This window comes from Ictidomys tridecemlineatus, chromosome 5 (genome assembly GCF_052094955.1).
Source record: "Ictidomys tridecemlineatus isolate mIctTri1 chromosome 5, mIctTri1.hap1, whole genome shotgun sequence".
NCBI classification, from domain to species: Eukaryota; Metazoa; Chordata; class Mammalia; order Rodentia; family Sciuridae; genus Ictidomys; species Ictidomys tridecemlineatus.
In genome coordinates this window covers 51,841,729-51,913,817 of record NC_135481.1, presented here as the reverse complement: position 1 = coordinate 51,913,817, position 72,089 = coordinate 51,841,729, and the positions used below count along the sequence as shown (strand labels likewise).

General features: G+C 43.1%; 1 protein-coding gene across 1 annotated transcript; it reads left to right on the top strand.

The window, feature by feature from the left end:
- The first annotated feature begins 47,092 nt into the window (after positions 1 to 47,092).
- On the top strand, positions 47,093 to 47,622 carry LOC101977537 (NADH dehydrogenase [ubiquinone] 1 alpha subcomplex subunit 2). Its single transcript, XM_005322880.4, has one exon. It carries the CDS (start codon positions 47,206 to 47,208, stop codon positions 47,506 to 47,508), a length of 303 nt encoding a protein of 100 aa, XP_005322937.1. The 5' UTR covers positions 47,093 to 47,205; the 3' UTR covers positions 47,509 to 47,622.
- Positions 47,623 to 72,089: the final 24,467 nt, after the last annotated feature.

The window sequence follows — 72,089 nt, the reverse complement described above, 5'->3', positions numbered from 1 at the left end:
GGAGAGAGGGGCTCTTCCAGGATGCTACTCCATCTCATAGCAGAGGTAGAGCTGCTCCTTATATGTGCTTTCCTATATTCTTTAGAGTTCTCTTTACTTAACTGCTGGACAATTCCTCATTCTCGGTTAGCAATAATAATTCTCTATATTACTGCTTCTGTTCAAATGACTGTGTGGTTTCTGTTTCCTGATTGGATTGAGGCTGACACACTAGACTTTTGGATTCAGGCAAATACTTGTCAGGTAGACAAAATAAAGCTATTTTCAGAAATCTAGCAATGCAGAGAATGTCACCGCATACCATGTCCAGTAACAATTCAACAATAGCCTTGAGTTAAACAACAATAACAAAAGAATATAAAAGAATGATAAATGTTTCCTTGGGGGGAGGAATGAACTATGAGAACCCAGTGAAAAGAAAACTTAGGATGCTTTCAACTTAGAAAACAATAGATCCAAATTAAAACAAAAGGTCAGAAGGCTCTATTAAGGTCTTCAAGAAAGAGAGGGTTCCATTTTTGATTGAGAACCTGGAAGCTCTAACATCAAGTTTCTTCAGTCAAGAAGAAAAAAGAAAAATGATTTAAAACTCCAGGGGAAAAGATTAAGCCTGTTCCAAAAAATCACTGCAGATACAGTACAAACTAAACTGTGAAAAAAGTAAGTAATTATCACAATGTAAGAAAAAATAATACACTTGGCTTGAGACATTCTCTTCTTTTTGTGGCACAGTATAACATTTCCTTCATTAAAGCTGTATTTTTACAAGTTGGTTCTATGTGGAATTTTAATGACATAATTATATTATAAGTTATTTGCTGCTTTTCTACTTTAGAATCTACCTACAGACAAAGCAGAAAGCTTGATTGTAACAATGCAACAGAGCTCACCACGTACATCTTGACAATGTTAAAGTCATATAATGACCCCCAAAACCCAGAAAGGGCAAAAGTAGTGGAAATTGAATAAAGCTGGATCTTCTAAATTCCCTCACTTTACTCAATAGGGAGCTAATAAGTACTGCCTAAAGTTGTTGACTGAAGAAATAAATGTGTATGTGTGTGTGTGTGTAAATGTATGTATTTTAAAAATTACAGTTATGCATTGCTCAATGGGGGAGAGGGATTTGTTCTGAGAAATGCATTGTTAGGCTATTTTGTCATCATGTGGCCATCATAGAGTATACTATGACAGCTATGATGTCACCGGGTGACATAATTGGATAGGACTACCAGGGTATATTCAGTCTATCATTGACCGAAATGTTGTTATGCTGTGCTTGACTCTATAGTGGTATCCAAATGATTAAAAGGAGTTAGTGGTTCTTCAGGAAACTTCTCCCTTTCTTTTAATGCCTCTATGATATCTGATAGTTAAAAATAACTATATACTTGTATTTCTTAAGAAATAAAAATAACAGTGAATGAATAAAGTCTTAAAAATGTGACATGTTGATAGGGAAAGATAGCCAATTTATATTAACTGGAAAAAAAGGATTCAAAAGTGTGTTTAGAGAATAACCATGTTTTTTTAAGCTAACGGTTTTGTGTATGCTTATGTATATACAGAAAGTTTGTAGGAAGAGTGCATTAGACGCTATTAACGATTTTTATGGTCGAAAAGTAGAAATGATTTTAAAACAAAACTGAGGAGAGAGGAAAGAAAACTTTCAATTTTCAATTTACATCCTATACTATTTGAAGTTTTCAACATGAGAATACATTACACATTTAAATTTTAACAAAATTTTTGGTTCTAACAATAAATTCTTAATAAATCCTCAAAGGTGAAATGTTTACCATGAAGAATTATTAAGCCATGACAGGAGAATGACTATAAAATATCATGAGAACTCTGAAGGGGTATCCTATGGCTGAGGGAGAGTACCAAAAAAGGGTGAGCGTGGAAGAGGCCAAGGTTCAGACCATAAAAAGACCACACTCTACATAAAAGTGTAGAGTGTCAGTTCATTGGGTGGCAGAGTGATTTGCTGGGTTACCTACACCAGAGCTGGTCACAGTCATCAGGCAAGCAGAAGTAACTCTGAGAGAGCAGGCAAGGTAGTCAGTACGACAGGGGAGTTGGGGCATCCCTGGGCCCAGGAGGCCTGGAGTGCATGGTGTCCAGAAGGTGAAGGCTGTAGGAAGGTGATCACCAGGGAGAGTGTGGTCACAAGGTTGTCAGGGTTCTGGGCTCATGGCTAAGGGCAAAGCCCCCACCACTAGATGTCCTTATACCCACCTGACCATCAACAAGCAGCAGCAGAAACCAGCCAGAAGACTTTGTCCTGCAGTGTCCTTTTTGCCGCAGTCCAGCTGCAGCAAAATAACTGGGGGGGTGGGGGGACAAGCAACTTGTGTAGATTAATACAGCAGGAGTAGGAGCCGTTTATTGTAGGACAACAGAGGTATTTATACATTCCACACAGCTTATCTTAATTAACATAAACTAGATACAGCAGTCAACCAGTAAGGAATCTCCACACTTAATGGCTCGCTGGTGTGACTTCACAAACCACTCCCTCTGCAAAATGCCAGGTGCCATCTTGACTTGTTTACAGACTCTAACATTTCCCTCTTTTGTTTAATTTAAATAACAACCATAGTGGTTTTTACACAAACACCATCAATAATCTGCTACAAACAGAAGGGGAGGATACAAAATACCACAATACCAAGCCAATTGATGGCTCCATGCAAGAAGTCCTTGGAAAAATTATACCAGCAATGACACCGTTAGCAAAGATACCGAGTTACAATTTGTTGTAGATTACAGTTTGTTGTCTCAGCCCAGGTAAAGCAGTGTCTCAATAGGTCCTGGACTGGACCTCACAGTCCAGATAAGTTCTGCAGGCAGCTAGCTTAAATCACAGTCCAGGTAAGTTCTGCAGGCAACTAGCTTGATCCGAAGTCTCGTCCGTTTCTCAGCCGAAGTCTGGTCCGGTTTTCAGCAACACTGGAAATTCTTCCACCTTCGTCTTTACCAGCACGTCTTTACCTTCGTCTTTACCAGCACGAAGGCAGGAACTCCAGCAATGATGTTAAAGAAAATCCTGTAGTATTCCATCAGGTGCTAAGAAAACAACCTTCTGAACAATTTAGTACATTATCTCAAGGTTTTTTACATTTGAAATAGGCCTTAATGGTGTTCATTACTCATTAGCCTCCAGATGTGGGAGAACCATTATCGCAGATGTAAGGATCTTTTTGGTCTGTAGAAATCACTTTAGCTAGTCTCTCTGGAATCCAAATCAGCTGCTGTTCTCCTCATGGAAACACAGAAACAGAACCCAGACTCCAGACAATCACTGGGTCAGGACCTTTAATGATCCTCCACTGCAGCATCCTCAGGTAGCCCCAGATGGGGAATGTCCTGGACTCAAACTGCCACTGGACACCGGGAGCAAGAACCTGCAAGACTGTGCCTCCGGGTCAGGTTTGGATTTGGGCTCTCGCAGTGGCATCCCGCTCCCCCGGTGGGGGGGCAGGGAAGACCCGGCTGCTGCCACTTGGAAAGTCCTTGCTGCGCCATGACCGGCTTGCACACGTGGCAGCTGCCGAGCAGATTCACGCACCCTTTGGTAACAAAAAGTATTCAGTAATAGCCTTTTGCTGCAACTTTTTTTCCTGAAAATTCTTCTTCTTCTGAACTTTCTTTTTCTTTCTGACTAGAGTTCCTGGGCTCTTATCAACACATGCCCTAATTGCTCTGGGTTCCACTGGGGTGCCTTCTTCTCTTAGTAATTTACTTCTCACCCCTTCCATTTTTTCATCACAAAGACAATACAACATTTCAAGACAAAACAAGACACAAACATACTGTATCAATCCTCTCCATTTTCTCAAAATGGCCATTTTTCCTCTTGCCCTATCTGATGAGCAGATTTGCTCCCGTCCTATTTAGGGATAGATGGGCAGCTTTTTTTCATCAACTTACCCCCAAGTGTCCTGGGGCTCCCTGTACAAGCCACCATCTGCCGCAGTCCAGCTGCAGCAAAATAACTGAGGGGGAGGGGACGAGCAACTTGTGTACATTGATACAGCAGGAGTGGGAGCCATTTATTGTAGGACCAGAGGGGTATATATACATTCCACACAGCTTATCTTAATTAACATAAACTAGATCCAGCAGTCAACCAATAAGGAATCTCCACACTTAATGGCTCACTGGCGTGACTTCACAAACCACTCCCTCTGCAAAATGCCAGGCGCCATCCTGACTTGTTTACAGACTCTAACACTTTTGGCACACTCTAACAATAGAGTTTAACAGTGCTTGTTGTAAAGGAGAAATGAATAATAAAGTAATTACCCCCAATGTGGCATAGCAGATATGGAAGGGCAAAGGGTGAATTTGGGACCATGAAACCATGAATTTTTAACTAGCATAACAACTTTTATAACAAAGACAAGTAAGACTGGGAGAGATGGAGCTGTGGTCAGAGCACAGCTTCCTGCAAACAGCAATGAGGGAACGGGGAAGACTTTCAAGTTCAAATCAGGAAGAGTAGAAAACAGATGTCCGATAATGACACTGTAGCCCTACAGGCCAACTGCTTCCTGTCTCTTGGGCTTTTGCCCTTTGTTATCCCTACATGTAAGATTTGTTGGGCAATAAAACACTAGGAATCGAAAGAAACTTGATCATGAGATTTGCTACGATGCAGCCTCTGATGCAGCCATAGCTTCTCATTCGCATTGCTTCCACCTCCAATTCTTTCTGCATCCTGCTCACATCACTTGGAAGTTGTTTCCGTTCAGATGTCCCAAGACTCACACCATTCCTTTTGGGTCGTCTGCAACCCAAAAGGTTGAGTTGGAGGCTTGTCTTTATTATGTCCTTAATTACACTCTTTCATACGCCTGTTATACATACAGCTGAGAGCCTATAATTTCTTTGAGAAGCATCCATTTACAGTCAGAGATTTGCCAACTGTGACATTTCTCCCACCTCTCACTTCTCCCGCTCATGAGCAAGGAGATCACATGATGTATCATCCAAACAGGACACTTAGCAGAGTGAAATGGAGAGCTAAAAAAAATGAACAGTCACTAATCAATCAACAAGCATTAACCAGGACTACCTGGGGAAACCAAAATATATGGCCATTCTCAATCTGTAGAACTTTTTCCATGGGCCTAACTCAGGGTATAAAAAGAGAAATTACTTTTAAAGCTCCCCAAATTCTTCATTATCTGGATGGCAAACACACAGAAAGTAGATGTGAGTAAAAATCTTGGAAGACAAATATGGTTGAATTTAAATGGGTATTCAAATTGTTATAATGTACACCTCCTCTAATCCCACATGTAGGCAAAAGGATTTGCATTTGAATTCATCTTCTTTTCCAATCAGTGTAAGAAATCTTCCCTTCTCCAAACACAAAAGCAGAAATACCTCTCAATGGTGTGTCATGATCATTAAGATTCTGTGATGTCCTTTAAATTTTTGGGCTAGTTCCAGAGTCCTAAAAGAACAAGCCAAAATGAATGTTTGAGCAAAAAAAAATAAAGATAGCTGCTATCTTTTTCGTGATTTTTCTGGGTTAGAATGCTTCCAGTTTGCATGAATCACAGAGTTGAATGAGCTAAACAAAATAACAAGCAATTCCCTCTGAATTGAGAAGAACCACACAAAGGTTGTCCAAGCATGGTGGAGTTGGAGGCTTGTCTCAGCTGCTCAGCCCTCAGAGGCCTTAAGAACAATTCTTCTGCAGTGTCTTCCAGGTGCAGTAGTTTTCTGCAGATTGTCTTTTCAAATTTCACTCTTTCCTGGAGTCCAGCCTGGCCTCCTAACTACCTATGACCCAGGGAGCAGAGAGTTATATGAATGAAGCCAGCATTTACCTGCCATCCAGGATTTTTCTACTCTCAAAGTTATATGTGTTCAGGGCTCAAGGAGAGTTGTGGTCCATGAGTTTGGTTAGAAATTGTCCAGCCTTTCATGAACCTCTCTCAATCCTAGAGTCACTCTAGTCAAATACATGAGAAAAAAGGAGAAGAGCATAGAACATCCTTTTTTGTTTCTTTGTTAGTTTGATGGAGGTGAAGTGGTCACAGACATTTCTCCATATTTGGAAGATTCATGTGAAAGAAATCATCAGATATTGTCTGGTTGATTCCCTATTGCCAGCAAGTTTAGAAATGTGTGTGTGTGTGTGTGTGTGTGTGTGTGTGTGTGTGTGTTTGTGTTTTCAGAACAAATCATTTATTTTGCTATCTCTTCCTATTTCTCTTTTTTGAATGATATCACTCAAATTTCTCAGTTCCTATGCTAGTCAGCTTTTCGTTACTGTGACAAAAATACCTAAAGCAACTTAGAGGAGGAAAGATTTGTTTTGACTGACAGTTTCAGAGGCTTCTCTCCATGGTCATCCAACTCCATTGTTCTGGGCCTGAGGTGAGGGCAGAACATCATGGCAGAAGAGTAGGGCCGAGGAAAGCTGCTCAGATCTGGGAAATGGGGACATGGAGATGAATAGGTGGAGAGGAGAGAAACTTCCAGGGTACTCTCCCAGTGACCCACCCCCTCCAATCCCCTCCAGTAATCCACTCAGTCATCAAAAGATGAATCCACTGATGTAGCCCTCATAATTTAGTTGTGTCCTAAAAACCCCACCTCTGGACACATGAGACTCTGGAGACATTTCTGATCCAAACCTTCACAGTTTGCAAAGGACCATTTCTATTGTTGAAAGATCCTATGACAGAGATCCTGTCTAGTGCGTTAAACCCCAAGCTCTATCCAGGGAGATGATTCCTCCTCCTCCTCCTTCTCTTCCTCCTCCTCCTCCTCCTCCTCCTCCTCCTCCTTTCTTCTTCTTCTTTTTTTTGTACCAAAAATTAAACTCAGAGGAACTTGATCACTGAGCCACATACCCAGCCCTATTTTGTATTTTTTATTCACTCAACTTGCTGAGTTACTGAGTGCCACACTGTTTGCTGAGGCTGACTTTGAACTCGCGATCCTCTTGTCTCAGCCTCCGGAGCTGCTGAGATTACAGGCGTGAGCCACCATGCCTGGCTCAGAGAGATTCCTTCTTATGTACCAAAAGATTTGTGTACCCTCAAGTATTGCAGATTACTTTCATGAAATCATACTGAATCTTCCACCACCAAGAAGGCACTACTAGGAAATCAAGATGGTTTGTTGAAATTTGTGCTGAATCAATGAAGGAAGTATCAATAATATAAAACAGTGTTATAGGGGCTGGGGTTGTGGCTCAGTGGTAGAGTGCTGGCCTAGCATGTGTGAGGCGATGGGTTCAATCCTCAGGACCACATAAATAAAGAAATAAAGAAATAAATGTTAAAAAATAAATAAAACAGTGTTATAAGCGTTCCCAGAACACTAGTCCTCCAAAATGCCTTTATAATCATTGTATTGTTCTGTTTCTGCTGCAATATCAAAATACTACTGAGTAATCTGTAAATAACAGAAACGTATTTTTCATAGTTCCAAAAGCTGAAGAATCTAGGTCTTAAGGTAAGTGCAAGGTCAGTGCCTGGTGAGGACCCAGTCTCTCTTTTTCCAAGATGGCACCTTGTTGCTGCATCTTTTGTGTCCTCAAAGTAGAAAGGAAAAATGGTCACTCCCCTCAACCTCAAACTCTTTTAAAAGAATACTAATCCAATTACCCACAAAAGTCATAATGGCATTCTAATTAGAATAAGTTATACTTCATGTATGTAGAATATGTCAAAATGCACTCTACTGTCATGTATATACCTCAAAAGAACAAATAATTTTTTAAAAAAAAGAAAAAAATAGAACGCTAATCCAACTCATGAGGAGAGAGCCCTCAAGATCTAATGACTTTCCCAAGCCATATTTCTTAAAAATGTTGCATTGGGAATTAAGTTTCTGCATGGATTTTACAGGGGACACCATCATTCAAACCATAGTAGTCATCTATATTTAGGGAATTCTATTCACCACAAGTACCTTTAGGAGATTCATAATGCAGGTCACATCAAATGCTCTGAGAATAATTCCAATTAAAAGAAACCTGTGTGGGGCTGGGGATGTGGCTCAAGCAGTAGTGCGCTCGCCTGGCATGCGTGCGGCCTGGGTTCAATCCTCAGCACCACATACAAACAAAGATGGTGTGTCCACCGAGAACTAAAAAATAAAAACAAATATTAAAATTCTCTCTCTCTCTCTCTCTCTCTCTCTCTCTCTCTCTCTCTCAAAAAAAAGAAAGAAAGAAAGAAAGAAAGAAAGAAAGAAAGAAAGAAAGAAAGAAAGAAAGAAAGAAAGAAAAGAAACCTATGCATGGAGGCCCTACTTGTCTCCATACAAATCTATGACACCCCCCCCCACTTAGATGTCTTTCCATCACCAAATTTGTGGAGTTCTAGAAGAGCCCATCCCATCAAAATTGTAACCCTGCCCAAATTGTAATAGTTTTATTAGAAACCATTAAGACTTAAGCAAAAAGGAAAATGCAGACTCCCAAGGGGACTGATGTGAACTTGACAGTTTTCTAGAAATGCTTTTAAAGTAGCCAAGGTAGATAATGTTTGGTTAATAGCTCCTCAGAGCCCCCCCACCCCAACACACACACACCTCTCCTTTTTCTCAGGTATTTGTTCTTCAAAGCACTTGTCACACCTCTGTCTCTTTTGGGACAAGTGTACCATGCAAGCACCCTGGGGTGTTGTTGGCCTATGTACCACACATCTCCACCTTCAGAGTCAGTTCTCAACCCATAGTAAGCTGTGCCTGGGCAATAAGTCCACAACCCATCAGGAATAGTGTGTGGAATGTGTTGCTTGTGGGAGGCTGTGAATCCCCTTCCTCAGCTGCTTGCCTCTTTGTGACCAGCACCTGGCATTTCAGAGGGGCTTGTCTCATGAATCACAGGGCAGAGAAGGGTTCAGGATGAAACGAAACATGACATGTAGCATATGGAGTCTGTGCAGGGCCACCGGATGCTTGCAAGGTGCAGTCTTGGAGCATGCTCTCTTTCTCTCTCTCTCTCCCACCTACAGGATTAATTTGCCCTTCTGTTATTGTTATTATTTGTTCTGGGAGGTTTTCCTTTTACTAGAACATCTGGCACTATAGTTTCACACCCTGGGGTTTCCTGGAAGCAGTCTCAGGGAGGAATTTGAACCTTCGCTACTGGAACTAGCCTGGGCCTGAAATATCGTGAGCTGTAATCTCTGCCCACGTCACGTTCTTTCCCTTGTTTCCTTTGCAAAACATCACTGCAATCAGTCCTACTGTTTTTCAATGAGAGGAACTGGCACCAAGCCCAGAGCTGCATGGGCCCTGTCCTGCCAGGCGTGGAGGTGGCACAAGTCTGATGCAATGCCCTCCCACCACCTCTCGATGGATCCCATCCTGTACACTGCCTGGCTTCCTGCATGAGGTCAGAGAGATCAGGGAGCAGGTTGGGTGTGCACCAGCACCCCTGCTGGGCGCCCCCATCACATTATTAACCACAAACCCTATCCATAAAGCTGACATTAAAATGTGAAAAGGTCCCTCTCTTTCTAATTTCCACAGGAGAGCTATGAGGCCCCTTTCAGTTTGAAAGACCCTAATTAAGTGAAGAATATTAACTGAAGACCCTGGAAGGCCCCCTCCTGCCCCAGCCTCCTCTCACAGAGTTACTCCCCTCCTCTCAAAAGATGGCATTGTCCACACCAGCTGTTTGGGAAATTCCCCTCCCCATCATCTTTAGAGTCTGGCTCCTTGTCTGAACCTTGCAGCTTAAATGTCACCTCCTCTGAGAAGCCTTCCTGCTCTGCTCTCTCAGATTCAAGTAACCACCCAGTGGCTTCACCACATCGGTCCATTTGAATCCTCTGCATGGCACTAATCACTAGTAGAGGGTTTGTTTGTTTATGGGGTTTTTTTGGGGGGGCGGGTATGTAATCATGTGCTAGAGGGGGAACCCGTCTTGTTCACCTAGCTTAAATGCCTGGCACTTAGTAGACGATGAACAAATATTTGTGAGACTATTTGTGAACAAATACTTGACTCCACTCCTTACTCGTTGTGTGATCTTTGGGAAAGTTACTTAACTTCTCTGTGCCTAGGTTTCTTATCTTAAAGATAGAAATAATTATAATGCTTAATTCCTGGGATTGTTGAGAGGATTAGACAAAAGCAATTCCATACAACCTTTAGCAAGCACCTGGCATGGAGCAGGCACCCCAAAGCATTAGCTATTGTCCCTGACAACCTGTTAGCCCATTTGCTCTTGGGCATTTCCAACACTAACTAGTTTCCCAGCCTAGAAGGGCCCTGAGAGAAGGGAGAGGAGCCCAGAGCATGGGGAAGGACTGGTGGGGGGGGGGCGGGGGGAATGGAAAAGGGAGGAAAGCTGATGGAAGAGACCAGAAAATTGATACTTTCTTTCTCAAATAACAACTATTATTTTCAAAAGGGTTGTTTCCTTCCCCGTCTCCTTTCTCCTCCTGTCCCTGCCAACACCACCCTACTGAGCCTGACCCCCATACTTGTCACCAAGCAGCAGGGGTCAAAGGTCAAAATGCTCTACAGACACAGCAGTTTAGGACTCCAACCCAGGACTGGGGGACAAGTGACAGTGCCCTCCCACTGTGGCACCCAAAATCATGCCAGACAAAGACATCTGATAAGTCACATTCAACCTCAGATACAGGAAGAAGGGGAGAAAGTCAGCCTGCTTTGGTCTGCAACCACAATCTAGGGTGGGTGCCAGCCAGCAGCACTGTCCACGGCCCACCCCAGGCAAATAAACCCTACGTCTTGGGATGGGTCATTCATTTCCTAGGAGATGGTTTACATGGCTACTCAAAGGGAAGCGGAACACTGCTTTCACAAGGAAAAGGGGCCAGCTACCCCTTGAGACCAAGATTATCTCTTCATTATACCTTCCCTCTGCCCACACTCTTCTCCATAAGAGAAGCCATGGCAAGCTGCTCGCCTTCCCAAACCAGCCAGCAGCATTTAACCTGCCATCAAGACCAGAAGCTTCTTTGGGTCCAGATGCCACCTGGTGTTTCAGGGAACAGATGAGGATCCTAAGAGTGGCCCCTGAGACCAAGCTCTTGCCCTTCACTCCTGCCAAGGCAGGGTCTGTGCTTAGTGGCCATTGCATTTCTTGGGTGAACCTGATATCTCCATCAGGTTGCGATGCCTACTTTGTTCACGATGTTGTGCTTCCCACCTGGAGAGGTCACACCCTCCAGCTAGGAGGAGAGAGGAGGCCATGCCATCGGCTCCACCTCGGCACCCTTTGGTCTCCAGTGCTGTCCTACAACTTCCTCTTCCTTCCGGATACTGCAGATCCAGCAGGAGCAGACAGAGGTTTCCCCACAAACTGGCTCTGAGACCAGACTTTGGGTTTCATCCCAGCTTGGGGCTTTGGAAAGTGAGATCTTTAAAAGGTCTAGTAGGAGAGCTTGAGGTCATTGGAAGCGTGCACTCCTTTGAAAGTGTCGGGAGACACCAGCCCCTTTCTCTCATTCTCCTCTTTTTTGCTTTCTGGACATCAGGTGAGTCATTTTGCTCAGCCATGCATTCCTGCCATGATATCCTGCCCTGTGCAGGGTCCACCAATTGCAAACTGGAACCCCTATGAGTCAAAATAACCCTCTTGTCTTTTTTTTTTTTTTAAATTTGTTCTACTTAGTTGTGCATAACAGCAAAATGCATTTCAATTCATTGTACACAAATGGAGCACAAAATTTCAATTTTCTGGTTGTACATGGTGTAGACACGCACAAATGGTGCAATCCCTCCGATTCCACCATCTTTCCTACTCCCATGATCCTTCTCCACACTCCCCTTTGCCCAATCCAAAGTGCCTCCATTCTTCCCATGGCCCCATCCACTAATCAAAGAAAACATTAGACCTTTAATTTTTTGGAATTGGCGCACTTTGCTTAGCATAATATTCTCCAACTCCATTCTTTTACCCAAAAATGCCATGATTTTATTCTCTTTTAAAGCTGAGTAATATTCCATTATGTATATACACCACAGTTTCCCCATTTGTCTATTTATGGGCATCTAGGTTGGTTCCACAGTTTAGCTATTGTGAATTCAGCTGCTATAAACATTGAGGTGGCTTTATCACTATAGTGTGCTGATTTTAAGTCCTTTGGGTATAGACTGAGGGGCAGAATAGCTGGGTCAAATGGTGGCTCCATTCTGAATTTTCTGAGGATTCTCCATATTGCTTTCCAAAGTGGTTGCACCAATTTGCAGTCCCACCAGCAATGTATAAGTGTACCTTTTTCCCCACATCCACATCAACACTTAATATTACTGTATTCTTGATAACTGCCATTCTGACTGGAGTGAGATGAAATCTTAGAGTAGTTTTGATTTGCATTTGTCTTATTGCTAGAAATGTTGAACATTTTAAAAATATTTGTTGATCGATTGTATATCTTTTTCTGAGAAGTGTCTATTTAGCTCATTAGCCCATTTATTGATTGGGTTGTTTGTTCTTTTGGTATTAACTTTTTTTGTGTGTTCTTTATATATCCTGGAGATTAGTGCTCCATCTGATGTGCATGTGGTAAAAATTTGCTTCCACATTATAGGCTCTCTCTTCACCTCAGTGATGGTTTTCTTTGTTGAGAAGAAGCTTTTTAATTTGAATCCAACCCATTTATTGACTTTTTAAATTTTAATTTGTTATATATGACAGCAGAATGCATTACAATTTATATTACACATACAAAGCACAAATTTTCATGTCTCTGTACACAAAGTAGAGTCATACCATTTGTGTCTTTGTACATGAACTTAGGGTAATGACGTCCTTCTCATTCCATCATCCTTCCTACCCCCATGCCCTCTCCATTACCCTCCCTCCCCTTTGCCCTATCAAGAGTTCATCTGATTCTCCCATGCACCATCCCCTCAACCACATTTTGAATCAGCATCCTTAAATCAGAGAGAACATTTGGCATTTGGTTTTTTGGGATTGGCTAACTCACTTAGCATTATATTCTTTACCTCCATCCAATTACCTGCAAATGTCATGATTTTATTCTCTTTTAATGCTGAATAATATTCTATTGTGTGTATATACCACAGTTTCTTTACCCATTCATCTACTAAAGGGCATCTAGGTTGGTTCTACATTTTAGCTATTGTGAGTTCAGCTGTTATAAACGTTAATGTGGCTGTGTCCCTGTAGTATGCTGTTTTTAAGTGCTTTGGGTATAGACCAAAGAGTAGGATAGCTGGGTCAAATGGTGGGTTCCATTCCCAGTTTTCCAAAGATTTTCCATACTGCTTTCCATATTGGCTGCACCAATTTGCAGTCCCACCAGCAATGTATGAGTGTGACTTTTCCCCCACATTCTCGCCAACACTTATTGTTGTTTGTATTCTTAATACCTGCCAATCTGACTGGAGTGAGATGAAATCTTAGAGTAGTTTTGATTTGCATTTCTCTAATTGCTAGTGATGATGAACATATTTTCATATATTTGTTGATCAATTGTATATCTTCTTCTGAGAAGTGTCTGTTTAGCTCCTTAGCCCATTTATTGATTGGGTTATTTGGGTTTTTCTGGGTTAAGATTTTTGAGTTCTTTATATATCTTAGAGATTAGTGCTCTATCTGATGTGCATGTGGTAAACATTTGTTCCCAAAAAATGTAGGCTCTCTATTCACCTCACTGTTTATTTTGCTGAGAAGAAGCTTTTTAGTTTGAATCCACCCTTTATTGATTCCTGATTTTATTTCTTGCACTTTAGGAATCTTATTAAGGGAGTCAGGGCCTAATTTGACATGATGAAGATTTGTGCCTACTTTTTCTTCTATTAGGTGCAGAGTCTCTGGTCTAATTCCTAGGTCCTTGATCCATTTTGAGTTGAGTTTTATGCATGGTGAGAGAGAGAGAGGTTTAATTTCATTTTGCTACATATGGATTTCCAGTTTTCCCAGCACCATTTGTTGAAGAGGCTATCTTTTCTCCAATGTATGTTTTTGGTGCCTTTGTCTAGTATGAGATAACTGTATTTATGTCGGTTGGACTCTGTGTCTTCTATTCTGTATCATTGGTCTACATTTCTGTTTTGGTGCTAATACCATGCTGTTTTTGTTACTATTGCTCTGTAGCAGAGTTTAAGGTCTGGTATTGTGATGCCTCCTGCTTCACTCTTCTTGTTAAGGATTGCTTTGGCTATTCTGGGTCTCTTATTTTTCCAAATGAATTTTATGATTGCTTTTTCTAGTTCTATGAAGAATATCATTGGGATTTTAATAGGAATTGCATTAAATCTGTATTTTTGGTAGTATGGCCATTTTGACAATATTAATTCTTCCTATCCAAGAGCATAAGAAATATTTTCATCTTCTAAGGTCTTCTTCAATTTCCTTCTTTAGTGTTCTATAGTTTTCATTTAGAAGAATTTCACCTCTTTTGTTAGATTCATTTCCAATTATTTTATATTTTTTGAGGCTAATTTGAATGAGGTAGTTTTCTTAATTTCTTTTTCAGTGGATTCATCACTTATGTATAAAAATGCATTTGCTTTATAGGTATTGATTTTATACCCTGATACTTTGCTGAATTCATTTATTAGTTCTAAAAGTCTTCTGGTGGAATTATTTGGATTATCTATATTTAGAATCATGTCACAGCAAATAGCAATAGTTTGAGTTCTTCTTTTCCTATGCTTATTCCTTTAATTTCTTTTGTCTCTCTGATTACTCTGCTAGAATTTCAAGGACTATGTTAAATAAAAGTGGTGAAAGAGGGTATCCTTGTCTTGTTCCAGTTTTTAAAGGGGATGCTTCCAATTAGAATGTTTTCATTTAGAATGATGTTGGCTTTGGGCTTAGCATAGATAGCTTTTACATTATTGAGGTATGGGCCTACTTTTTCTATTTTTTCTAGTGTTTTGAACATAGAGGAGCTATATTTTATCAAATGCTTTTTCAGCATCCATTTAGGTAATCATATGATTCTCTTAAGTCTACTGATTTGATTACTACATTTATTGATTTCCCTATGTTGAACCAAACTTGCATCCCTGGGATGAATCCCACTTGATCGTGTTGTACTATCTTCTTTTTAATATTTTTTTCTATGCAATTTTCCAGAATTTTATTGAGATTTTTTGCATCTATGTTCATCAGGGATATCAATCTGAAGTTTTCTTTCCTTGATGGGTCTTTGTTTGGTTTTGGTCTTAGGGGGATGCTAGCCTCATAGAATGAGTTTGGAAGGGTTACCTCCTCTTCTATTTCATGGAATAATTTGAGGAGTATTGGTATTAGTTCTTCTTTGAAGGTCTTATAGAACTCAGCTGTGTATCCATTTGGTCCTCGGCTTTTCTTGGTTGGTAGGCTTTTGATGATGTCTTCTGTTCCCTTGCTTGAAATTTATCTGTTTAAATTGCGTATGTCCTCCTGATTCAGTTTGAGTAGGTCATATGTTTCTAAAAATTTGTTGGTGTCATCAAGATTTTCATTTTATTGGAGTATAAATTTTCAAAATAATTTCTAATTATCTAACCCTCTTCTCTTATACATTAATTATCTCAGGTATTTTACCATAGTGAAGGAAAACTGACTAGCAATAGGAAAGGGAAACCAGCCGATGAATGGGACATAAAAGAGAAGCATCCTGCTTCAGAGAGCTGGGGCTCAGTCCCACTGGGGGCTCTCTTGGAGATCATGTGGACACACCTTAGAACTGATCAGTTGTATGGGGGCGTCGATGAGGAGGTAAGCTATAATATTTTCCACCAACTCCTGTCCCTTAGAACTGAGCATTGTTCCTGGGGTTAACTCCCCAGCCCTTTGAGCCTGTCCCCAGGAAGAGCTGCCAGAGAATGTTCTCAGGCAGAGAGCCCAGGAAGCCCTTGCGCCTGCGAGGGAGCTGTCTGTCAGTGATATTCAAAGTTGTCTGAAGGTCTTTCAGCATTCCCAACAACTCCTGCTACCTCTAGTGACAGGTAATGAGCTTCTCAGAACAACGTTCCATGGATAGAGGGAGTTTGGAACATCTATTTCAGATTTATTCTTAACTTCCTAGAAATACTTTCAACAATTGTTAAATTGACATGGTTATGGATATTGGCTTCTCTGTGATTTCTTTGAATGAAAGTTTCCTGGACATAAAACAAAGGCTTCCCTACTGGTGGCCTGAGCTCTGTCCTCCCTGGAATCCTAATCTAGGGCCCTCAAAGCTCTGAGTAAAGGCTCTGGGCAGTGGGAGGAGGCCAGGAAAAGAGATAGAACAGCCTCCTTGCAGTGCTTTGAAGTTCAGCTTAGATACACCGCACTGTGGGGAGACCCACACCCTCTCCCCAACTGGGGAAAGTAAGCTCAGGAGCTGCTGGAATAAACTGGGTCCTAGCAAGAAAAAATAATCTCTCCTCCAAGTAAGTGCCTCTCCACCTCCCGTCTAGACATGCCTACTTTAAAGCCCTGGGTGGGAACAGGCTGACTTTGACAACAAAAGTATCAGGGAAATTTTTCCTGGAATTCATCCATGGAAAAATTCACCCGCCTATCATTTGATACTTTGATCCATGGAGTTCCACCCATCTCAGTCACTCTGTAACTCCTATAGGGGTTTTAGATAATATCCTGCTTCAACTCAATGCCACATTTATTTTTTTTCTCCTACAAAGAAGAATTTTCCACAGGCATTGCTGCCTCAGTTGCAGTTTTTAAAACAGAGGATGATTTTGCCTGGCAGGCTCCAAGAAAGAAGGAAGGTCACCTTCCTCCTGGGCTGCAGCCTAAGTTGGGAGTCATCTCTTGACCAAATAGATGGGAACAGGTCAAGGTTTCCCAGCAACTAAAACTTCTTAATAAAATTTACTTATAAATAGCTCCTCTAGGTGATGGTGAAAGGGTCACAAGTAGACCACTAGGAAGACAAGGGTCCTGTGCTTGGTTGACTCTCTTACTAATTTTGTGGCTTAGGATGAATTATTTGCTCTTGCCAAACCTGTAAATTTCTCAGTCCATAAAGCTAGCAAATAGAGTCATCTCTTAGAACACTGGTCTATACCTAGAATAGGGCCTCAGCAACTAACTATACTCTTGCGCCCAATTAGTGCTTTGCATATGGTAGACACATGATATTTTGTGGTTGAATGAAATAGCTGTGGTAAACGGGTCACTGTTCCTGACTCCTGTGCCCATGGCAGACATTGCTAACCAATTGTGCTAGTGTTTCATACTGAAAGTAGATGCAGTATCAGATTTCTTCTCTGCTTAACTCTCTAGACAGGCACGACCAATCAATTAGAGCTCACATATGAAATGATATCTATTTGCCATACCTGGGCAAGCTCTGGAATTTTTCAACAATCAACTTTTCTAGTAAAGGAAATACTAACAGATAGACTAATTATCACTCAGAGAAGATAAATATAAACATGACTGAATATTTTGATCTTATGTCTTTGCATAAGAATCTGGATTTTTATCATCCTGATTGGGGCAGGAAATGCATTTGATCAGTGAAGAGCTCATAAAATCAGGCTACTTCAGATCCTTGTAGGAAAATCCACATTTCTAGACCCTTGTGGAAGACATCCATTTCTTACCCCTACCAGGTAGCAGGAGACTAACTCCAACATATAACCCCATCCCAGCAACTAGACACCTCTGGTGGGTCTAAGTTTAGAAAAGTTCAATGTCTGGGACCTGGTTTATCTGAAGGTCATTTTTCCCCACCAAGATTACCATGGTAAAATATCAAGGTCAACAATGAAAGGAAAAAAAGTCATAGAAAGACAATAGAGAGTGAGATGCAGAGAAGGGATTTTTGATGCACAAATTTTCAATATTTTTCACACTTACTCACTCACTCACTGAGCTGCCTGTGTTGTGGGACAGGTGGCTCAGAAAACATACCAAGTCCCAGTTTTGTCCAAATTGAAGATTATTTAGCTGGCCACTGACAGCTCCCCACAAGACCCATAACAGTCTCTGCAAGGAACAGCCCCAAGCTTGAGCATTTTAAGATATTTAAAGGCAAAAACCATATCTGGGGTGACATAGCTGCAAGCAAGCAGGCACAGAAGCTGAATTGGACAGTTAGTGAGACAATGCAATGGGTTCATTGGTATTTCCCACAGGACTTTCCAGGTTGGCATAGCAGCAAGTAAGTAGAAGGGAAGTGGGTCAAAATGACCTTAGTTGAGTACAAGTTAGAGAATGGTTACTAACGTCTAGACAATCAATCTCTGACAAGGTACATTGCCTAGGAAAAATCGAAAGCAAAGAGAACAATTTTACATTGTATAAGAATTGCTATTTTGTGTTGCCAAGTATGTTATGGTAGATAACTATTAACGGGTACAGAGGTGAGGTTTTCCCATGGGAGAAGCATTTCTTACTTGATATGGAGTCTCAGGGTAAAATGGAGTCTGTTTGCTCATTGCCCACAGAGCCTGGCCCATAACACATGGAAATAGTTGGAAGCACTAATCCATGCTCCATTTTGCTATGTCTGAAAGGATTTGTCTTGAGGCACAAATATCAAAACTCACCAAAAGGCTTTTGGAACATCAAAAGAACCTGAGTGTGTGAGGTTTCCAGTCTTCACGTCAGAATACAGAAGACAACTAAAAGTTCATGCTCTTCTGCATGGTGTCCTGCAGGTGAACCACAACCACCACTCTTCTCCTCATCATCTGTTGCCATCAGCACCACGACCTTACCTAAGGATACATCTGAAGTCTACACTGATGCCACCTGCTAAACTGACTGCTTTAAACTGTAGCATGAGAACAAATAAAGTGGGTCACTGTCCCACTACATGTACAAAGCACTGAGGTGCAGATGTCACCCTGGCCAAAAAGTCAGCTGTCAATAATGTATTCATCTACTGTGCATTGTCTTCCAGGCTTGAATCTAAGGAAATAAATCTAGAAATTTCTGAGCATGAATAAAAGATGGATGAGATTAGCATTCTTAGCAAGTGGCTTTAGTTGGTGTTAGTAAGAGTATACTTTGCCCCAATAATTGCTGAAGATCTTAACTGCTTTTCATGCAGGCTTCAATTAAAAATCCCCAGGGCAGTGAATTAGTAAATTGTTGGATTTAACAAGAGGCTAGGGACTGAGAATCAGAGAAGTTGTTATGAAAGGCAGGACAAGGGACCTTCAGTGAACAGCTAGCTCCCCCAGAGCTAAGAGGCTATGCCCTGAAGAACTGTCCAGCATGGGAAGAGAGATCCTATGCATTTTGTGGAGACCTAGTGCCTTAACACAGTACCACATTTTATTGACTAACATAAAATTTGCCCTGAAGGAAACATGAGATAAAAATGCTAACTTACCCAACTTATTCAAGTAAAGATTCTCTTAACAGGGCTGGGGATGTAGCTCAGTGATAGAGTGCTTTCCCTGCATGTGTGAGGCCCTGGGTTCAATCCTCAGCACCACAAAAAAAAACAACAACAACAACAAAAATAAATAAATGAATAAAACAAAGCTATAAAAAAAAAGTTACCTCATTCAAAAAAAAAGAGATTCTCTTAATAAAAGCACACTCTTGGTTAGCACCACAATTTTGATCACAAAATTGTTCCTATCTTTTTCTGACCATCATATAGAATTGTTCTTAGGAAGTGGCTACCAGCCAGGGACTACTCAACAATCTAAGAGTCACAGAACTTGCAATAAATGCATAAGGTCTTCAATTAATGCTCACCCACTTGGCAAGTTGCTCCTCTTAAAAAGGAAAAGTGGGAAAGGGGAATCTTATGAAAATCAAAGAAAGACCAGTAAAGTACAGGAAAGGGACCTGGGGGAGAGATAGGGGAAATACTATGGAATGAAATTAAATTGTGTTGTTATATTTCTTGGACATGTGCATGTAACAAATATGTAACAGTGAATCTCACCATTATGAATAATTATAACCCACCAATAAAAATAAGAGGGGAAAAGAATGAATTTCCAGTATCATAACAATACAGAGAATTCTCTCACAAAAGGGGGGCCATAAAGGACTGTGAGTGAAATGGATGTGGTTGTAAAGCAGACATGGCTTCTCTTTGCTCTTCCATTTTCTGTCTATGTGTCAGAGGTAGGGAAATAATGGGATCCACAAGCTGAAGTGAGCAGAGTCTAACTTAAGTCAACTCGGATCTCTGAATGACTACTTGAAATAGAGCTAGCCCGGAAGAGGAGTTTCTTCAGCTAACCAGAAGAAACTCCTGCATCTGTGAGCCATGAGAGGAAGAAACACACTGTATGAAGTCACTGGAATTTGGTAGAGCAGTTGGTTTGCTCTAACTGATCCCTGCCCTCTGCCAGAAGAGTATGAGCCCAGTATACTGTTCTTGTGCTAAACGACAGACCCTTTCATTCCCACAGCCCATCTTTCAATTCCCTCTGAACAACCCCAGCATTGGAGATTATTTCCATACTCACCTTGATCAATATTTGCTTTGGATTCCATGAATGTGTTCCATCTATAATCTGCCACCCAAAAGGAGGTGGGTCAGCCCTCTGCAAGACTGAGGGCTTCATTAGTTTGGGTTTGCGTGGCTTCTGTTTGTAAGGCTGCCAACTCAGCAAACACCTTTGCTTTCCACCTTAGCATCCTTAGACATTGGTTGTGTGATTCTGGTCCTGTCAAATATGCATGCACTCAGGTCCTCCAGGTTACAATTAAAAGTATCTGATGCTTTCCAAATGGCCTGAACGTGCTGTTCACATACAGTGGAAACACACATCTCCGAGGCAGGCTTAGTTGGGGATCTTTTCCCAGTCTCTAATAAAAGTTTGTACAGATTTCCAGCTCTAGCCCCAAGCTTATAATCATGTGCTGAGTTCTCAGGAGGCAGAAAAACCATCAGAGGTATCACACTGTGAAAATTCATGTGGGAAAATTCCTTCATTCTAAGCAGAATTGTTTGGAAGCTGCCTACAAGTTCTGCTGGGCAGACATGGCTTAATCACTCCACAAAGGCAGTCAATGCTGGGACCTATTTGCATGTTTTAAGAGAACTGTGGTTTTTTGAGATAAGGGACTGTGTGTATCTCTTCTCAACTCCTCATTCGGTGATATTCAGTGGGAACTACACCGGCAGCTTGAAGTGAAAGTATTTACACCATGGAAATTGGCATAAGTATAAATCAGGTTGTTTGTTTGTACCATAGAATTGTTTTGTAAGCATTTACCATCACATCGCTGTGAAAGGGAGGGAGGACTGCAGAACTGCCTGTCAAATCACAAGCCACGACTGAGTTCTGTCTGGCTGTCTTGACAGGGCCACAGTACCAATTTCCAAGGCAGTGGTAGACCCTAGGTAGAATCACTGACAGTTGCTGGGCCTTGATCTGGATGTGGAGAAAGAAGACCAAATAGCAAATGACTTTCTGTGCCAAATAATGGCCACAACAAGGCTGAAATGCTGTAGGGAAAAAAAAAAATGGTGCATTAGTTTGGAAGCCAGAAAAATGGATCCTATCTTTGTAGTAAGATTCTAGTACTTCATTTTCCACTGACGTGGGGACATTTCAGGTCTCCTTGGATAGGAGGAGGAAAGAAAAAGACTATGCTCATTGGCAGCCTGTCAAGCGTGGTGGTAAGCATTGTACGTGGCTCAGTGCAGTTGACCTTCCACATGGCCCTCTGCCTTAGGTATTAGATCCAAGGAGGCCAGGTCCAAAGGCCCAGGGAGACAATAACTTGCCTAAGGTCACATGCTGGTAAGAAGTCTAGAGACAAACCTGGGCATGTCTGACTCCAGTGTTCATGCTATTTGCCACAGAGCCAACAAGCCCTATTTTATTTATCTGTGAAACTTCAGTAAAAAGAATGAGCTGCCCCTCCCTCAAAGGAAATCAATACCAAATTTTCTCAATAACAACTTTGTTGAGGTTGTATCATAAAACTTGCTGTTTTAAAGTATACAATTTTATGGTATCAGAGTTTAGGACATGCCACCCCAAAATGACAACTTGGAAATTGACATAACTACAAAAGTGGGAAGATTTTATTACCCTCCAAAAGAAACCCATCAGTCCGTGTTTCCTCCTCCCTGCCATTCCTGGCAGCCACTAATTTTTCTGTCTCTATGGATTTGCCTGTTCTGGACATTTCGTATAAATAGAATCATACAATATGTGGCCTTTTGCATCTGGCTTCTTTCACTTAGCATAATATTGACAAATCTGTTTTAAAGTTCATAGAGTCCTACAGATGAAATCTACTAAGTCGAAAGGTAAACATATGCAGTTTTAGTTAAATACCAGTGAGCAACAGAAGCCAGGAAAGGAATGTGAGGTGCTGGCATAACGAATTTTTAAATTCAGTTTTACGTTTATTGAGGGTCTTTTATTCAAAACAGTCAAAAATCTCTACCCTGGTAGAGCTTAGATTAAGGCAGAGAGAAACAGAGAGAAATAAAGATAAAATAAAACCTTCAGAAGTTTTTAATGACTGTGGGTGAGAAAGGCAGATTTGGGAACCATAGATTCTAGAGAACAGGTCTACAGAACTCATTGAGCACCCGTGCCCCCCTATTTATGATGCCTAACAGCAGGAGTCCCCAAGGTCCCCTGCCTTTGCCCACCTCTAAAGCTTAATGACAGTCCCAGAATTCAGGGACTCTCTTTCTTCCTTTCCCACCTCAGCTCCCTTCCTCTCTGAAATCCTGAGCTGAGAGGAAAGAAAACTTCCTCTCCTTCCCTCCCCAATCTCATCTCTCCCCTGCATTACCTCCAACCAAAGAGAGAAGTGCTCTGTTCCACCCTCCACCGGCCCCTCATCCTGCCCCCACTCAGCATGCCATGGTGGCCTGCAGCTAACAGTGATCTGTGGGGTTCTTGCCAAGCGTTTCAAGGTATAATACTGTTCTTGGTCTGAAGCTTCCTGGAGTCTGGTGAGGTTCCCTCTGGTCTCCACATCCAGCCATTTCACAAACAAATCATTGCCAACTTCAGCTCCCCTACTGCTGATAAACTTTTTTTTTAACCCAATATTTATTCTTATAACTAGAAACATTCCAACCTTTCCTCCCAGCTAAATTCACCATCTCAAAGACACCAACAAGTGTTAACATGCCAGAAAAATCCACACTTTTTGAGTGTGGGTGGTACCTGCATAATCCTAATTTTCTTCCACTAATGCTGTGTATGTAATTAATCAAGGTTTGTTAATAGCATATTCTTATGATAAAAGTACTACATATCACCAGAGAGAAAAATAAAGAATATTAATGAGAAAAAGTAGAATCTGGGTGGTAGACAGTCTCTAAGACAGCCCTGGGGATGCTTCCCTTTCTGCATGACCTTGTGTCATGCCTTCCCCTGGCTGAGGGCCAGCTCACTTGGAAGCCATGGGTGTGGCTTCCAAGATTAGGTTGGCAGAAGAGTTGACATAACAGGTCTAAGACTGCTGTCCTTAGAAAGGCCTACTTAGGTGGTTGTTCCTTGGCTGTCATCTGGAACTTGAATTTTATAAAGAAAACTTCCCATCATTCCCCCATAAGGAGGGTCTCCTGGGCCTAAATTGTTTGTGCAAACACCGTGGTTACAATGAGGCACCCACCTTCCTTCTGGAAGTCTGGAATTTTGGTATGTGCTATACAGAAGGTGCTGATGTGGGCAGCCTGCAATAAAAACCCTGGGAATTGAGTCTTCAGTGAGTCAGTCGAGTAGACCACACATTTCACTCATGTTACCACTCACTGCTAGGGGGATTAAGTCTTTTCTGGGAGGGGACTTTTGCAGTCTTGTGCCTGGTTTTCTCTGGGCTTCACCTCCTACACATTTTACCTCTGCTAACTTTGCTTTATCCCTCTGCAGTTATAAATCATAGCCATGAATATGATCATATTCTGGGATATATGAATCCTCCTAGCAAATTGTCAAACTGGGAATGGATCTAAAGGAGACCTAAAACATTAGGCTACAAGAAGACTCTGCTATCTATCTCTCCTCTCTCTTCTCTCTTCTCTCCCTCTCTCTCTTTACACACACACACACACACACACACACACACACACACACAAATAAAAAAAAAAAAAAAACAAGCTACCATATCAGAAATAACCTTATTGAGAGACCCAGCACCATGACTAGAGTCTCTTGCCAGTTGCCAACAGCCAACACTTGAGTCTACTTAACAGCCACCTGAGTAAGTGTGAAAGCACTTCCCTCCCCAGCTGAGCCTTGGGCTCACTAACACCAGCCTCCATCTCAACTGCAGCCTTGGGAACTGGAGAGATCCCGAGTAGAGGATGCCTAAAGAGTCATCCCCAGGGATTCCTGACCCACGGAAACTGTGAAATGGTGTTTGTTGTCTTAAGCAGCTAAGAAATATGCCTGTATTAGTCAGATTTTTTTCTGCTGTGACTAATGAACCCTACCAACACAATTGTAGAGGAGGAAGAGTTTATTTGGGAGCTCACAGTTTCAGAGGTCTCAGTCCATAGACAGCTGGCTCCATTCCTCAGGGCTCCAGGTGAGGGTGAACAGCATGGTGGAAGAGTGAGGCAGAGGGAAGCAGCTCACACAATAACCAGGAAGGAGAAGGAGGGAGAGGGAGAGGTAGAGGGAGAGGGAGAGGGAGAGGGAGAGGGAGAGGGAGAGGGAGAGGGAGAGGGAGAGGGAGAGGGAGAGGGAGAGGGAGAGGGAGAGGGAGAGGGAGAGGGAGAGGGAGAGGGAGAGGGAGAGGGAGAGGGAGAGGGAGAGGGAGAGGGAGAGAGAGAGAGAGAGAGAGAGATCGATCTCCACTTGCCAGATACAAATATATACCCCAAAGCCACACCCCCTATGCCCCACCTCCTCTAGCCACACCCCACCTGCCTTCAGTTACCACTCAATTAATCCCATAAGATGATTAATTCACTGATCAGGTTAAGGATCTCATAACCCAATCATTTCTCCTCTGAATCTTCTTGCATTGTCTTACACAAGAGCTTTTGAGGGACACCTCACATCCAAACCATAACAATGCTCTTTACTTGGCGAGCATTGCTGTTTATGTTTTAGGATCTATCTCTTCAAGGAGTTTTCTATACCCACATATACATAGAAAAAAGGATTTTAGTTGGCATTGAATTCCCTTTTTGTTGTTGTTGACAATTTCAGTAAAAAACAAAAGCCTATGACAAAGGTACAATATTTCCTTTCACTGTTAGGATCAGTTCTTGCATTTCAGAATGAGAGCTGGTATTTCTTTTTGGGTCAACTTGTCCCTTGGTTTTGGGGAGCAGGTGGAGTAGAGAAGAAGGGATGTCTTTAAGGGACTTTGGTCAAGTGGACTTAAGATCCCACTCTGAATTGGGTAGGTTTAAGACATTAGTTCAGTCACTCTACATGATAATGTAAATGCTATTATCCTCAGTGTAGGTGGGATTAATTTCTACAAATTATGTTTCTTTTTAGGAAAGATCTCCTCTTTGAGATCTCAGCAGGATTGGTGGAAAGAATCTTGTGAGAGGAGATGGTTTAAGGACAGTCCTACAAAGAGGTAATAAGTTTGTTCTTGCACAGTGGCATGGAGCTGAAGGAAAAGACAAGAACCAGCGAGCAGAGGATTCAGCAGGTGACACTGACCCAAGTATAGGTTTTCTGGCAGCAGACATTTAGTATCCAATTTTAAGTATTCCTTTCTTGGGCTTTCAATCCCCATAAATCATACCCTGCCACTCGGGAAAGTTGAATTAAGCATCACAGCTCAACTTTACCTGTGTTTGGGGAGTTCAGGGAACCAATTGTTTACATTTCTGCAAATCTTCATGAGGCAAGAAATATTAGTCTGTAGAAGCTGGCTTCCCAGGACAAGAGGTGGCATGCAAAAGAATGAAACAAGGCTAAGGTGAAGAGAGACAGGAGGGCAGTCTTAAAGAAAAAAGAACATTTTTCAGTCATACTAGAAGGGAGCCAGAGTCACAAGATGCAAATATCAAAAACAAGGGTAGGTAGCCTCTTTGCAGCTAGAGGAAGCTGGGAAATCAAAGTTGCACATATTTGGTTTTTTTTAATAACAAATTGCGACCAAGCTGAACATGCTTGTAGCCTGTTTGATTCACTTAACAACATATTGCATCATTAAAAATTCTTTATGATGCAATCTGTACTGGTCACTAAGTATTCCCTGGTATGGGCAAACTATCATTTATTTTCCTAACTTCCTATTACTGCACATATAAGTGGTTTTCAAGTTTTCATCACTATTATAAACAATGTTGAAATTAACTTTCTTGTAGCTAAATCTCTCTCCAAAACTATATATGTAAAATGTATTGCAAGGAATGGAACTGTTAGATCAAAGAACATGCACATTTTATGGGTGTTTAATACATTTTCCAAGTTGTCTTTCAGAAAAGTTATACCAATTCAAACTCCTTCCAACTGGAGCCAAGAGCCTACTTTTGTCCCATCACTTAGCCAAAACTCGCTATCTTTTTATCATTTTTACACATGGTATGCATGCATATTCTTATATGTGCTTGAGTATACTACAAGAGAGGGATGGTTGAAATCACTTCTTTGTCTGGTTCTTATGTGCAGCCCAGGTATAAACAACGAAGGTCATTTAAGGCAATACTGAGAGCTAATGAAGCCGACAAACAAGAAAGCCACAAGCTGGCGGTTTCTTGTCACCTGTCAGTCACCTCCGTAGCCATTTCTGAGGTGAGTACAAATGTGAGCTATAGTGACTACAAAAGCTCCTTTAATTTACATTTGCAATTTATTCATATCCAGTTTTTTTTTAAAGGCTTTCCTTCCTTTGCCAAAAAAAGAAATGTTAACGATGGATAAAACATAAATTATAGAGAACTGAAGAAAGGAATAAAAATGCTCTCCTAGCCAAAGGGATGTGGCTAATGATGTTGGCAAGTAGGGAGAGATTACTTTTAAAACCTGGATTTTGTAAAAAATAAATAAATATTAAACACAGAGAGAATGAATGGAAAATCTTCTATTTTTATCTCATTGTTCCATATGAGATTGCCATGTTCAATCACTGTAAGCACTTCCCCAATAAGCAATTCTGGGGAGGAAAAGAAAGAGATCCTAGATAAGACACAGTGTCAGACTGCTGGATTTTATCATTTCCTCGATTACTAATGATCCCCCCTCTTTGCACAGAAAATGTAGACTTTGCTCAAATATAAAAGGTCATTCATTTGAGAACCTGTAAGTAACAAATTCTGCAAAAAGTCATGGAAGGGATATTAAATACCCCGTTGGAATAGGGAAGTGGAGTGACAGAGAATGAGGAACAGTCACCCACAGCAAGGTCAAAACATGCACGTTGAGCCACCAACTCCAGCTATGGTGAGATGCTCCACAGGGCTGTAGGACACTGTGTGAGCAAGAACAGAGGGGACTGCTGAGATGGCTGAGAAGCCAGACAGACTCAGAGAGATGGCACGTGACCTCACCATAAGAGTCGGGGAGAAGGGAAAAGTTGCAGAAGGTGTGTGGACGTGTTGGTGCTATGATTTGGAGAGGAGGCATCTCTCAAAGACTCCTGAGTTAATGCAGCAATGCTCTGTGGTGAACTGGTCCTATTATAAGAGCTATGACATAATCATTTCATCCTAGTTTGAATGGATTGACTGGGTTGTAACTGTAGGCCAGAAGGGCCTGGCTGGAGGAGGTGAGTGACTGGAGATGTGCCCTGGAAGGGTGCATCTTCCCTGTGGCCACTCCCACCTGCTTCCTGGCCACCATAAGATGAGATGCTTTTCTCTGCCACGCTCTTCTGCCATGATGCTCTGCCTCTCTCTGGGCCTTGAGCAATGGACTCGGCTGTCTATGGGCAGATCTCTGAAACCAGAAGTCCCTAAGAAACTCTCCTTCCTCTAAGTTGTTCTCGTCACCACAATGCAAAGCTGCCTGAAACCATTAGTCAGCTTCTTGTACTATAACAAAATCTCTGAGAAAATTGACTTACAAAGAGAAAAGCTTTCTTTTGGTTCTCAGTTTTGGAAGTTTCAGTCCAAGACTGAGTGGACCCCACTGCCTTGGGCCTCTGCTGGGCAGGCTGGATTGCTCTGACAGGGAACCCGTGGCGGAGCAAACTACTCACCTCATGCCAGGAAGCAAAAGGAAGAAGAAGTGACCAGGATCTCACAGTTCCCTTCCAGGGCACACCCCCAATGACATAAGGACCTCTGCTGAGACCCTACCTCCACAAGAGTCTGCCTCTCCCTGTAGTGCCACCCTGAGGACCAAGCCTTTAATTCATGGGCCATTGGGGGACATTCAACATCCAAAGTGTAGCAGTGGGCAATGAGAATGAGCTCTGACAGAGAAAACATGCAGAGCTTAGGAACAAAGTATTTAAATGGGTAGGTCCCAGTCTGTTTTGCGCTACTATAACAGAATGCCACCGACTGGGTAGCTGATAATGAACAGAAATATATTCCTCACAGATACAGAGGCTAGGAAATGCAAGATCAGGTGGACAGTATCTGGCAAGAGCCCACATCACCACATGGCAGAAGGGCAACAAGAGATTGAAAGAAAACACACAAGACCACATTCTCCCTTTTCCAGTGAAACCACTTCTATAATAGTAAGCTCACTCCTGTGATGACAGCTTCTCTCATGCACTCCATCTTCACCACCAAATCACCTCTCCTTTGGGCCCCATCTCCCAAAACCGTTGCATTGGGGATTGTTTGCAATACTTGCTTTTGGAGGGACACAGGCATCACAGCAGGGTGCATGGGACATAGGTCTGGCCAGCAGAGAGCTATACAGTGGAAACTAGGTTGAAAAGAAGCATGGGAGTGTAATGGAAGACCTTGCATGCAGAGCTAAAGGAGGTGAAACTGACCATCAGACCATCTCCAAACTTTTGATCATGCATTCCATTCATGAAAATAGCCTGAGCCAGACGCTTGTAATCCCAGTGACTTGGGAGGCTGAGACAGGAGGATCAAGAGTTCAAAGCCAGCCTCAGTAACTTAGCAAGGCACTTAGCAACTCAGTGAGAACTTGTCTCTAAATAAAATACAAAGAAGGGCTGGCTCAGTGGTTAAGTGCCCCTGAGTTCAATCCCCTGTACCAAAAAAAAAAAAAAAAAAAAATCCCTGAGTACATACCCTAATATGGATATGTGCATTTACTTAAACATTATATACCTGCTCCTGTTCTACTATTTTGTGTTATGGTATGTTCCTTATAGAAGACATAAAACTATAAAAATTGATAAGGTCAAGATTAGAATATGTCAATGTCTTGCTGACTGTAATGGCTTCATACTGTCAGAAGCATGTCCTCAAAGCACAACATACATTTACCCCACAAAATTGTCTTGAAAATTTAATTTCAGGGAGTCTTCTTCATAACTTTGAAGTTGTTTAGCCAACTCCTCACCAGGGCTCCTGTGATTGGCATTGCTGTGATCTCCTAAAGCGGCTGACCTGGGGCTTGAACCAGGTCTAGCAGAAGCTTTCACTTGGTTTCTTTCTACTTGTGCCTCAACACTCATATCTCCTCCAGACCCTGAAGCACCCATTATTCTAGAGTTTATTTAGTTAATGCTAATTAGAATTCCACTTTGAACAGTGAAGCTGTGGCTCCTCCTCAGTCTATCTAGAACTCCATGAGACAAGGACTGCCTCTCAAACAGGCCGACGATGCACACAACAGATGTGAGTAAAGCTTACCTTCTGTTTCTTTTAATATCCAAATATACACAGTTCCAGACTTTGCCCCCCATCTCCCTCTCCGCATGGCCTACTATAAGAGCCCCATTCTGGAGGCCAGCCACTGCTGTGATAATGAAAGCCCTTGCATGATTAGGAGGGAATCGCAGATTCCGGTCTGTATTTTAGGACTTTTTCGCTGTCATGGATGCAATGAGCTATCACTTGAGTCCAGACTGGAAACCAAGGGGGGTTGAATATGGGTTATATACGGGAAATCTGAGAGCCTCTGTGGCAAAATGGAGGAAGCTGTGGAACTGAATTTGATTGAGTAGTTAGATGAGACTAGCTTCCCAGCCAGAGTTCCCATCCCTTCCTATCATGTCAGAGACCCCATTGTAATTATTTGCATTGTCTCTCTGGCCCCTGCAGGCACCTGAGTCAAAGCTCTGCCCTGAGACAGGGCTGTGCAGTGAACAGGGAGGCCCAGGTGTGAACATGGCTGATGTAGCAGTCAACGGGCCAGGAAGTTGGTGGTCGGGAAGAAGAGAGATGATGCTGACATTTCTAGCCTGAGTTACTGGAAGGAAAGTGATTCCATTATTCCCCGCAAAAGAAGCAGCTTCTGCTTAGAAGACTGGTAGAGCAATAAGCTCATTTTTTGACGGGTTGAGATGAAGATACCAGTGCATAATCTGGTAAAGAAATGTCTAAAAGGAAAGTAGTTATACAGAATTGAAGAAGTGTTCTGGGTTGAATAGGGCCCCCCACCACCAAGGATGATTTCTTTTTCTTTCTTTCTTTCTTTCTTTTTTTTTTTTTTTTTTTTGCTTACCTGGGACCCCCAAATATGACCTTCTTTTGAGGTAGTTTTTTTTGTTTTGTTTTGTTTTGTTTTTACAAATGCAATGAAGCAAATTAAGGTGAGGTCACACAGGATTAACCCAATAACTGATATTCCCACCAGAAAAGGGAAATTCAGACACAGGTACATAGAGAGAAGAGGAGAATGTCAGGTGAAGAATCAAAAAGATAGAACCTCGGCGAAGGTGGAAAGAGACTGAAGTGACTCACCCACAACCCCAGAGTGCTGAGGATTGGGGCCAACCATGAGAAGCTAGAACACAACCTTCCCCTAGGACCTTCAGAGAGCACAGGGGCTATCTTCACCTTCAACTTGGACATTCAGCCTCCAGAACTGTGGGAGAATAAATTTCTGTCGTTGTAAGCCACCCAGATACTGGCACTTTGTTATAGCTTCCCTGGGAGACTAGTACAAGAAGAATCCCAATTAGGGATCCATGTGAGAGCTGAAGTTATAGGAGGTGTGCCGTCCAGTTGAGAGAAAACCCACCGGGGAAAGGAAAAATCCCAAGCTAGAATGCAGAGAAGGAACCACAGGGAGACTATCCAGGAAGGCAGACAGGGATCTGAAAACAGGAAGGAGCAGCTCAAGGAGAGGCAAGGATGTACAGGGACGTGGGAGGTGAGCAGAGGGCAGTGTCAGTGGAGGTGAACGCCCCCAAATGAGTGAGCAAGTCAGGAATCAAGAGAAATTCTTTAGAGGTTGGTGATCAATGAGCATGTTGAACCCCACATTCCAAGGAAAAGCAACTTTGAATGCAAAAAAAAAAAAAAAACAGTGTCCCCACCAATACTAGTTAGATGGGTATTGAGAGTAAGATACATGAAGTGGTGAGTTCCAAGACAGTGGGGGGAAACCAGGTAGGACATACACCAAGCTATTGGAATGGTTATCCCTGGGGACCTTCATATTCTTATCATAAGATGGCAAACCTCCATGTGGGTATTTGGATTAAAAAGAGATCCTAAGAGATGTCAAAATGCTACAAGTGTTTGATTCAGGAATTGTTCACTTCCTTTTTCTCTTTATTTTGTCATTTTCTTTGGTTTTCGTCTTTAAAATGGAGCAAATATGATTTTTCTTCAAGGATAACATCATTGGCACTATAGTCTAATAAGAATAAACGACTCCCCTGACTACCTTCTTCTCCCTCTCAGCCAACAGCACCAAACCAAGTCCATCTTTGATCCTCTGAATACTTTTCCTATGTCAAAGCTCTTAATTTGTTTCAAAATGACCCAAGCAAGGCAAAAGAGCTGTGCATGTAAGACAAGCACATTTTGGATTTTGTCAAGCAGCACACTTTATACTAAAGTTATGTGACAACCAGTGGCGTAGGCAAAAACTGTCCTGGCCCTCATTCTCACTCAAAATCCTCCTTGGCCTCCTCTCTCCTTACACTACTTAGAAGTAGCTCACTCCTACCCACTTGACACATGAGATGATTTTATATCAGCAACTACCTTTTCGGCAGTTTATTTAATATTTTTCTTGCTGGAAAAATCTCACAGAAATATAAATGTCTTAGTTTCTTTCATCACATTCAGTTCTTTTTATGATATCCAGTTTTTCTTCCCAAAGAAAATTGTGCTTAACTACAGGTGGTAACCTCATTTGTATTACTTTGTGAACCTATTTTCATGAGAGACTTCCAGAGAGGAGTACAGCCCACCTAGGAGAAGTCCTCACATCCTGGGGGGGCGGGGGTGGGGGTGGGGACAAGCTTACTGAGGCAGCATTTGGAAGGAAAGGCTGAGCCCTCGGGTTAAAGAGAGGGCAGGAGAGCAGAGAAAGCCAGGCTTAGGATGCAGCTTCACCTCTCTGTTATTGCTAAGTTGTTCCTTGTCAAAATGGGTGTATGTTTTTCTAAGGTGCTTTGTCCAAAAAATGCAAACAGTACCTCCTATAACGATGCCCTGAGAAGGAGCCCTGGTTTAAATGTTTTGACCCTAAGGGCTCCTGTATTGGAACCTTGTTTCCCAGTGTGGTGATGTGAGAGGTGGTGAACATTTAAGATGCAGGGCCTTGTGGGAAGTTACAGGGTCACTGAGCATAACACCTTGGGAAGGAATGGACATAGTTCTCCTGGGACCATGGTTAGTCATTGAGAGAGAAGTACTTTTTTTTTTCCTCTCTGGCTTCCTATTTCACCATGTGATCCCTCCCTTCTTGCACACTCTCCCACCATGAGAACATCTACCATGATTTGATGCAGACATGAATCTCTCACCAGAGGCCAAATCTATGGGGTTACCCAATCTTGGACTTTCAGTCTCCAAAATCATAAGCTATTCAGCCTCTTTTACTTACAAAGGGCTCAGTCTCAGGTATTTTCTTATAGCAACAGAAAATGAACTAATATAGATAGGAACACCATCATTTCTTGTGATATTCTTATCAAGAATGAATAACTTGCATTTAATGATGAGGACATATCAGACAAACCTAAACTTGTAGACATTCTTCAAAAAAGCTGGGTTGTAGGATATTAAAGAAATGTGGCAACTAAATATAATATAGCATCCTGGATTGGATCCTGGGCCATTCATGGGATAATTGGATAAATTTGAATGATTTCATTTGAAATTAAATTCTAACTTAATTCTACAAAATTAAGCTAGAGATTAATTGTTTCATATCAATGTTAATTTCCTGGTTTGGATCATTGTGCTGGTTTTGAAGAGGTTAATATTTGAAGAAGTTAAGTGAAATGTATATGGAAATCTTTGTACTATTTTTACAACTTTTTCTTGTAAGGCTAAAATTACTTCAAAGTGAAAACATGTTAATATGCAAATGCTTATTAGATGAAGGAGAGTGATTGCCTCTTCCATTCCTGCCTCTTCCTTCTTGAAGGTTCTGGCAGGGCCCTGGCTCCTCAGGGCTGTGTTCAGTTCTCCCAGCTAGGTTGTAGGACTTGTCCTCTGTGCTGAGCCCCGTTCCTTCAGAGACCTGTGAGGTTGGTGATCCAGTGAAGCCATCTGAGATGACGTGCTAGCAGCTAATCATGGTTCTCTGCACCCACCTTTTGAACTAGCTCTGCCTTTCAGGCAAAGCTGAGAACCTTCTGGGAATCTCACACATTTTACAGAACCAGAGGAGAGCTATTTGAACAATGAAAACACAAGAGGCCTCAAAAATCAGGATTTTCAAGTGTAACCTGAGGCAGAAGTACTCACCACGGGCTACAAGGCAGAGTCATCTGGGGAGCTCCCAATGTCTCTGACTTCAAACCCACTCTCCTCTGAGCATCCTGAATCAGAAGCACCTTCAGTGGGCTCAGGAATGTGATTTTTAATCCTCTGGAAAATTCCAATGCGATAGACCTGAAGAAAGAGGGCTACAATTCCCAAGAACAGTGTATCCTGGATATTCCTCAGGACAAAACAGACTCAGAGAAAATATACAATAACAACAAAAAAATGATGAAAAATGTTGCCAAAACCTCACAAAATTTTGGGGTAGGGGTGGGGGAGCTAGTCAACTTTCCGTTGCTGTGACAAAATACCTGAGGTGAACAACTTAAAGGGGGAAACATTTATTTTGGCTCATTGTCTCAGAGATTTCAGTCCATAGTCACTTGGCCCTGCTGCTTCGGGGCCTATGGTGAAGCAGCATGTCATGGCGGAAGAACGTGGAAGAGCAAAGCTGCCCACACCATGATGGCCAGGAGGCAAAAGGAGAGAGAGGAAGGGGCTGGAGTCCCAATATCCCCTTAAAGGCATGTCCCCCAATGAACTAACTTGCTTCCACTAGGCCCCGCCGCCTAAAGCCCCATCAGCTGGGGGTCAAGCCTTTAACACAGGAGACTTGCAGAACATTTAAGATCCAAACCATTACAAGGGGGTGGTAGTCAGTCCTGTGCCCATTTTATAGATAACAAAACTGAAGACTTAGTGAATTTCAGTTTAACAATTTTTTCAAAATCTCTAAGGTTTTTGGAGTTTTTGGTTTTGGGGTTAACCTACCCAAGTCACTCTTCTAAGAATGAATAAAGAGGAAGACGTGTTTGGGAAGCACTTTTGTATCCTCTAAGGGCTGTGGGAAACAAGGTAGGGACACTACCCTACAATGTCATTCAAGTCTTCCTGGTATCAGCAATTCCAGTGGGTTCACTGTGGACACCAGTCTTTATGTCCATGTTCCCCCACCTTTTTCCAGGGGGCCCACATTGGCCTGTCCAAGACATTCCTCATTGTGATGAATTTTGGAGACAGCGCTGGGTGAGGCTGTGGGTTCTGCAGTTTAGGAAACCTCCGGCCAGCTAGTTTCCCTTTGGACAGAACCCCAGTCTTTGCATGTGCAGCGAAGAAGGGAAAGCATCCTCTCCCTCATGGTGTAAACCCAGCCCCCCACCACACACAGACAGTCTGAGTGCTAAGAAGACTACCTCCAGCCTACCTCCCCGTCCTTTTCCCACGTAGGCCAGGAGGGACCCTGGGGGGGGGCAGTAAATGGTGAACCCCATATTGTTGCTTCTTGATAAGCCCAGCATGGAGCATCTGGCCCAAATCATGGCAGACGTTTGTGGCTCTTTTCACCATGTGGCAGGATGTGGGGCTTAGATTCTCATTTCAGCCTTGGGCCATAGCCTCCATTCCACCGCAGCACACACCCCACCTCATGAATAAAAGAAGGAATGAATGAGCTTTGGCCTCAGGAAAACCTGGGTTCAAATTCTAGATCCTCTACTTCCTATTTAATGTGCTTCATTTTTCTAGCTGCAGATTGTGTTCCTTCTGTTTTGGCTTCTGGGGGAACTTGAGCCAAATTCAGGACCACCTCTAAACTCAACCATCTGGTGAGCATTACTGGGTGGCTGATTGTTCCTACCATGTTCTGCCTTTGCTCTACCTCTCTCCATCAAGTTCTGATTATTTTCCTTTTGAGTCATAAACACTTTTGTTAAATACCTCAGATCCTTCAAGAGCAGCAGGAAACAAAACACATAAACTTCACTTTCCTGAGACTGTTTCCTTGTCCAGAAAATGACGGTGACCACTCGCAGTTCACAAGATCCCAGGGAAGGCCAATCACATGGACTGGGAGGGTGTGCCCAGCCCGGAGCAGGGGAGGGTGGAGCTGGCTGGGAGCTGGGTCCCTCCCCCACACCCTTGCCACCTTTCATGCCAGGTCTAAGGCCCTCAGATCTTATTTCTCAGAGAAACGTTTCTTATTGTTTGCTTTTTGTCCAGAATAGACCATGAATGTATGAGCTCAGTGAGCAACACTGGCCCAGTTATCCACGGAAAATAGGCATGTGGTGGGAGAGAGCTGGGAAAGGGGGGGGGGGAACGACACCCCTGGGACCCAGGGTGAGCCCGTGTGGGTGCAGGATTTCCTAAGATGGAACTCCATGTTTCAACAGGCTGCAAAGCAGCCCCAAATCTTATTTCCTCCTGTTTATTGACAGAGTCCCCCACCCTGTTTTCAATACTCGTTGACCTCTTTGACATCAGCCTGTGGGCACAAAGCCCAAATTCCTTCCATGGCAGGTCACAAGCCGGAAGGCCCCATGAAGCATGTTGCCCTGGAATTCTTGAAGCTGGCCCTCGTGTTCTTTCTGGAAGCTTCCCTGATGATGACGTGGAGGGAGGTGGTGGGGAAGAACTTCTGCTTGGTTTTGCTTCTGAGCAATTTGGGGCAGTGCTGATAGAGAAGGGGTGGGCGGAGGGTTGAGGGGTTGGAGAAATAATACCATGTTTGGTCTTGTGCCTGAAGTGAGATTTGGGAGTTTGGAAAGTTTCCCTGGTTCCTTTTCTCATAAAGTTGTGCAAAGCCTTGGGATGAAAACGTTCCTCCCTTTCCACAGGTCGGAGCTGATGGGTGTTGTCCTAAAACAGTTCAGACATTCCCTGTTCCCATCGGAGAGGACCTTCCATCTCGTTTCGTTCCATGTGTCGGTCACACAGCTTCAGGAAAAGCCTGAACAAACAGGTGACGGGAGCCTTGGGGTGATAGGAAAACTTTATAGGTTTTTGTTTCTAACTCATTAGGCGTATTTTGGTGGGGCGGGAAAGGACCACTTTTTCTTTCAGCCAGAATGGAACGAAGACCTTTTCCTCTGTGATATCATCCTCCAACTCTCACAATGCCACAAACTAGAGGGGCCACCAATGATGAGCAGCCAGAGAGGATGGCAGGCCCCCCAAGAGGCTCTGCAGCTAGAAGTGCTTTTCCCATATGTCATGGGGTTCCTCTGGGCTTCGTGGTTTAAAAAAAAAAAAAAACACTCCACACATTGAAAGAGTTATCACTTACTCATGTCAGCAGACTGTGGCTTCACAGATATGTGGGGTCACTTCTGGGTGATGCTAAACTGCCCGCCTGACGGGCAAAACACATGTAGCCCCAGGACTGGAGGCGTGGGGAAAGGCCTTGGGGGGACTGTGACCTCACCAGTGGGGCCCTGGTGACATTACAGAATGTAAGACTGACCTGGGATGGCTGTGGAGTCAACAGGACCCCAAGCAGGAATGCTGGCCCAGAGTCCAGGTGGGGAGCGGTCGGTGAACCTGGGGAGCCCGACAGCTAAGGCTTTATGAAATCACCCTCACCTAGGCATTTCATCTTACACTTAATTGTTTTTAGCACTTGGCGTTTATAAAACCACAAGGCAGCTTGACATTTCCACGGGTTCCACTTTCAAGGGAGAAAAAACTTAAACACCAAAGAGAGCCAGCCACATTGCCAGGCTTATATCATAACTGGGAATCCCAGCTCTGGGCTCAAAGCATGGGAACCTGTGAGACCATGGAACAATTAGAGAGCCACAAGAAGAAGCAGAGGGCAAGCTTTGGGACAGGAAGGACAACTCACAAGAGAGGCACATTGTCACACTGAAGTCGAGACTGACTCATCCCGTGGACGTGCAAGTGCTACTGAGTGAAAGAAGGAGGCCCTTGGAGCAAAGGCTGTTAGATCCAAGGATGTGACTGATAGAAATCCTTTACCGCAGGGACAGGTAAACATTTCCTGAAGCAATTGAAGCCCAGAGCCCCACAGTCCATACATTGCACATCTTGCCCTTTGAAAACTTCTCCAAGTCGATGGCCAGTGATTTCAGCCTAGGGTTCTCTGCACAACAAAGAAAGTAAACAGAGGTGAAAGTCTTTGTAAAAAACAAACAAACAAACAAAAAAACTATAGCATAGTTTTTTTTAATGAAACAAATGTTCATCAAGGAATGAATGGACAAAATCAATGTGGTATATCCATATAATGGATGATTATTCAGCCATGAAAAGGAATGAAATACTGACACATGCTACAATATGGATAAGCCATGAAAAAAATATGGTGTTAGAAGACATAAATAAAAGACCCTATGTTATATGATTCCATCTACATGGAGTATCCAGAATAGGTAGACTCAGAGAGAGAGAGAAATCAGATGAATGGTTGCCAAGAACTTGGAAGGCTGGGAGAAGAGAATGACAGTTTAATTGGTAGGGGGATTCTATGTGGGGTGATGAAAATGTTCTGAAACTAGATGGATGATGACTGCGCAGCACTGTGATTGTATAAATGCCGCTGGATGGTGAACTTAAAATGGCTAATGATATTCTATATGAATGTCACCCCAAAATGAGTTACAGAATCACTTCCATTTGTATGTCTGATAGGGCAGATGATGGAGGTGTGAGTGAAGCAGGAACAAAGAAAGCAACTGGGGACACTTCTCTTGACCCAAGGGCAGGGCTGCTGGGGAGCTCAGTCCACACTGTCCAGGCTCCGCACTTCAGACAAGGGGCTGGATTCCCCCACGAAGAACAAATGTTGAGTTCGTCTTCCCTTGGGAAAAAAACCTGAGAAAGAGAAAAGGCTTGAGAAAAACATATTATTGTTATTTTTTTTTTCTGAAACCCAGACCCTTTCTGAGCCACTGGATGAGCCCTTTTTCCCATGACGCAGGCAAAGACAAGCGTGGCCCTGGCTATGTCAGTCACTTAGGACAGCTCTGCCAGACAGAGGTCTCATTGGGGTAATGTCACTGGAGAAAGCCCACAGACAGGATGGACCAGAGCCCAGCAGCTTGCGACGCTTCTCAGTTCATGATAGAAGGGGGCAGCACCCCCTGGATTGGGCCTCTTCCCATATGAAGAGCTCACCACTCAACAAAGCCCACTCCCAGGCCCACCACCCACTTTCCCTTACCTGGGTCAGAGACGTTCCAGGGTTCAGTGCCTCCTTCTGTTGGCAACCTCCCTGCAGGTCATAAGCTCCCCCATTAGAAAGCTGCACAGAACAGCAGCAACACCAGGAAATGGTTCTGATAAATTAACAACGATCCTATCTCCAGATTCCTAGTCATCTTTATTTGATGCCTCTTAATGACGTTTTCAAGTGTTTACCTAGAAAATAGATTCTTATCTTCTTAGAAATGAGCTTTCCAATAAAACTAGAAGTCCGAGTACATAGATCTGGAGACTTTAAGAGAAGAATGTTACATCACAGCATTTATAGCTCTAAAAGGTATGTTAAATATTTATAAATTTTGACATATACATAGTCCCAAAATGTCTGAAAGGAAAAAAAAAAAAAACGACTTTTCTATGTGTTCTTTCCATGGCCAAGTCTGAGAACAAGTGTTTAAATAATGAATACAAATGTTTGAAAAAATCAATTTTATGACTCCACTAGACTAAATTTCATAAATGATTAGAGTTACTTAACGATTCTCATGAGGGTGGAGTTTAGCCGCTGCGCGGTGTTATTGCTCCTTGGGTTTCTGGCTGAGGCCTTCGGCACCATTTGCCGGTTGAAAGGCTGTGGTTTTCTACTGCTATTAGAGCAAGGAAGCACAAATGGATGGGCTGATGGTGAGGCTAACGATTGTGAGGGTATTTTTAATTTTTTATGTTCTCTGAAGTTTCTAGTTCTTTTTCAGCATTATTGTTGTTGTTGTTGTTGTTGTTATTCTCTAACATTTAAAGAACACTAGTTCTCTCAAGACCGGATCAAATGTAAATGCAAGCAAGAGAGTACAATAGCTGAGATTGTCATGGAAGGGCCCACACAGTCATCCACCTCGTGGGGCAGGTACTACTGAGGCAGGAAGATAGGTCTCCCATAGGCAGCCAGGATAAGGGCCTTGGAGAAGGGCACAAGGGGAGAGGGATGCCATGCCAACCTGCAAGGAGACAGTGGGTCTGAAAGACATCCTGTGACCTGCGGCCCCTGCTGGCGTCAACCGTGAGGCCTTCTCTTGAGTTAAAGACAACACCTGCTTCTGTTCCTCACAGCTGCAACCACAGCCGACTTTCCTTAGTTACCCTTGCCCTTTCCCCTAGCAATGTCCAACCACAAGCAGACCCCTGCCCGAGATGCTTCCTCTCCCCCAACATGTGTCAAACCACAAGATTGGACCTGTCTTCTTAATTACATAAATAAAAGATTGAAACCATGCACTTCTGATTGGCTTATTAAGCTCAGAGCTGGAAGAGCTTGATTGGTTCCCTGCTAGCATACCTCCCCTGGCCAATTACCCATGCTGGGCCATCCGATACGTCCATTTAAAAGCTTTGTGAACTATGGCTGGTGTGAACCAAAATAGCAACCGAGCAGCACTGGCCAGGCATGGGCAAGAGGCAAGCTTGTATTTTGTCTGGCCAAAGAGAACTCAGGGAAATCTTTTGGAAAACTTGTCACCAGCTGACCGGGCTGATGAGATGAGCTGGGCTTAAAGGAGCTGGCTGCAGTAATAACTAAGAAAATGGCAAAGAAACCAAGCAACACATGAAAATGAGTTTCGTGGGTGGGACCGCTCTGTGACCCCAAGGGTCAGCTCCATGCTGGATAGCACTGGAAGGAACAAGAGAGAGAGCACACCCGGAACCCCTCTATCTATTGGGAAAAAGACATTCGATAGAATATTCCAGCCAAATCAGTCAAGGGATAGGGTTTTGAAAGGTGGAGTCTTATGGTCAGTAGATTGATTGACATCTTGGCAAGTCACACCCATCTCAGGTGCTGTGTGGGATCACAGGCAGAGTGAGAGGAAAGGCACACTTGCGTCACATAGTCCTATCAGCCAGACCGGCCACCTCATGTGCTCAAATGCACATAGCTCACACACACAGCCCATGGATGGCTTGCAACAGAAAACTTCTGAGAAGGAATTTTTTCCTGGATAAAAGAAGAAGAAAGAGAGCGAGGAAAGGGAAAAAAGAGAGACTGCACCCCAACCCCTTCCTTCCGCATACAGCCATGTCAAGTGGATGGACCCTGGGAACTGTGATGACCAACTTATGATTTTGATAAAAGGCCAGAAGAATTCAAGAATCACCAAATCAGAGTGCTGTCCTGCAGAACTAAGCCCCTCTCACGCTGAGGGGTGATTTGCAGAAGGCAGCTGCCCCATCACGCCTTGAAGTTATGTTTCCCACGGGCTTGAAATGACATCCTTGTGGCTGCTCTTCAGGTTGCACCACCCCCTGCCCCATGCAGCAGGTGAATCAGCGCTAGCAAAACTGGACTTCTCCGTCTCTGTCTGCAGCCGTGCCTAGTTAGACTTACGATGTATTCTTCTGTCTCGACATTTTTATCACTTTGCTGCTTCTGCTCCTGCTCACGGTGCACACATTGATGCCATTAGAGAAAGTGCAATTCTTCTTTAATGCAGACTCAACACAATCTGCTGGCAGCAAAATGCCTTCCAGGTTCCTGCAGTGGCAGTGTCCTGAGCATCTTCAGCTTCTGAGTCTAAAGGTGACGTTTTCCTGCTATGTGCTACTGACCACGTCTACTTAAAAGGCCCTTGTGTCCAGTTACTTCATTAAACAGGAGACAGGGTAAACCCAAGAGTTTTGAGGCTGCTGTCAGTATGCCATGCATATTGTTTATCAGTAAGTTGTTTTTTAATAAGGAGAAGCCCACTAAAATAACAATATAGTATATTCATAAGCCAAGTAACATGGTAGCATATTATCGAGAATTAAGAATGATACATAATCATATGGGCTGTACTTTTAAATGACTGGCAGTGCAATAGATTAGTGTACACCAGCAGCATCACCACAAGCACCTAAGTAATGCATTGTGCCATGTTGTGACAGCTAAGTCACTAGGTGATAGAAATTTTTCAGGTCCATAAAAATCTTATGGGATCACTGTCATATATGTAGTCCATCATCAACTGAAGTGTTGATATATGGCACTTCACATATATGACTAAAGTCTCAGCCCTCAAATTTATAACCCACTGGGGTAAAGCATCTGCAATGCATGGAGCCTATGTTATGTGCCCTGTGCCAATGCTAAGGTTAAATATATGACCTTTACACCTAAGCCCATGTGTCTAACCTCACTCAGTGTCTTGTGTCAAACACTCAGTACCAGGGGCCTGGAAAGTCACCTAAGGCAGACTAATGTGAGCAAGGCCACTTAGCAAATGTGTACAATTCCAGAGCAAGCCCACAGGACCTGTTCCAGTCTTGCTGCTCTTGTGTGGTTTCAGAGGACGAACAAGAACCTGGTCTGGAGCACAGCAGACTCCACAGTGATCAGGACATAGAGGCCTAGGGAATGGCATCTGGAGACCTCGCCAGAGCAACTGTGCAGGAGCAGGGGTTGTCATGGGGGATCCTCAAAGAGGGCTTTGGGCACGGATGGAAATGGGAAGGAGTCTAAATGGTTTCTAGAAAGTTTTTCTCCTAATTTCTGAAATGCTATATTTCCCAGAGCAGTTTTTCTCCCCAGTGTGTAGGTCCAAAGGACAGGTGCATCCAAATCCATCTGGTCATCTCTTAGAAACATAGATTCCTGAGTCCTTTCTATGAACTACTGAATAATTACTTTGGAGACCAGAACCTGGAATAACTGTTAACAATCTGTCTTGGTAAACCTTGTACACACTCAGCTGAGAACCCTTGCTCCAGATGATGGCCCAAGGACCAACCCAAATATTTATTCATTCAACAAACATTGACTGTTCCAGGCCCAGTGCTAAGAACTGATTAAGACAAACTACCTTCATTACCATAAGCAATAAGAGAGAATCATGAATACATTTATTTCTGTAATATCTTGCATTTCCAAGGTCACCAAAGAAAAACTATTCTACTAATTATGGCTTAATTGAGAGAGGGAGAATTGGAAACCTCTTAGGCTCAGATTTGCACATTGCAAAGGTCTGGATAATAGCTCTGGAGGGCTATTCTGAGCTTCATTAAAAGATGCCCCTACTACAGAGAATTCTGTCTCCTTCTCTTCTACAAAGTGTAAAAACAAAGAATGCAATTGGGAAAATATGCTTGTTTTAAAAAGTCGTTTGCAGAAACTGATAAAAACAAAAAAAAACTCTGTGACCGCATCTGCCCCTGTATTCTAAATTCTTACCCATTTTTTTTATTATTATTTTAATGAGGTCAGTACAGAACCAGTGTCTCTGCAAATGGTCCAGTGTCAGCTTCGGATAACACATTCCAGCAAACTAGAGGCAGACACAATTGAATTCCCCAGAGGTGGCCTTCACAGCCGGGAACAAATCTGACTAATCTAGTAAAAAGAAATATCTAACCCGAGACGTGTGCATTTAGATATAACTCTATAAAGCCAACACTAATTAATCCTCCTGCTCACATGAAATGGCAAAGGAATTGACAATATTACCAACTTTCAAAAAGTCTTTTTAATTGCCCTGTAATTCTTCCCAAACAGCCTGGTCCACCTGTGCCCAGTCTGCTCAGAGGCCAGCAAAGCGTGTACCATTTACCTTTGCCAAGGATCAACTACTGAACACCGAAAGTGACCCCAGAGCCCTTCACAGTCCCCTCTGGCCGTCACCTTCCTGAGAAGTTATTTTTGTTTGTTTTTCATGCTAGGAAAGAAATTGACTTAGATTAAAATTGTGGACGACGGGCACTTTGCCTTCCATTTGGGAAGGGTCAATAAGTACGTTCATGATTTAGAATGACTTTCCTTTAGATTTAAAGGCAAAAAAAAAAAAAAGCAGCGTTTCACTTTGAACACAAGTTCTGGAATACAGTCCTGTAGGGTGGACAAGCAGAGACGGTGAGGTGCTCAGAGGGCTGCCACTGAGTGGGAAGAGGGGTCCCAGGATGCCCATCCCTGTCTCCCACTCAGGCTCAGGCCAAGGCCTGGGAGGTCTTGCTGGGATGCGAGCTCTGAGGGCATTCTGTTTCCAGTCCAGCCACATTCTGATTCTCATCCTGGGTTCTCATCTGCCCCAGCTGGGAGCTTCCAGGTGGTTCCCAACTCCCAGAGCCAGGACCGTTCTGCCGTAGGACCCAGAGCCAAGCCTGTCTGGGGGGCCCCAGCTGAAGCAGCTCTGACTCATGATCACATCACCTCTGAGAACTGCCAGGTCCACAGAACAAACAGTCACTGAGCACCAACTGCATGTGAGGCAGCTGCTCTAGGGGTGCTGGACAGCTTAAGTGAATCACAGATTCTGTTCTCAGGAAGCATAAAGTTGGGGAAAACAAAGCTGGGAGGGCCAAGAGCACGTGATTAAATATGTGTTATCACCAGGTTGGGGTTCGGAGGGTGGTGCTGATGGCACCCTCAGTTCCCGAGTTGTTCATGATGTCGAAAGTTTTGTCAATAGCGTGAACTTTCCTGGAACAAAGAGTCGTTAAGGGCCCCTTAAGGCCTTTGGAGTCCAAGTTCTGCAATGATGATTCTGTTTGGAAACCTACAGGGCTAGAGTTCACAAAACTTGGACGTCCCAGTGCTTCCTTCCTCCAGACCACCAGTGTGGAGCCTTACTGGTGTGTGGAAAGACTGAGCAGAATCCACTCTGTTCTTCAACCCTGCCTTCTCTGCTCCCATCTCTGGGACAAGCCAGCCCCTTATGCAGACTACCCATGTGATCAGCTAAAGGGGGAAAATCACTAGAGCAAAACTTGGTCTTGATTGAAGGAACCACACACAGTCATGTTCCGTGGAGTCCCTGGGAATCATGAGCTCTAACACTGTGCAGGGCACAACTTGGCATCCTGGAAAACCCTCACCTAGATCTCACGCTATTCTTGGTTATGGTCTCCCTTAATTGGTCATGCAAAGTTGCCGAAATGTCCAGCAACCTAGGACACCCTTAACCTTGAGGGACATCAGACACAGTACTGAGATCATCTCAAATGTCTAGGCTGGAGTGGTGTTCAGGGGCCACAAGCCCTGTTGAAAATTTCTCAGATTATCTTGGATTAATTCTTTGAATGACTCTGCTCTTCTAAGAGCTCTTCCTTGACCTTTGTCAAAAGCTAAACTGCAACAAATTTAAAGATCTATCGGGTTTTATTTGTGATTCTACATTGGGGGCACACCTCATTCTAGCTCTAATAAGTCAAGCAGAGGATCCTGGTCTTATGGACAGAAAAGGGCGGAAGGAAGCAAACAAATAAAGAAGATTGGCCACTTCAGAGTTCCTTTTATCATAGGATTAAAACAGAGGTGACTACTTATTGTTACCGTCACAGTATCTAATGGGAGTCCAAGTCCTTGCTGTCCCAAACAAAGAATTGAGCAAAACACACAGAAGTAATAGGCAAAGTACAGATTTATTGAAGGTGAAGGTTGAAGTAATACCCTGTAAGGTGGAGCAGAGTGGGCTGAGCAAGAGAGAGAGGTTCAAGGTTCCAATGTCTGGAAATTAGTGTCTTCCATGCTGAGCTGGGAGTCGTTCTCTTCCCTACACAGACCTGATTGAAGACCTTCTCTCCTTTGCTCCCATTGGTTACCTTATAAAACCTGATTAGAATATCTCCAATTCTCTGCCCCCCTCATTGGTTACTTTAGGAAACCTAATTAGAATACTGTCCAATTTACCCCCATTGGTCATTTTAAAATACCAAATTGTGGCAGGGCTTGTCATGGTGATAAGTCCTCAGGGGAAGGAGTTGTCATGGGAATGGGACTTATCAGAAACAGGGACAGGACCCTTCTCCCTGTCTCGTCTCCAGTAGAATCCTTCATATACCCTGCCTCTGCCATTTGGGCATCCCAAATTCCTGCCTAATGTTATTACACTGACTTAGGTTGACCAGAAACAGGCCCATTTTGAAGTTCAATTTCATTATGTGGCACTTAGACTAAGTAGTTCTGTTCGGGTTAGTCTAGCCTGCTAGGGCATAGGCTGAAGGCCAGTCCAAAACAAAGACCTCCTGAAGCTTTTAACATCTTCTCCTAAAGTAGCTTACCATTTTTCACTGGTTTTTACTGCCCTTCATAATACTTGTAATTTCTAAATAAGTGGACTATTTACTGGAGATTTCTCCATCTCTTCCCTCTAGATCCTGATGGCAAGCTCCATGTCTGTCCTGTCCTCTACTGTCTTCTCAGTTGAGAACAATTCTGACTTTGGATTAGACAGTCTATGAGCATCACTTCTCATTAATGACTGACTGACAGGAACAAAGAACGAACAGTCGGTTTTCTGTATCTGCAAGTTCCACATCTGTGGATTTAACCAACTGCAGTTTGAAAATTAAAAAAAAAAAAAAGAAAGAAAATTCCAGGAAGTACAACTTGAATCTGCTGCATGCCGAGCACTATGCTAAATTCACACCAGTGAAGAGATGGCACCCCCAGCTGTAGATTCCTGCCACTTCAGAGTGCCTCAGTCCTTGTCCAGCCCTTCCTGTTTGAGTCTGGCTCACCTTGCCTCTTGATCACTTACTATGGAGTTAGGTATAGTGGTTGGTTTTGTTACTGAACTTGTGCAGACTTTTTCCTTTGTCATTATTCCCTAAACAATGTGATATAACAACTATGTATATTGTATTATGTATAAGTAATCTGGGGGTGATTCAAAGTGTATGGGAGGATGTGTGCAGGTTATATGCAAATACTAGGCCATTTTATGTAAGAGAGTTGAGCATCCATGGACTTTGGTATCTTCTGAGGGTCCTGGACCCAATCCCCCACTGATAATGCAAAGACAACTGTATACCATAGGGTCTAATTTCCCTTCATTCAGACATGGACCCAAAAGAAATAGCAAATTGTGAGCACAAATAGCCATATAGTATACACAGAGAAGTTAAATAAGTCTTCAAAAGTATGTGCCATTTTGTATCTGAACTCTTTTCTCTCCCTCTCATCAAAGGATGATTGGATAGCCTACAAGATCTCTTTCAGCTCCCACATTGCATGACCCCTGATATGGCATTGGGTGAGACCACCCCAATTCCCATCTCTGAACTAAGAGCTAAAGCAAAAGTTAGTACTGACTGCCTTAGGTCTGAGAGAGGAGTCACTGGTTTCTAAGATCCTTGGGAAAGGGTCAACATCAGCATTATTTTTGAGAAGTTTCTGTTCCGTGGGAGGAGGACTAGCTCTGACTTGGTCACATACATTGTGGTTTCCTTACAATGCCTAAAGGAAGGATGTGGTTCAACTTAAGTACAAGTCCTCAGTGATGTCTGTCTCTAAATGAGCTCAGAATAGATCATCTACGTCATGACCTCCCAAAAGTTATCCTAGGATAGGTCCATTGTTCGTGGACCACAGATGCCCCAGAGTGCCTGCTTTTCTCTCCACCTGCCCCACAAGCATGCTGCCTCTCTCCCCTCATGAGGTGGATATTTTCTGATTAGACCAATCACTGTAGATTTCCCTAATCTCTTGGAAAGAAAAGTTGAATTTTTCATTCAAATTTTAACTTCTGGCAGTCTACAATGCTTTCTTGGCACTGGCTAAAGCTTACCCCGCCTCCTTGCATCATCCAATCAATGGCATAGGCTGTGTGTCCGCTTTTGGTCTGACTGGAGAACTTGGCTGGAAGGCCTGAGACTGGGAGCTTGAGTACTAGCTACTATGGCAGCAGCCGCAGCCGGTGGAGCAGCAGCGGGGGCAAAGTTGGGCCTGCGTGAGATTCGCATCCACTTATGCGAGTGCTCGCCCTGCAGCCAGGGCATCAGGGACTTAATCGAGAAACGTTTTGTGGAACTGAAGAAGGCCAATCCGGATCTGCCCATTCTAATCCGGGAATGCTCTGATGTTCAGCCCAAGCTCTGGGCCCGCTACCCATTTTTGCAAGACAAGAATGTCTCTTTGAACACCTTCAATGCTCATCAGGTAACCAGAACCCTGGAGAATGTGCTAAGTGGCAAAGCTTGAAGTCTCCACAGAAGTGTATGAGCAAGAGCCCCAGAGTCTGAGCTCTGTTGGACTGAATACAATATGGAAAAAATGTGTTCCCCTGTTGCTTATAAAGCTTGTGCTGTAAAATGCGGCAGTCTGGCTGGGCACAAATCACGAACCACTCAAGCAGGAACAAACTTTATTTCTGAACTCCACCAGCACACTCCCCACATGCTCCCCGGGAACTCTCCCACATGCCTCGTGGTTCCTCCAGGAACCACCAACCGGAAATCCCTCCTCAGGCACCTCCTCAACCAATGCGAACTCTCCCAGAATCCCTGCGAGAACTCCAAAGTAGCAGGAGAACTCCAAAGTAGCAGGCCCAGGCGGACAGCAGGGGTCTAATATACACAGCTTAACATAACCATTATCATCTCAATGGCTTGCTGGCATCACCTCTCAACTACTCAGTTCTGCCAAAAATGCCAGGCATCATCCCAACAAGGCTGTGGCCCTCAACAGTAAAATGCTGCCTCAGGGGGGAAAAAAAATGACTTCCACCCTATACATGGGGGGGTGGGGGGAAATCCCACCCTACTCCCAGCTCCAGGGTGAACCTTGACCAGCTTAAACCACAGACAATTTGAGTGCCTTCAGAATGGCTGGGGCCACTCTTGGTTACATCATCCCACAGTTCCAATGAGGAAAGGATGGTGTCTTCCCTACAGCTGTGTCCCTGGCAGCTAGATCTCAGCGGTGCCTTTGCGGGTGATTCCAGGTAGCTCAGGACCAAGGCCCAGATCCCAGGCCTGGAGACCAGGGAGTCCCATCTTGGGTCAGCTCAGCAACAAAACCTGGATCTTGTCTGAAGATATATGGACCAGGATCAAGCAGTGACAATTCCTAGAAGAGAACAAAAGCACAAACAAAACCCACTAAATCATGAAGGACAAAGCCGAAAAAGACAAGAAACTGACAGATAGAGGGAGGCAGGAGGCATTCCTGGCCCATTCTGCAGCACACCTCTTCTGGGCTTATCCTCCAGCTGTGTGTCTCCTGAGGCACTGCTGAGGCCAAAGTTTCCTCCATCCTCCATCTCCTAAGGATTGTGGAATTATCCTCGACTCCTTTCTTCCTTCATCTCACACAAATAACCCACAAATAAATCTTATTTGTTTTATTTTTGGTTTTTTTAATTGAAAATTGATAACTTCTCTGTGCACGAATTTATGAAATACAAAGTGATGTTATGATGTAGGTATCAATGTGGAATGATTAAGTCAAACTCATTAGCACATCCATTACCTCAAATGCTATTGCAGTAAGAACATCTAAAATTTCCTCTTAGCAGTTTTGGAATATGTATTTATTAACCATAGTCATCATGCCATGCAATAGATTTCAAAAAAAATTATTTCTTCTAAGACTTTGTGTCCATTGACCAACATCTCCCATTCCCCTCATCCTCCAGCATCTGGTAAACCACCATTCTCCTCTTGGCTCTTATGAGTTTGGTATTGTCTTAGAATCCATATATAAGAGATCATGCAGTATTGTCTTTCTGTGTTTGGTTTATTTCACTTAACAAAATGTCCTCCAGGTTCATTCGTGTTGCCATGAATGACAGGATTTTATTCTTTTTAAAGGGTGCACGGCATTCCATTGTGTATACATACCACATTTTCTTTATACACACATCCATAATTATGGTTGATTTCAAAACTTATCAATTGTGAATGATGTTGCAGTGAACACAGGAGGGCAGACATTTCTTCAACACACTGATTTTAAAATCCTTGGAAAACATACTGAGACCAAATGGAAATTCTATTTTTTTTTTTTTTTAGTTTTTAAAAGAATCTCCATTTAGGTTTTCATAATGACTATACTAGCTTATATTTCCATCCTATTGACTATATTTTAAATATACATTCCAAATACAATCATTTCTCACTAATTCACTGCTTTCATTCTAGTCTAAGCCACTATCAATTCTCTCCTGGAATAATGTTAACACTCTTAAGTGGTGGTGTCTCTGAATTCACCCTTAGCCCCATTTATTCTCTGCACAGAAGGCAGAATAATTATTTTTAAAACTTAGGCTGATTTCCATTACTTCTTGCTTGAAATCCTCCAATGAATGAAAACACTGAGAGTAAACCTTGAAGTCCCCACCCTCACTCTTACCTTCACTCCTTCTGTACCAGTCACATTTTTTTTTTCTTGGAGCCTGGAATGCTCTTCTCCCAAATATTTATATGGCTGGCTCCCTCACTTCATTTAGGGCTCTGTTCACAGACCACCTCCTGAAGAGGCCCTTTTTTTGGTTTAGATATTAGATGTTCCCCCAAAATTCATGTGGGAGACAATGCAAGAAAGTTTAGAGGTGAAATGATTGGTTTATGAGAGCCTTAACCTAATCAGTGCATTAATCTACTTGAATGGGTTGACTCAGTGGTAGACTGAGACCTTTGAAACCATGAGGCCCTCAAATTTTCCTCCTCTAAAATTGTTCTTGTCATGTTTTTTAGTCACAGCAGAAAAAAAATTGACTAAATCAAGCCCAAATCAGTTTACCTAAACAAGTAATTTTATACCATTCTATCCTCTGACCTGCTCCATTCTTCTTCAAAATGCTCATCGTTTGTTTATTGTCTATCTCATAGCATTAAAATGTAGGTTGTATGAAAACAGAGACCAATGTCAAAGTCTACATCTTCCTTCCCAGTAATAGTCGAAGTGTCAAAGGGATAAATGATCTAAAAATGTGAATCCTCCTAATGCCTCCACCTTAATGAATTTAGGCAAGTCACTTACCTCTTTGCTTCTGTTTCCTCCTGGTAAAGTACATGTGATAAAATGTATTCTGCAAAATAAAAAAAAATAAAGTTCTATCTTCCTGGATTTGATATTTAAGCCTGGAATAGCATTGATTATTATTTCATCCACCCAAAAGTTTTAATAAATTATGAAACTATACTTTCGAACTTAGAAGAGTTTTATTTTAAAACTGCACCATATATATATAGATATAGATATAGATATATAATGTGAAATACCTGTTCATGCATTTTGCCCATTTTTTAAAATTTTGTTATCTGGATTTCTGGTTTGGATATATTGTCTAGAACTTTATTATTGTCTGAAATTTCTTTTTTATGCCCTAAACTTTGGAATGAATTTTTTAATGTGAAATTCTAGCTTGGCAATTTTTTTTCTTTCAGCACATTATAGACATCATACCATTGCTTTCTGGAGCACATTGTTTCTGCTGAGAAGTTAGCTGTCTATCTTATAGTTGCCCCTTGAAAGGTAAAGTATATATCTGTCTTTTACCTTTAAGGATTTTGTAGTTTTGTTTTATCTGTGGCTTTTATTAGTTTTATTATAATGTATCTAGTTATGGTTTTCATTTTATTTATCTTGCTTTGGATTCATACTAAGTTTTTGCATCTTAAAACCTAATGTTTTTAATAGGTTTTAGTTGTCTATATCTTCAAATATTCTTCTTCCCTGTTCTCTCTCCTCTTGTGGAATTTAAACTCAAATATTATTCCTATTCACCGTGTTCCACATTCCTTATACTCTTTTGCATATTTTATATCTTTTTTCCCTCCACATTTCAGTATGGCTATTTCTACTCACCTATTATACAGCTCATCATTCTCCCCTTACTTGAGTCTTAGTAGCTATTAAACCCATCTACTTGTTTTTTGGGTTTTTTTTAGTATATTTATTTTTTAATTGTAGTCAGGCACAATACATTTATTTATTTATTTATTTATTTATGTAGTTCTGAGGTTCAAACCCAGGGCCTCGAATGTGCTAGGCAAGTGCTCTACCTCTGAGCCACAACCCTAACCTATCTACTTGGTTCTTAATTTCAGTTGCAATGGGATTTTATTTTTAATTTCCAGATTTTCTATTTGATTTTTTAAATGTAAATTCTTATTCTCAGTGAATTTCTTCTATTTCCTTGAATAATTAATCACAGTTATTTTAAAGTGAATGTTTGATCATTCCAATATCTGTGTCATTTTTTGGTCTGTTTTTCTAAAGTCTATGTTTTCCTCTTAATATAATTGATAATTTTCATTGAATGATGAATACTGCACATGAAAACTTAGAGTACTGTTCATTGTCTCTCTCTAAAGAAGGTCACCCTATTCTCTGCAGAGCACTGTAGCAGCACACCACCTCAACCCAATCAAGATCTAATTATGCTTGGGATTTTTTTTTTCAGTAATTATCAAGCTCACTATATTTCTGTTTCACTCCTGAAGTTTAGCCCTCCCAAGCACCCCTATCGAGAATCTATGATTTTTCTTATAGTTCCTCCTCCTTGATGGACCCTGAACTCAAATTTTTGTCTCCCAGCACTGCCTGTGATTCCATTCATCAGCTTTATGATTGCTTTTTCTCCCCATTACCCTACAGATTTTAAATGAGTAAACGCCTTGAAGAAAAAATCAGTGCAGCATCTGATCCTCTTTTCTCTAGGATCTTGGACACTTAATCCTGACTGCCCTACACACCTGGATCCTAATTTCTGCCCCTCTGGCTTCATAGAATTGTTTAAAGCTGGACAGTCTTTTCTGACTCTTAGAAGTCAACCCTGTGCCCAAATGCTCTGCATCTTGTCCCATTCCCAAGGAGTTAAGTAGCAACTGAAAAAAAAAATGCACTTATTTCAATGAACTGCCTTCTTTCCAGAATTTGGCCCTTCAAGTCCTAAAAGGTTTGGATCTCTCTGATGCTTTCAAACAAACTTTTCCTTTGTACTTTATTCAAGTTTTCTAGGTGGTCATGACAAGAACAATGACCTGCTTTAAGTGTTCAGCTTATCATAGTTGAAAACCTAGTACATCCATATAAAATGATCTATTTTTAAAAACCCAAATGGTTTTCAATAAAAATGTGTTTTCCCTCCAGTAAAATCATTTCTCAGAGAACACAGGCTGATTAGACATAAGATGATTATTTTTCATGTAGAACACAGGAAAATTCTTCACTGGCAGTAGTGAGTCTTCAACAGAAAGCTTCTCTGAAAAGTTGCATTTTCATGTTTTCTGCCTCAGAAGGGAAATAAAAACCATTCCATTCAGTGTGTGTAATGTGGCAGGGTAGGTTGGAGGGCTGATGTGTAAGAAACAAGCAACAATATCAGAAAATTGCATCAGTACAACTTTTATCTTTTGAAACAAAACTACTGCTCCAAAATTCCTATTGAAAATCACATCTTATTTTCACTGAAGAATTTATGTGCGGTTGATTTTCCTGTTCTGGTTTTAGTTAACAGCCTCATTTTTGTGTGCTTCTCAAAAGACAGCATTGAGCCCTCACCCTTGGGAGTCGTATCTCCACTTCCACACAAGCACTCTGCCCCTTGCTGCCTTTCAAACTGCTGGTCCTGCAAAACATATGAAGGTGCAGTGCTTTTTAAAGCTAGGAATGATAAAGCCACCTCACCTCCTGAACCTGCTTTCTAGGCTTCCTGAACATGAAGAGGTTGGGTGAGAATGAGGGTGAGGTTTCATCCACACAGGAAAAGAGCAGCCCTGGGCCCCAGTGGGGCAGGAGCATGGAGACCTTCTACCAACTTCTCCTCAGCTTATCCTATAGCTTTTCCTGAGCTCCCTTCACAAGCTCTTGTGAGAGGAACTGGACCTTAGGGAATCTAGGCAAAAAGTATTCTATAATGACTATTCAATTTTTTTTCATTTATTAGTGACCTAATTTCATTTTATTGAATTCATTAGAACACAGGTCACCAAAGACATAACTGGTCTCCCAGACGGGAACACTGGCTGGATATCTGCTGAACAGACTATGGAAGTTATGCAATGATTTTCATGCCAATATCTTCATAGGTAGCTCCTTCCCATCTCACCCTGGCACAAACTTTTATAGCTTACTCCTATCCTCTTCAAGATTAAAACTAATGATCAAGACAAAATACTCATTACCCAACTTGCTTTACTCTCAACTAAAAGCATTTGGAAATATTTTCTTAGAGCTGAGGAGACCTAATGTGGTTACTTAGCCCAGTCACATTGAGTGACTTGCCCAAGGCCAACCTATAAATTAGAGGCAGACTAGGAGTGTCTAAGCCCTCTAGTGACATGTTTTTCCTCTGAACCCTACTACTACCGGCTTGGCCAAATAAATAAAGAGCAAAAGAAATTCATTCATTCAATAGGGTCTGTTAAGCACCACGTTTTTACCAGACTCAACACCAGTGGCTGGGGATCCAGCGGTGAATCTGGTGGAGCTACATTAGAGACAAATAGCTTGTCCAACAAGAGATTGCTGATGGCAAAAGCACAATGGAGGAAATAAGCCAGGATGATGCAATATGGATGCTAATCAGAGAAGACTCCATGGGGAGGTAGCATTTAAGCTGAGATGTGACAAGAAAGAGGCAGTCATGCACACATCTGGAGGGCAAAGCATTCCAGGCAGAGGCAATTAAACAAAAAGTCCTAGGACAGAAAAGAAGGCCATCATCTGGGAAGCAGAGCACATGAAGAAAGAGGAGCAGAGAATGACCAGGCAGGGGACAGAAGTCAATAATGTCAGTTGTGTAGGCCATCAAAGGAGTTTGCACGTTACTTTCTATAAGGAATAGAAAAAAATCTCTCTTGCTACGTCTTCCCCGAATAGAATATACATGAGGTCATGGGGTAGAATGCATTCTCAGTGCTAATTAATTGAAAGATTATACCAATGTACAAGGATATTATAACCAGGTGATAGCTTCCATCAGTGATAGAAAATGCATTTATTTTTCCAAGCTGAGGCAATTGATCCTCCTGACAATATTCAAGGGCACTGACAGCACTTTCACTGGGCCCTGTGATTAATGCAGATTTAATCAGCTTATCTGATGGGTATCAGTGCAGAGCTGTGGCAGCGCCCCTATGGACCCCCACATACTGATTGGTGTATCTAACAGAACTATTGTTTGGCTGAGGCGAATCCAGGACCAGACCAGTTCAGTTTGTCCCGGAGGCACTGCACTATTGTGAATAAGCTGCCTCCTGACTGGCTGGAGTCACAGTAATTGTTTATTAATTTTGCCAAAGAGTAAAAGATTATCCACATTGATTGGATCCCATCATTTGGCCTGGAATCCACATCACATAACAAATGCTACATTGCTTTGGAATATTCCTGAACTGACATGTGGCAGGCAGAGAGACTCCAAATGAGCTCATCTCCACCAGGGTTGTGACCAAAAAAAAAAGTCAAATTAATAAAGGACAATGGATCAGCCAAACAGCCAGCTGCTGTCTTCCTGCCCTGGCACATTGTCATGCATCCCTGAAAATCATGTCCAATTGGTTACGACAAGGGAGGGTCTTGAAATACCCCACTGTGTGTAAGAATAGGCGGTCTAAACTCCAGCACCTTGGCCACTTTCCATTTGGGGAAATTATATTCTATGCATCAAGAATTTCCTCTGCGTTAGGTCTTCGTAAATAACATAAATATGACCAGATGAGGTCTCTGCACCCACTTTCAGCACCTTATCCTCAAAGGCCTTTGCTCAATGTAATGTTAAAGTTTACCACACACATATGCACACACAAAAACTGTCAGAACCCGGTAAGTTTTTCCCATACAAGTGACGATTTTATACCTACTGTGGATAAGGTATGAATATATTAAATAAAACAATGCTCAACTCAGAGACCTGTATAATTTGCTTCACTATTGGGTATTTGTGGTAGGAGTTTATTGGTTTCTACGTCACAAGGGACCTCATTATGATAGAAGCTTTGCCTGCAGTGCAGCATAAATAGGGGATTGGCCCCATTTTCTGTGCTTTTGGGGGAAGGGTGGACAAAACTGTGATGCTGTAGGAACCAGGAAGCTGGAGCCGAAGGCAAATTGAGAAGATAGAAGTGGCCCAGCCAGCTGCTGTTTGAAGGCCTGAGCAGCTCATAAATAAATAAATAAATATATTTATTTATTTATTTATTTATTTATTTACTTTTATTTATGTACACACACAGTACATATATTGGACATATACATTATACATCTTTTTTATAATACATAATGTAATAATAAAGGTATATAATGTATCTCTATGTATGTATTCAGGGTGGAATACCCCACACCTCCAGACCCCTCAGTCAGCAAGCTCACCTTTGCCTCCTCTCCTGAGCCTTTTTCTCTTCTCAATAGAGCCTTGACTTCTTCCTCCAGTTGCATGGGTTAGGAAACTCGATTCCATCACCAATATAAGGGTGGTGGATGGCTTTGCTGTGGATCCTGATTTAGAGTTCAGAAAACATGGTTCCCCTATAGCTCTAGGAGCTCATTTTGGTCAAATTTTATTGACAAAAAAAAAAATGACCAAGACAAGGGGTAGAAGTGTGATCCACATTTCTTCTTCCTCGCATACCCACCCCTACCTATCCAATAAGAGACAGCTCCGGTTAACCACTCAGGTGCTTCACCTGTAGACTCCAGCTCCTCCAGCCAGGTAACATTGAAAACACATAAGCACCCTTTAATCATCAAAATAATTCTGCATCCTACTTGTAAAATAAAAAGAGTGCAATATCCTTGGAAAGATGTTAGTAAGATCAATTTCTCTTACAGCTTGGGATTTGGAGTTTTCTTGTTTCTATTCCTCTTTTTTGTACAACACTCTTAACATTCATTTCACCTAGCTCCCCTAAAATATTGACTGCATCCCTCAGATATTTAATAGGGTTTAAAAATTTGGAAGAGAAGACTCTGCCCTGGGCAAGAAAGGTTTTCCTGAGCAAACTAAGGCCAAAAGAGAAACATGAATTCCCTGGGTCAAGGCACAAACCTTAGGAGTCTTAAGGAATGCTATCAGGTAGAAAAGAGAAATTCACAGGAAAACTCTTCCAAACAAAAGTCAGTCTGTATGTTCCAGCAAGTGCCATAAATCCAAAGCACCAATTAGCACTAGAAGTGTAATAAGTATGCAGATATTACTGGGGGAAAGAGGAGATTGAGACAGAAAGGAGACTAGAATATTGGAGAAGTTGCCTGCTATAGATATGCAAAGATGGGGTCAAAAAACAGCCCAAATCGCATGATGACAGGTTCACATGATGTCAGGATCAACACAATATTTTTGCACAAAATGTAAACTTTGCCAGATTTCCACGAGAAGCCAAATGGCTTTATTGTACTTGGTTAGGCAAAGGAAAGCTCAAGTAGGTCTTGCACTCCTTGAATTTTGCAGGGGTAGAAAATGCTAACTACAGAGGATAATTATCTGTTACAGAACATGGTTAATGATTATGTTCAGATGTTAACAATTGTGCTTAGGAAAAGATTACAAGGGCTTCAAAGGGGTCCCTCCAGGCCACGTGACTGTAATGTGGCCTGAGGAGCCTGCTCTTAATGCAAATGCTTGTTGTCATGGTGACAGAAAAGCACCCCCCTTCCTGGCACCACAGAAACACCCCCTATTTGGGCACAATAAGCTTTCAGTTCAAGATAGGGTTCACAAGTAATCAAATATGCCAAATAATATTCCATATGATCTTCTCTGACAAAGCCCTGTGAGGACCTAACGTCCCAAATGTGAGTCTAATCCTAGGAAGAGTTTGGAACAGAAGAGTCCAAGACTTTAAGAATTTCCCTTTAAGAATCCTCACTCTCCCCAACGCTCTCCTCTCCCCAACTCCCTTCCCCTGCCCCCCACCTCACACACACACACACACACACACACACACACACACACACACACACCCTCTAACTCTCCCATTTTCTGAAATTCAACAGTTATTGCTGGCAGACTTGTCCTGGCACTAAAACACATTATCATTGGCTTCTCTGCTTATTTCTTACATTTCACTCAAAATAAAGGAAAATAGCATTTTAAATATTTGGGGATGCTTTAGAGATAAATGCTCACCCAGGGTGAGTGATGATTTATGGAGGTCGAGTCATAAAGAATAGGAATTTCATTTATTTTATTGCCTGTTTACCTCCTGGGGGAAGAGACAGCTGGTAAATCATCTTGCAAGTGAGTAAATTGGGAGGCCTTTGTTTGCTGGGCCTGAGAAGAAATCACAGGATGGAAAAGGATCCAGAGGGTTGGCTCCTCGGCCCACCCCCTCTGATCAGGGTTGATTGGAGAGGAGATCAGAAGAAAGCACTTAATTTTTCCTTTTGGAAACTCCAGATTTAAAAATTAAAAAAAAAAAAAAAAAAAAAAAAAACAACTCTGAGTTTTGTTCCATTGTCTCAGTGTTTGTCTATCCTGGAATCTCTAAATACTTCCTTATGCCTGAGTCACTGCGCCCTCCCAGCTTTGCCAGGGGACTCTGGATGGAGCACAGATGCTCAGGGCTGACTCAGGTCCACTGGGGGCATTCTTCAGGACTTCTGGTGAGTCCCCAGAGGAATCTCAGGGACTCCTCCTCTTCTAGACAAGAAGAGCACCTCCAGCCCACAAACAGCTGGCAGAGGAGACGCAGACTCCAGTCTGCTCTTTCCTAGGAAGCTCAAGGCTCTCAGTTCCTCACTTCGGGCACCTCAGAGATCCGCACTCACACAGGGCACACCATCTTTTCCGTGATTAAGTAAGGATCAACGTTCAGTTATGCCCCAAAGCATTCCATCAGAACCCTCCGGCTCCCTGCTCTCGTCCTACCTCCTAGGTGACAGGGTCCTTGCCACTCAGGAAGAGTTGCAGTGCCCTCCTGCATTGCTGGCAGGTTGTGTGGGGTCACCAGTCAGGGCCACTGTGCCCACTAGGGTGTGTGTAGGTGTGTCTGGGTGGATGCTTAAAATGGGACAGAATAGCAATATTAACATTTTAAATTAGCTCCCAACTTTTGGGCCAACAGGACATTTCAGTGAAAGCCTGTATTTCAGACTTTTCTGTAAAATGTGAAAGCCTATCAACAATGGTGTCTGTGGCCCAAAGGGAAGACACATTTCACTTACGAGCCCCTTGAATGGAGTCCTCACTCTCCATTTTCCCTGGCCTCACCAGTCCCTGCTGCCTCACACCCGGCCACTTAACTCACATTTCCTATCTGGCTTCTTTCTTTGCAGCTATTACTCTATTCCAGCTTGGGATCAGCCTTCACATCCAGTTGAAATCAACTCACCAAATATAGTCCTAACCTTCTTAGGCTGTGAAGTTTGGGGGCTGCTTTTCCTCAGAAAGTTGTGTTTAATAGGATGTAAATAATCAGTACAGCTCTGTGGCTCCGCTCCCCTGGCCCCTATCAAAGGGCGGATTTCACAGAGGTCTCCCTTAAGGAGAATGACAATGAGAAGGCATTTTCTCTCTTTGATGGTCTCTTTGACCCCCTGTCTGCCCACAGGCTGGGCCTTTGTCTGTAGCTAAGATCCATTTCCCATCAGCCCAGAGGAGGGCAAGACCTTGAGCCAATCAGATCGCCTCAGAGCATCCTACTAGACCCTCCTGTCTTTTCTTATAAAACTCACTGAGGGACACTAGGCCTGCAAAGCTCCTGGGAAACTAAAGAGCTGTGAGAACCAATGTAAGAAACTGAATAAGTGGTTGAAGAGCACAGAGAGAAGAGGAATCCTTCTTGAGACCTTGAAGCACATCCAGCAGGCCCTGAAGAAACACAGTTCATGGACAAGCAATAAGACTCATGTGTAGGGCACAGAGTGGGCAGGAGAGCTTCTGGTTCCTACCCAAGTCCTCAAGACTCAATGTCTGTCACAGTCCAGGCCCCATGCCAAGCCCTTCTTATGATTAATGTCATTTACTCCTACAGAGACTTAAAGATGGCTGCAATTTTATTTATTTACTTACTTACTTGCTTGCTTACTTATTTTTGCCACTCCTCTCTGGAATCTGAGCTGATCCTGTGATTTGCCTCCAAAGTGATGCTGTGAAGTCCCCAAGGCTTACATGCACTTGGAATGTTCCCTCTTAGAAAGCAGCCACCGTGCTATGCTGTGAAACACCCAGGCATATGGTGAGGCCATGTAGAAGAGAACCGAGATGCTCCAGAACCAAAACCAGATGAGCTTCCATCCTACAGCCAGTACCACTAGCAGTCACATGGGGGACAGAGGAAACCATTTTGGATGCAGCTCTGTCCATCCTGCAAATAATTACAGCCCCAGATGGTACCAATGGAGCAGAAGACCTGCCCAGCTGTTGCTACTTTAAGCCACTAAATTTGGCGTGATGTGTCATACAATAATTGGTAATTAGAACAACACCTTATCATAACAGTGTGGAGTGTGTGCTTTACTTATCTCATCCTCTCTGTGCCTCAGCACAGAGAGGCTGAATAACTTAGCATGCTCACAACACTTTTAGAACCAGCTTTCAAGCTCACATCTGTCTGACTCCAAAGTCCATGTTCCTAGCCTATCTCAAAGAACTTATGTTTTATTGGGAGCCACCAAAAAATAGCATCAGAAAGCTCGACCATATATACAACCCTTTATGCTGAGTCTTGATAATCACTCAGAAGCCAGGAAGTAGTATGATATCAGACTCATCTGGAAGAAAAAATAAAAAGAACTTTGCCTGATAAAGAAAGAAACATGGAGGTGATGCTTCCCAAATCTGATCACATAAAACTACAGCCTGTGGGGCCCTATCCACCATTGCTATAAATAAAGTGGTTGGAACACGGCCATATCCACTCACATCTTGTCTATAAGACTTTCCCACTACATGGCAGAAGCGAATAGTTGAGATAGAAAGGCCCATAATGCCTAAAATGAAGTTCACTGATCCCCTACTCTAAGACGATGTTGTCAAACTTAAGAATCATCAGAATTGTCCAAGCATGTATTCAGGCTTCCGAGAGTTTCAGATTCAGTAGGTCTGAAATGGAGCCCCAAAATCTGCATGTCAAATAAGTTTCCAGGTACAGTAGTAGGCACCCCTAAGATGGCATGCAATCATCCCCACCTCTTGGTATTCACACGTTGGTGGAATACTCTCCCCTGAATATAGACTGGACTTACTGATCTGCTTCTAATAGGTAGAATCCGGCAGAAGTGATGGATGTCAATTCCAGATGTAGGCCCATTAGGTGTTGGATTACTTGCTCCAGACCAGGCCAGCTGCCATGTTTTGAAACAGCCATGGGAAGAGACTGATGTGGTAAGAAGCTGAGGCCCAACAGCAAGCACAGGAGTTAATTGGAAATGGATTCACTCAACTAAGGCAAGCCTTCAGAAGAGGACCTAGCCCCTGCTGGTGGCTGGACTCCAACCTCATGATGACAGATCTTGAACCCGAAGCTTCCAGCTAAGCCAGACCAGAGTTCTGGCCCATAGACCCAGTGAGATAGAACACACTTGTTGTTTTCAGTTGGGGGAGCCAACAACATATGACGAGCACATTGCTTGATGCTAAGGATGCTGGTCCAGAAAGACACACTTTGAAAACCTTGCTGATTCCTTTTTTTTTTTTTTTTAATTGTATTTAGTACTAGGGATTGAACCCAGGGGCACTCAACCACTGAGCCATATGCATTTTATTTGGAGACAGGGTCTTGCTGAGTTGCTTAGGAATTCACTAAATTGCTGAGGCTAGCTTTGAAGTTGCAGTCCTTCTGCCTCAGCCCCCTGCCCCTGAGCCACTGGGATTACAGGCGAGTACCACTGCACCCAGATATAAACCTTGCTTCTAATGAAACAGCTTCTACAATCTCCTCACTGCATTTGGCAGGGGAATACTGGTCTCTGCTGTCTCTGAGTTCTAGAATGTTACAGGGGCATCCTTCTAGATTCCTCTCCAACTTACGGCAGAAATAAGTTGGACCTCAATTGCCAAGGAGGCCCACCTTCTATGCAGGTGGAATGATGGGGTTGAGTCTGGGCCTCCCCCAGCCTCCTGCTGGAGATCAGAGTTCTCAGTTACAAAGAACAAGTGGATACAAGGGAAGTTAGGGCCCCAAACCTGGGGGTGGGTAAAGTTCATTCCCGTGAAAGTGCTCCTGTCTCTTCCTTGTTCCTGGTGAACAGCCTCAGGGCCAGTCGTGTGTCTCATTCTTTCTCTAGATTGAGGCAGGATAGAAAAATAACAAAAAATAATTAGGTAAAAAGGGCAAGGGAGGAAAAAGAGACTATAACTTGAGCCTGAGAGTCTTGTCCTAAAGTTCCTCATGCCTTTACCCCTCCAAGCCAGTGTTCTTTCCAGGCCTGTCACTGCCCAGTCATTTCTCCCCCAGGACTGTCACTCCCAAAATTCTGAGAAAAAAAAATAAATCTTCATTCATCATCTTAAAGTTCTTGGAAATTCACTCACTTATAAAAAATTACCTTATGCAATGTACCAACACGTGTATTTTAAATAGTTTAAGCAAAGGAAAATACAAGATTTGAAAAATCCTATAAGTTTATTCCGAATGTTAAAAATTGATCAGCTAGAGGAGATGTGGGCTTGCTGATCCTGAGAAGAGCCAGTCCATCAAAGGCCATCTTGTGACCTCCAGACTGATATCACCTTCATGTACCTTTCCATGCCTAACACCCACCAAGTTTTTTTTTTTTTTTTGAAAGAAGAGCCCAAGACCTCAGAGAGAGCTTCTCACTCTATCCAGTCCACATTCTTCCCTGAAAGTGCTCATCTTAACCTTTTACTTTCTAATAAAATTCTTTCTCTTTGCTAAACTCTGACATGTCCTTAAGTTTCTTCTGTGACCTGTCAAGAGTCTGGAAGGTCTGAATAGAGGTCTCCTCTGCCTCTGGAGAGGCGTCCTTGAACGAGTGACAGAGTTACAGGTGAGCCGGCCAGACCACATGTGAGTTCCACAAGGACGGAGATCTTCACCTGTTTTGTTCACTAATATATCCAAGTGCCTACAGCTGTGACTGGCGTAGGACAAGAACTTGGTCATTGTTCCTGGAACTTGAGCTTTAATACTTCAAAGTAGGACCTTAGAAATGGATCAGCTAGAGGAGTAGGGATTACAGGCGAGAGCATGCTCCTTCCATTCCCTTCCCCACTCCTCATTCTACCCCTTGCAATCTGGAGATGGAGGTTGGCATCCTAACCCTCAAGGAAGGGGACTGCCCCTTGTTCCCTGCAAGGAAATAGATACACAAAGTCGCTGCAGGATACTGCCATGAAGTTTCAAGTCCAAGGTCTCAGTCAGGGACTGACTTGGTTCAAGAAAGACCAAGGGACTGGAAAGAGCAAAAGGGGTTCTTTGGCGGTGGAGCTAACGTATCTCATGCCCCAAAATAAAAAATGGTATTTTTTATACATTTCCAGCTAAGCCAAGGACCTCCTTCTACCAGCTTCAGAGGGAAATAAGTCATGTTTTTTAACACAGTGGAAGCCTACCCTGGCACAACGCCTGACACCCAGTAAGCACTTAATAAATATTTACTGAATGATGAAAGAGATCTTAAGCACAGCAGTACATTTCTTGGCTGCAAGTAGGGAAAGGTTAAAAAAAAATCAGATTTGTGAAGCCATAGGCTCCCCACATCCTCATAACCCCCAAACACACACACACACACAGAGAGAGAGAGAGAGAGAGAGAGAGAGAGAGAGAGAGAGAGAGAAAGAAAGCAAGGAAAAGAGCAGTGGGAAGAAGCTATCCCTGCTGGGTGACTTGGGTCAAAACACTTAACCTCTCTGGGATACAGCTGATTCACTTGTAAAAAGCGAAGTGTGGGCTTGATGATGTCCAGGTTCCCTTCCAGCACTGAGATCCTGGGCTTCCAGAGAGCACCTGTGCATGTGCAAGGCAGAAGCAACGAGGAGGAGCCACTGCTGTTCAGATCATGGAAGTCACCTTTTCCCCCCGCCCCCCCCCAACCTCCAGCTTTTGTGAGGAGCTCAGTGACTCATTGAATGAACGGAGCAGATATTCTCCTCCAGCGCTGGTTTTTAGGAGCATGAGGAAGAGGTTGAAGATGAGAAGGTTCTGGTGAAAATGTGCCCTCTTGGTGGGGTTATGATTCTTCATGCCCACAGCAGCGAGAAAACCCCTCTTTGAGGGCGGTGGGGAGAGGGCAGCTGGGCTTCCACTGCATGGAGCTCTCAGATCTCTGGCTGCCGAGGGTCAGCTCCTGGAGCAGGAGGGGTCAGAGACAGCAGGGGCTCTCCTGTGGCTTTTCCTTGTCTTTTCAGCTGTGCAGATGTGCAGACAGTGAAAAATGTCCTCCTGAGAAGAACAAAGAAAAAGGTGAGAGAAAAATGTTTTCCAGCTAAGAAACAAAAGTTGATTAAAAGACTTATTTCCTGTGTCTGTCGTCTTTGTGGTCAATACCAAGAAGCTTGTTGGAAAGAAGGCAAACAAGTCAGAATAGATAGCAGGGAATGGCAGGGATGTGAATAATAGATGTCACAGGAGAAAACAGTTCCGTGTTCAAATGAGTTTGGGAATCGTTTATTTGCAGAACTTTCCAGAGCCCTTCATGCACAAATGGGTATCGTGATTTTCTGTCTTGTGGAGAGCAGCATTTTCCGAAGACAGTTTGGGGAACAGTGACCTAGAGGCAATAACTCACATCTCTTATTTGAAGGCAAATGATATAAAGGAAAAAAAATATATATATATATATATATATATGTCCTTTACAGTTTCAGAAGGCAAAACAAGATCAACACATGTTTTAAAATTCTTCGGTTGAGAGAGTGGAATTTAAATTTTTGTTTCAATATTGATTATTTGTGTGGAAGTTAGAGGACAAAAGACCAGGGCTTGATGTATTCAAGCACTCACTACCAATAGCAGCTATTCCCAAACGAAGAAATCCACACTCAGGAAGATGGACTCACTTTCTAACTACTACTAGCCACCCTGACAGTATTTGTTATTTGCTGTTTGCTTACTCTTTGTTAAATATCCATATCTGTAGGGCTAGGGTCATAGCTCAAAGGTGGAACACTTTCCTAACTTGTGTGAGGTACTGGGTTCAATTCTGAGCACCACATATAAATAAATAAAAAACAAAGATCCATCGACAACTAAAAATATGTGTGTGTGTGTGTATAAATATATCTGAATCTGATATAAATATATGTATAGATATATACGTATATGTTATTTGTGTATAGACTTACTTTTATGTTTTCCATATGTTGATATTTATTTCCCTATTTAATCCTTAGAACCCTATATAAGAAGAAAGTGCCATTATCTTCATTTTGTAGATAAGAAAACTCAGGCTGGGAACCTTTACCCAAGGCCATACATAGAATAAATCTCTCAGAGACAATTCCAGAAGTCTACTGCGGAGTCCCCCTTCTCAGCATGATGCTGCATTGTCCCCTGGGAGTCTTTGGGCAACAACTATGACCATGAGTCACAAAGAGGATGCTGCAGAAAGGGTTTCAAGGTGGAAAAGTTTGTGTTCTACACGACTTACAGGGTTCTTCTAAATATTGATGATTCCGGTTTCCCACCAACCTACCTATGCTACTAATTATGGTATTTATTAATGACTGCTATGTGTTTAGCATTGTAAAGAACTGGTAAGAGGGAAGGGAGGAAAGAAGATCAAAGATGGGCTGGGGATGTGGCTCAAGCAGTAGCACGCTCGCCTGGCATGCAGGGGATGCTGGGTTCGATCCTCAGCACCACATAAAAATAAAATAAAGATGTTGTGTCCACTGAAAACTAAAACATAAATATTTTTTTAAAAAAAAGGTCAAAGATGCTCCCATATGGTCCCAGATACATATGCAGATGTGTGTGTCAGACACACACATCTAGTAAATAGGACAGGCCTCAGTCACTGGAGACATCTGAGGGACCCAGGTGTGTGTGGGACCCCTACACAGAGTGATCTCCTTCTTGACACGACTTCCCAGGCCCTGTGATAGCTGTTGGCCACGGGCTGCCTGGCTTCTGAGCATACTCCCTACACTGTGTGAATTCTGGTGAGAAGGGCAAGTGCCAGGTGCTTGTGCAGACTTCCAACTGCCAGCTCCAGAACTTTCTCTGGCCCACACAGCCCACTGTGCTCATGCAAAACGCAGGACAAGCCGGAGATGTCGCCTCACCTCCCCAGCCAGCAGCCGTCAATCAGTGACTGTGGAGGCTTGATGGATAAATAATCTGCTTCTTTTCCCTTCTGACGGACATGGCCTACATTGTCTTCCAGAATTCTCCAAGAGGACTAAGCCTTGGTTGCTCACAGGGTAATTTGTTCAATAACAAACTCCTTGTTGCTTCATTCCCTTCCCAGTCTGACTTCCCCACTCCCTGACCAGTGTTTTCTTGAATGACCTCTCAGACACACTACCCATAATTGAACTCTTGTTCCGGTGCTGGTTCTGGGAGATGCCAACCTCAGACTCTTGATTTCCCTGATGTGACAACCAGGGCCTACAACTTAAGTCCATATGACCTAAACACTTTCAACTGAGATTTTCACCAGGCACAAGTGAAGAATTGAGAACACTCTAGAATATAATCTAAGGCTACCAGTAAGGCCTCCAGTGCCTGGCAAGGTGGTAGCACAGGTGCCAGCTGCAAAATCCAGCAGGCAGCCCTGGGGGTGGCAGTGACTGCCTTAGAGGCCACTCCAGGTCCATCTGATAAGTTACAACAAATTTGTTTCAACTTCTGTTATCCAGAGGCGGATTAGCTTATCTGCATCTAAGGAATCACAAATGCAAACCTCCATTCTTTCCATTTTTGCACCCTGGTGCCTGTGCTTGGTCCTCATAGGGAACCAACAATTTTAGAGTCAGAATTTTATTCCTAAAATCATCTAGTCTTTTTATCCTCAGATGAGAAACACTGAGTTCCAGCAAGGCTAAGGGAATACTTAAGATCACAGAGGCAAGAGTTAGATTTTTGACCTTGGTGGTTGAGAATCAGGCACGCTGAAGGCAGGTACTGAGCCTGGGCCCCACCCACTGCCTGTGTGACTGGGGGAAAGTTAACTTAAGTCCTCGGAGCTCCATTGCCTCGGTATAAAGTTGTATGATGAAGTGAGATGATTGACTCTAAATGACAGAAGACCCAACAAAAGGTATCATTAAAAATCATGGATGTGTAAAATTATACACATAAATGATATACATACATAATTTATTATTTCACAGAACACCAAGTTCCAAGGCTATCAAGCAGGGGTTTAAAATGTTGTCCAAGACCCAGATACTCTCCATCATTCTGTCTTGCCTCCTTCAATGGGTCTCTCTCAAGGGATGCAAGATGCACCAAGCAGCACCATCTCAGGCCACAGCTAGCAGGAGAGCAGGAGGCAGATGCTCCCCTGAGAGACCATCTTTGTCAAGGAGAGAGTCTTTCCCAGAGCCCTCTCCTGTCTCATTGGCAGTTGGCATTGCATTTCCAGGCCTGCACCGATCCTTGGCAACAGGAATCCAGGCGCATGATTGGATTAGACCAAGGCAGCAAGCACCCCAGAGCACTGGAATATGGTCACCCATCCTAGAAAACAGCAAGGCCTGGAGTCAACTGGGACATCAGGGCTCTGCCAGGGAGAAGGAGTTGGTCTGGGATGGTTGCCGAGTAAGGAAGCAGCAGTATCAATCGTGGCCTCTAGGTACACAGAAGTTACTGCATAAATGCTATTTTTATGTGATGCACTGTTATTTCTATTGTACAATTGCAACTCCTTCTTTGGTTTAAGGCTACTTGTCCTCAAAAGGAGAAATTACTGGAAGTATAAGTATAAGTCTCAATAGTCATTTTTACTTCACTATAGAAGGAAATTCTGTAAAGGGGAAAGGAGGCTGTGGAGCTGGGGAAATTGATGGAAGAATAAGTAAAGAAGGGCAGACGCAAGGACCTAGTAGAACTAGAAGCAAACTTCACAGACACACAGTTTTGCCTGGGGCCTGCTCCCAGCCAGGCTTTAAAGAATGGATTTTATACTACTTACTATTCCTCATGTAATCCAAATTCCCACTTGTGCCAAGAGACTTTTAAGTAAATACCACATCAGAAAACAATTCCTTGTCTGGACACTGCCCCCCATACCTCTGTCCATTGCTAAGGACTGAGGCCTTGCTAACATGTTTAGTCTGCCCCAAAGCAGCCTATACAGCCCATGATCAGGGCAGAAAAGGACCCATCCAAACTTACCAGGTGCTATCACAAATGAAATTTGACCCTCAATGAACATCTTTCCCTGGTGCTTGATTTCATCTCAATGTTGTTTTGTTCAGCATGATCCTAGAGCAATAGACTCTTATATATATATATAAAATCCCACATGGCCTAGGTGTGTAGTAGACTACACCATCTAGGTTTGTGTATGTGCACTCTATGATGTTCACCCAACAAAAAAAACCCTAATAGCACATTCCTCAGATGTGTCTCCACCATTAAACAATACACAATTATATCCAGCCAGGCTGCCCAGTGTCCCAGGAGATCTCTCCAGAGCTGCCCAGAAGGACCTCAGAGTCAAGCCTGTCATGTGAGTGACAGACATATTCCCAGACTCCACACATGGGTGAGTCCGCAGTGAGGACTTAATTCAACAGCGGATTACCTGAAGAAAACTTGGAAAAACCAAGTCTTGAACAAATTCTGTCCCAAACCTGAATGAAAGAATCCAGACGCTCAGCCACTGCCTTGTCCTTGGTGATCTTAAGAATAAGTGATCCAGACTGTGGAGGTGGAGACCAGGGTACAAATCCCAATTCCTGTGCTCACCGCCTGTGTGGCATTAGTCGGGCAATTTCACTTGTCCAAATCACCACTCCTTCATTTTTATCACCTTTTTACTTCTGTGAAAATCCAATAAGGCAATGTCCCTAAGGAACTCAGTCTGGACTCGGCAACGTAGATGCTAATGAAATAGAGGTCTGAATGCAGTTATCATCATCATTTGGGCACAGTGTGCTTAGATCTAACTGTGAACATCACCAAGCTAAGCTAGCTGTTTCAGAGATGAGAGCCGAGATTCCGTCAGACTGAGCCACTTGAACTTCACGTAAGAGCCAGTATTGGACATGCCTTTATCTAACCTCAACACTGTTGACATTTTAGACTGGGTGATATTTTTTTGTGTGTGTGTGTCGGGGGGGGGGGCTGTCCTGTGCATTTCAGGATGTTTAGCAGCACCCTGGGTCTCTACACTAGTCTCCCCTATCTGTCACAATCGAAAAATGTCTCTAAGGGCTGGGATTGTAGCTCAGTGGTAGAGGGCTTGCCTAGTAAGTGTGGGGCCCTGGGTTCAATCCTCAGCACTGCATACAAATAAATAAATGAAATAAAGATATTGTGTCCATCTACAACTTAAAAAAAATTTAATGTCTCTAGGCATTGCCAAATCACCACCAGTTGCAAATTGTTGGTCTAATGAAATGTTCATAATGTGTTTCTTCGGCAGGATGAATGAATTTACCAGTAATTTCTGGCTATAATCACCTGCCCTATTTCTGGTAAACTAAGGAAGCACAGTCATTGTAAACGTTTTACAAACACTACATTCCAAAGGAAGAGCATGAACTGGGGACATAACATTTGTACTTGTTTATAAGACCACTCCACTGCAAGCTAATACATCCTTGACTACTAATCTCTGCTTGATAAAGTGGTGGTGGCGGGTGATGCAGGGGGTGGGGAAGTGTTATAACATAGGCACAGGCCAAATGTTCACAGGAACCACTCACCCCTGGTTAAACCTTATCTCTGGTCAGTAGCCCCCACACAGCAGCACTCTTTTCAAAGCTATTTATCACTCCCTAGTTAAACATCACCAAGCCATTGTTCCAATTCTGAGGGGCCTACCTCGGGCAGGGGGCCCCTTAAGAAGAAAAGAACTTCAAAGGATACATGTGAGAGAATGAATAGGACCTCTCCCTTTCATGTCACCTTCAGCTGACCCAAGTAACCCAGGCTTACTAAGTATCCAAGATCTGTCCCAATGGCCAACCTCATCCCCATCCTCACCCCCACTCAAAAAAAAAAAACAAAAAACAAAAGCCGACCCTGGCCGGGCATGCTCACTGGCATCTCGCTGCTGGTCCCTTCTGATAATCTCTAGGAACATGCCAGGAGACCCCTCTGAGCCCCTGTCTCAGCAGCCCCAGTGCCTCAAAAACTTGCAGGACTGTTTCCTTTCCAGGTGCCTTGGGAGTCAAAGGATCTCACAGGAACCTCCCGGCGACACCATAGAGTACCCTGGGAACTGGCTGGGAGCCAAAAGGAAAAGAGAGCCAGAAAGAGAGAGGCAGAAGGATGTGGACAAGACAAGGAAGCCCAGAAGACCCGGGGATTTGTGGATCACGACAGGCCCTCTCTGGAAATGCCTCCTTTACTTGTCACCATGGCTTTGGGGGAGCTACTATTACACCAGTTTCATCAACAAGGAAACTCAGCTGAAGCTAAAGCTGGGTAGATCCCACGGCAAAACCAAGCTCCTTGCCCACCAGGGGGCTCATGGCCTCAGCTGCACAGTCAAATCACCTGAGAAGCTTTAGAAAACTACAGATGCCCAGCTACTACGTGGGATTCCTGCAGTGAAGCCAGGCACATGATCCATGTAAGCTCCCCCAGGTGGTTTTAGTGGACATGAAGCAGGATCTAGATCCTCTGCCCTAAGGAACAGAAGAAAGAAGCATGACAGAGGACGATGCAGTAGGCCAGATGTCACCCTTATTCCGTTAGCCATCTCCAGAGCCACATTGTGCCGCAGAAGCCTCCTCCCGATGTGTCCCTACCCCATCAGTGAGCACTAAGAGAAATCTGCAATTTTAATGTGTGCTAAATAAAGTGCTTCAGGAAGATAAACCCTCAAAAACTGCATGTCATGTGATATATGCCAATAGAGACTGCCTTGGCATAATGGACTTTTTCACGTCATCGGCACTGCCTGCCGTCTCCCTTTATTCCTGTAGATCAACAGTTCTCATACAGAAATTATCCCCCCTCACCCTTAGAGATGTTGGGCAACATCTAAAAGCATCTTTGCTTTTCACCCCGTGTAGGGAGAGAGAGGTACCACTGGCATCTAGTGCGGAGAGGCTAGGGATGCTGCATAGGCCCAGGATGGTGCCTGCCACAGTGAATTATTCAGCCCTAAATGTCAACAGTGACAGTGAGTCATCCTGCTGCAAAGAAACAATGGCATCACCGGGTAGACACAAACCCTTGAATATAAGCTCCTCCAAGTCAGACCATATCGCTGCTCAGCTGTACTTCAAAGAGTCACAGAATCCTAGAGCAGGAAGAGATGGCAGGGACAACTAGCCCAAGTAGGGATTTTAGACAATCTTAAACCAAAGTCACACAATGTTTATCAAAATCTCATTACAATGCTTTGCTGGCTACTGTGGACACCTAAACAGTACACAGCAGCAAATTAACCAAAAAAAAAAAAAAAAAGGCATTCCTTACTGAAAATTTTTATTCTTAGATCTAACAAATATTTGGTTAGGTGCCCAATATGTTCAGGGAATGGCTCTAATTTCCCTGCTGACATAGTTTCTCACCTTAGTATTATGGTTTGGATGTGAGGTGTCCCCCAAAAGCTCACCATGTGAGACAATGCAAGAAGGTTCAGAGGAGAAATGATTGGATTTCAAGAGTTTTGATCCAATCAGTGAATTTATTCTTGATGGAATTATCTGAGTGAGGGCTAGGGGTGTGGCTGGAAGAAGTGGATAATTGGGGATGTGGCTATAGAGTATATATTTTCTATCTGGAGTCTCTCTCTCTCTGTGCTTTTTGATCTCCATGATGTGAGCTGCTTCCCTCGGCCACACTCTTCCGCCATGATGTTCTGCTTCACTTCAAGCCCTGAGGAATGGAGTCGGCCTTCTCTAGACTAAGACCTCTGAAACCATGAGCCCTCAAATAAAATCTTCTACTAGGGTTGTTCATGTCAAATCCTTCAGTCACAGGAGTGAAAAAGCTGACTAAAACAACCTGGGATGGACCACTTTGTATTTAAGTACAACATAAGATCCAGGTGAGATGCACAAACTCAGAACCCAGCAAGATCATCCCCGCTGGGTTAGGGTGGTTTTATTATATTCTGGCTCATTGGGTGACTTGGCAACTTAGAATCAGATCTATAAGAACCAAAGGAGACACAACCATCAATGCCCTAGGGTCTTCACAGGGATCCAAGGGCAGGTGCCCAACACTCTTCCCATGCAACCCAAAGCTGCCCTCTGTCCCTAGACTGGTTCCTGCTCTTAGCTCCCTCCCACTTGGGACTAGTAGCGGGCAGCAAACTCCTGCCACCCAGTGAGGGAGCCTCCCTCACCGCCTCTCCAAGTTGCTACATTATTATGGACAAGAATAAGCACTCTATTGTAACTCGCCCCTGAAATGGAAACTGCTCAAGGGAAGAAATTGGGAACATTTTGTACTTTAAGGTCACAAAAGATTTAAAAGTCACTCTCCCTACTGGAGATCTCATTTACACTGGTCAGAAACAACCACAAAATAAAACTCTGTTGAATGGAAGGTGCCAGTACAGGGAAATGCTTCGGAGGCAAACCTGGCAGGGGTGAGGAGGGAAGGGAGAGGAAGCAATGGGTAGCCTCCACGTGGGAGAAACTCGGGCTTGAGGCTGGGGTTTTGGGTGCTGCATGATGCTGGAGAGGGCTGGAAAGGTGGCCCCTCCAGCCCATCCCCTCAGATGCGCCCAGTGCCTGAGGACCATCCCTCTGCATTCCAAGGAAGCCCCTTCATGCCTTTGCTCACCCCACAAAA

Excerpts from the sequence above, each read along its gene's own strand:
- LOC101977537 (XM_005322880.4), top strand. The coding sequence starts at position 47,206 with ATGGCAGCAGCCGCAGCCGGTGGAGCAGCAGCGGGGGCAAAGTTGGGC.